This window comes from Rhinichthys klamathensis, unplaced genomic scaffold (assembly GCF_029890125.1).
Source record: "Rhinichthys klamathensis goyatoka isolate OS25496 unplaced genomic scaffold, OSU_Roscu_1.1 h1tg000189l_1, whole genome shotgun sequence".
NCBI lineage: Eukaryota > Metazoa > Chordata > Actinopteri > Cypriniformes > Leuciscidae > Rhinichthys > Rhinichthys klamathensis.
Window position 1 is genome coordinate 983358 of NW_026606716.1, and position 71777 is coordinate 1055134.

General features: G+C 39.3%; 4 protein-coding genes across 7 annotated transcripts in view; 3 read left to right on the forward strand and 1 right to left on the reverse strand.

Moving 5' to 3' along the window:
- The window catches only part of syngr2a (synaptogyrin 2a), a 9069-nt gene extending 172 nt beyond the window's left edge, over positions 1 to 8897 (reverse strand). Inside the window, exons 1-4 of the mRNA XM_056261948.1 lie at positions 8683 to 8897; positions 6514 to 6751; positions 4127 to 4260; positions 1 to 263 (exon numbers count right to left, since the gene is read on the reverse strand). The exon at positions 1 to 263 is cut by the window's left edge and continues 172 nt beyond it. Coding sequence (XP_056117923.1) covers positions 69 to 263; positions 4127 to 4260; positions 6514 to 6751; positions 8683 to 8781 — 666 coding nt within the window. The 5' untranslated portion in view covers positions 8782 to 8897 and the 3' untranslated portion in view covers positions 1 to 68. The remainder of the gene's footprint in view (positions 264 to 4126; positions 4261 to 6513; positions 6752 to 8682) is intronic.
- Positions 8898 to 19315: 10418 nt separating this feature from the next.
- Positions 19316 to 38134, forward strand: LOC130095258 (transmembrane channel-like protein 6). Of its 2 annotated transcripts, XM_056261950.1 has the most exons (19): positions 19316 to 19453; positions 19557 to 19694; positions 20613 to 20756; positions 21406 to 21514; positions 21662 to 21749; positions 24909 to 25160; positions 25345 to 25511; positions 25595 to 25739; positions 28017 to 28184; positions 28845 to 28993; positions 31279 to 31360; positions 31625 to 31731; positions 31813 to 31908; positions 31994 to 32069; positions 36037 to 36170; positions 36553 to 36729; positions 36821 to 36899; positions 37708 to 37777; positions 38057 to 38134. In XM_056261950.1, exons 1-19 carry the CDS (start codon positions 19354 to 19356, stop codon positions 38101 to 38103), a joined length of 2328 nt encoding a protein of 775 aa, XP_056117925.1. In that variant the 5' UTR covers positions 19316 to 19353; the 3' UTR covers positions 38104 to 38134. The 2 variants fall into 2 exon arrangements, with proteins under 2 accessions (XP_056117925.1, XP_056117926.1); XM_056261951.1 differs by lacking the exon at positions 19316 to 19453 and having other exon boundaries at positions 19579 to 19663.
- Positions 38135 to 39397: 1263 nt separating this feature from the next.
- On the forward strand, positions 39398 to 43888 carry LOC130095264 (heterogeneous nuclear ribonucleoprotein D0). The gene is made up of 4 exons (XM_056261953.1): positions 39398 to 39487; positions 40061 to 40156; positions 42161 to 42307; positions 43751 to 43888. Exons 1-4 carry the CDS (start codon positions 39416 to 39418, stop codon positions 43817 to 43819), a joined length of 384 nt encoding a protein of 127 aa, XP_056117928.1. The 5' UTR covers positions 39398 to 39415; the 3' UTR covers positions 43820 to 43888.
- Positions 43889 to 45235: 1347 nt separating this feature from the next.
- Positions 45236 to 54178, forward strand: cenpx (centromere protein X). Of its 3 annotated transcripts, none has more exons than XM_056261954.1 (5): positions 45236 to 45346; positions 45500 to 45551; positions 48045 to 48125; positions 48206 to 48294; positions 54015 to 54178. In XM_056261954.1, the coding sequence occupies exons 1-5, from the start codon at positions 45311 to 45313 to the stop codon at positions 54027 to 54029; spliced, it is 273 nt and encodes a 90-aa protein (XP_056117929.1). In that variant the 5' UTR covers positions 45236 to 45310; the 3' UTR covers positions 54030 to 54178. The 3 variants fall into 3 exon arrangements, with proteins under 3 accessions (XP_056117929.1, XP_056117930.1, XP_056117931.1); XM_056261955.1 differs by having other exon boundaries at positions 48060 to 48125; XM_056261956.1 differs by having other exon boundaries at positions 48072 to 48125.
- Positions 54179 to 71777: the final 17599 nt, after the last annotated feature.

The window sequence follows — 71777 nt, forward strand, 5'->3', positions numbered from 1 at the left end:
GGAAAAAACGGTGCGGAGCGCGTGAATGCGTCCACACAGGTGAGCCTTTGAGACGTGTTAAAATGCCCTCAGTACGCTGGCGGCTGATAGGCGCTCTCTCCCGCGGAGGCGGGGGCGAACGGGGACTGCTGGTAACCCTCTGGAGCTCCGGCATAGGCGGAGGGGTACGGGGACGTGTGGTCACTGACGGGGTCGTTGTAGCCGAGTCCGACTTCGGCCAACCCTTGGCGGTAGCGTCGAAACGCGAACACAGTAAGCAGTCCCTAGAGAAAGAAGGATGGGTTTGTTTCAGTTAATCAAGTGTACAGTGAGGCCATCAGGCAGCAACAGGACGTCTAAAGGCACAGTTACCGGTCACCGAACCAGTGTTTTCCTTCCGGTCTCTCCTTCTCTTGAATCCTCTTGAATCTCTTGAAGCCCTGAAGTGGCTTAGGGCCCTTATTTTAACGATGTAAGCGCATAGTCTAAAGCGCACGGCACAAGTGCACTTAGGGCGTGTGCGAATCCACTTTTGCTAGTTTAACGACAGGACAAATGGTCAATGCTCCTGGTGCATGGTCTAAAAGGGTCGTCCCTATTCTCTTAATGAGTAATGGGTGTGTTTTGGGCGTAACGTGCAATAGAGTCTAATCTCCCATTCCCTTTAAAAGCCAGTTGTGCTCACGCCATGGCGGATTCGCTATTTACATGGAGGAATTTGCAAGAGGATAGACTGAACGCTTCTCCCGAGAGGAAACGGATCTGCTCGAGCTCGAGGTTAAAGAGTGCAGATCATCTACGGGACAAGCCGGATTCCACCATATCTTTATATACACAATATTAATCTTTTACATTGTTATCCTTTTATTTTATTTTTAATATTTGTGCGCAATCAGTTCCCTGTGTGTGTAATAAGCAGAGTGCACACGCGTTGTGGACCCGCCTATAGGCACATATTACTAAGGCGCTCTTTAAATAACAAAGACAATACTGTGCCATTGACTTTAGACCAGGTTTCAGTTGGCCAATGGCGCAGCCTATTTATCTATAGGAAGTGAAAATGAAAACTGCGTCAAAACTAGCGTCGGGTGTATGATAGGGCCCCTAAACTGCAATACATTGACTGGCCACTAGAGACAGGCTCCAAAAAGAGAGTCAATCTCATAAACACCCCATGTTAAAACTTTACAGCTGAAAAGAATATGTTTACATCCTGTTGCAATATTAACATAATATATATTTAATATTGATGTGGTGTGCGTGACGTCACCCATAGGTTTCTGAAGAGCATTTTTGAAGCCCAAAGTGGGCCGGAGCCGGCCGTCGCCATCTTGGCGGCGCGTCACTCCCGGAAAAACGAAAATGGGCAGCGATGCGGATTAGCTGAGGTGACGTGGCGCTAAAGAGGCGGATTAGCTGAGGTGATGTGACGCTAAAGAGGCGGACTAGCTGAGGTGACGTGACGCTAAAGAGGCGGATTAGCTGAGGTGACGTGACGCTAAAGAGGCGGATTAGCTGAGGTGACGTGACGCTAAAGAGGCGGATTAGCTGAGGTGACGTGACGCTAAAGAGGCGGATTAGCTGAGGTGACGTGACGCTAAAGAGGCGGATTAGCTGAGGTGACGTGGCGCTAAAGAGGCGGATTAGCTGAGGTGACGTGACGCTAAAGAGGCGGATTAGCTGAGGTGACGTGACGCTAAAGAGGCGGATTAGCTGAGGTGATGTGACGCTAAAGAGGCGGACTAGCTGAGGTGACGTGACGCTAAAGAGGCGGATTAGCTGAGGTGAAGTGACGCTAAAGAGGCGGATTAGCTGAGGTGGCGTGACGCTGAAGAGGCGGATTAGCTGAGGTGACGTGACGCTAAAGAGGCGGATTAGCTGAGGTGATGTGACGCTAAAGAGGCGGACTAGCTGAGGTGACGTGACGCTAAAGAGGCGGATTAGCTGAGGTGACGTGACGCTAAAGAGGCGGACTAGCTGAGGTGACGTGACGCTGAAGAGGCGGATTAGCTGAGGTGACGCTGAAGAGGCGGATTAGCTGAGGTGACGTGACGCTAAAGAGGCGGATTAGCTGAGGTGATGTGACGCTAAAGAGGCGGACTAGCTGAGGTGACGTGACGCTAAAGAGGCGGATTAGCTGAGGTGACGTGACGCTAAAGAGGCGGATTAGCTGAGGTGACGTGACGCTAAAAAGGCGGATTAGCTGAGGTGACGTGACGCTAAAGAGGCGGACTAGCTGAGGTGACGTGACGCTAAAGAGGCGGACTAGCTGAGGTGATGTGACGCTAAAGAGGCGGACTAGCTGAGGTGACGTGACGCTAAAGAGGCGGATTAGCTGAGGTGACGTGACGCTAAAGAGGCGGATTAGCTGAGGTGACGTGACGCTAAAGAGGCGGATTAGCTGAGGTGAAGTGATTAGCTGAGGTGACGTGACGCTAAAGAGGCGGATTAGCTGAGGTGACATGACGCTAAAGAGGCGGATTAGCTGAGGTGACGTGGCGCTAAAGAGGCGGATTAGCTGAGGTGACGTGACGCTAAAGAGGCGATTAGCTGAGGTGACGTGACGCTAAAGAGGCGGACTAGCTGAGGTGACGTGACGCTAAAGAGGCGGATTAGCTGAGGTGACGTGACGCTAAAGAGGCGGATTAGCTGAGGTGACGTGGCGCTAAAGAGGCGGATTAGCTGAGGTGACGTGACGCTAAAGAGGCGGATTAGCTGAGGTGGCGTGACGCTGAAGAGGCGGATTAGCTGAGGTGGCGTGACGCTAAAGAGGCGGACTAGCTGAGGTGACGTGACGCTAAAGAGGCGGATTAGCTGAGGTGACGTGACGCTAAAGAGGCGGATTAGCTGAGGTGACGTGACGCTAAAGAGGCGGATTAGCTGAGGTGGCGTGGCGCTAAAGAGGCGGATTAGCTGAGGTGACGTGACGCTAAAGAGGCGGATTAGCTGAGGTGACGTGACGCTAAAGAGGCGGATTAGCTGAGGTGACGTGACGCTAAAGAGGCGGATTAGCTGAGGTGACGTGGCGCTAAAGAGGCGGATTAGCTGAGGTGGCGTGACGCTGAAGAGGCGGATTAGCTGAGGTGGCGTGACGCTAAAGAGGCGGATTAGCTGAGGTGACGTGACGCTAAAGAGGCGGATTAGCTGAGGTGACGTGGCGCTAAAGAGGCGGATTAGCTGAGGTGACGTGACGCTAAAGAGGCGGATTAGCTGAGGTGACGTGACGCTAAAGAGGCGGATTAGCTGAGGTGGCGTGACGCTGAAGAGGCGGATTAGCTGAGGTGGCGTGACGCTAAAGAGGTGGATTAGCTGAGGTGACGTGACGCTAAAGAGGCGGATTAGCTGAGGTGACGTGACGCTAAAGAGGCGGATTAGCTGAGGTGACGTGACGCTGAAGAGGCGGATTAGCTGAGGTGGCGTGACGCTAAAGAGGCGGATTAGCTGAGGTGACGTGACGCTAAAGAGGCGGATTAGCTGAGGTGACGTGACGCTGAAGAGGCGGATTAGCTGAGGTGGCGTGACGCTAAAGAGGTGGATTAGCTGAGGTGACGTGACGCTAAAGAGGCGGATTAGCTGAGGTGACGTGGCGCTAAAGAGGCGGATTAGCTGAGGTGACGTGACGCTAAAGAGGCGGATTAGCTGAGGTGACGTGGCGCTAAAGAGGCGGATTAGCTGAGGTGACGTGGCGCTAACAGACAGCAGGCAAACGGCTAGTAGTGACATCAGCGGCAATCCACCTGTCACTCAAGTGGCCACGCTCTTAATTATCCAAAACTTTAAGGCTCAATTTAATTTAAACTGATTAGTTATAAAAAAAATCATCCCCCTCACAGTTTTCATGAAGGGCAAAATTAGCTTTATAGGGCAAAACCACTTTTTGCACCAGGCTGAAAACACATTTTTCTCAGCTGTAAAGTTGGACATATTAACATGGGTGTCTATGGGATTGACTCTCTTTTGGAGCCTGTCTCTAGTGGCCAGTCGATGAACTGCAGTTTAAGTCACTTCTGTGTTGGATTCAAGAGAGAGACCGCTTTTTGCCAGAGACACGACCAACAAGATTCGACAACACAGTCAGTTTTCGTCGCCGCTAGTTCTTTAACGTTCGCTCGGTGTGTCGCAGCCTTAATAAAGTAGATGTGCTCACCCAGCTGAACGTGGAGAAGAAGGAAAAGGCCACCACAGCTCGAGCTGCATCAGCTGGGACGCCGATTTGTACAGTTTTAGTCCACTTGCTGGCTAGGACGCAGAAACACACAAACCACAGGAACGTCCACAGGGCTGAAGAGAGAACGGAGAGAAGCTTTATCGGTCATTCAATTCAATTCTGAAATCAATTACTCAGCCTCACGTCATTCCAAACACAAAAGACTTTCATTCATCTTCAAAACATACCTAAAATATCTTCATTTGCTGTAACACTTTATTTATTAAGGTAGCTTACTGTAGTTACACATTACTAACAATAAATGATGCATAATTACAAGTAACTTACCCTAACTGCAACTAAGTTCATGTAGCTAATTAATGTTACTCAGTGTTTATTTGAGTAAGTACAATGTAACTACGTCACCTTAAAATAAAGTGTATTAAAAAATAATTTAATTAACACTTTTTTTTTTTAAATACAGTGCCCTTTTTTTAATGAAACCTGAGAGGTTTTTGTCCATCCATTGAAAAAGTCCACGCAACCAAAACTTTGACGCATCAAAAAGTTCAAGACATTGTAAACTAAATCCAAGAGCGCATCAAACATAACGAAGAACTGTGCGAGAACTAATGAGGATTGTTTCGGCGCGTGACGAACACTTTTGAGCTTCCATGTTTACCATATTTGATGTGCTCTATGTGTGTGCGTTAATCCTAAAAAGTGATAAGGTCAAATAAACACCCACATTTTCATTTCTTTTCACAAGACTTGGAAATAACCACTCGATTCATATGGATTCGTTTTCCGAAAACTTTCAAAGTTTTGGTTGGTTTAGACTTTCAATTTCAAAATATTTCTTTAAAAAATCTTAATTTGTGTTTCGAAGACAAAGTATTGATAGGTTTGGAACGACATGATTCAAATAAACCCCTAAATTAAACCGGTTCCTCATATAAATCGATCACATCTCTCCACAAGACTTGGATTAAACCACTCGATTCATATGGATTAGTTTGAGAACACCTTTATGATCTTTGTGAATCTTTAACGTTTTAATTGTGTGGACTTTCAATGGAGGGACAGAAACCTCTCAGATTTCATTAAAAATATCTTAATTTGTCTATCGACGACACACAAAATTCTCATGTGGTATCAGTAAATGATGACAGAATTGAAATGTTTGGGTAACTATCCCTTTAAGAACAAGCGTACATGAGGAACAGAAATATGGCTATTATGACATTAAATCAGTGGTTATGCTGCTAGAAATCTGGAGGAAAAATGTCCGACACACGGCTATTTGGATGTACACTACCAGTCAGAAGTTTTGGATTAGTACGATTTTTAATGTTTTTAAAAGAAGTCTCTTCTGCTCACCAAGGCTGCATTTATTTGATAAAAAAATATATATATATATAAATATAGTGAAATATTATGACAAAATCTTCTATTGGAATATATTGTAAAATATAATTTACTCCTGTGATCAAAGCTGAATGTTCAGCATCATTACTCCAGTCTTCAGGGTCACATGATCCTTCAGAAATCAGTATAATATGATGATTTGATGATCAAGAAAGGTTTTTTATTATTATCAATGTTGAAAACAGTTTTTTTCAGGATTCTTTGATGAATAGAAAGTTCAAAAGAACAGCCTTTATCTGAAATATAATCTTTTGTAACATTAAAAATGTCTTTACTCATCCTTGATGAATAAAAGTATTGATTTATTTTATTTCTTTCCCCCAAAAAATAAAATAAAAATGATTACTGAGCCCAAACTTTTGAACAGTAGTGTTTAATGTTACAATATCTTTCTATATCAGATAAATTCTGTACTCTTGAACTTTCTATTCATCAAAGAATCCTGAAATAAAAATGTAAATCACTGTTTTCTGGACTGGAGTAATGATGCTGAAAATTCAGCTTTGATCACAGGAATACATTTCACTTTACTATATATATATATATATATTCACATAGAAAACAGCTGTTTTAAATTGTAATAATATTTCACAATATTACTGTTATTTTGTATTTTTAATCAAATAAATGCAGCCTTGGTGAGCAGAAGAGACTTCTTTTAAAAACATTAAAAATCTTACCGATCCGACACTTTTGACTGGTAGTGTACATGGGATTACTTGAGCTCTGTTGTCTTCTTCAAGTTACACTTGTCTCAACTTTGGCGTGTCGCCCACATCTAGTTGGCAATAGTTATCGTCGCCGGCTCACTCAATGAAAATGAATGAACTCAGGTTGCTTTATAAGTCGCTGGCGGTGTGAACTGGGCTTTCAAGCTCACTTGGTTTTAGATCGAAGCAAATATGTGGCTCTTAGACACCGATCATAAGAAGAAAAAAAAACCTGTACTACTTTCTTACCAGAGAAAACAAGATCAACCGAGACAATGTATTTCCTCTCTTTGGCATTGCTTATCTGGTGGAAGAGGGCATCCAGAATAATAAAGACCACACAGGCCAGGAAAGCTATAATCCCGATAGCAATCCCATAGCTGCAAGCACCGTCACTCCCATTGAACATGCATTTAGTGTCCTGTTTAGTCGATTCATTGATGTAGCCTTCAGAGAGGATGGTAGCGAACACCACTACGGAGAAGAGCTGCGGGGGAAAGAAGAAGAGGCAACGTCAGAATAACACGTCAAATCAGCACACCAAAGAAACTGCTATTGAGAGATAACAGAGAACAACACTGTGTGTGTGAAGGCGTGGCGGTCTCACAAGATGTTTGCTTTGGTTATAAAAAAAAAAAAAAAAAAAAAAACGGTAAAGCACACAATAGAGTATATTAGCATACAGCAAAAGCAGAAGTAGGCCAGTAATGCCAGCATTTGGGCATCTACAATTCTTTCTGCCTAAAGATGTAACCATTAAAATGTAAACTAATTTTTTGTGAAATATTTAGCATGAAAAGTGTGCTTACAAGTACTATCTTTCTCATAAAACAGGAGTTACACAGTGAATCTGATTCTGGAACCAGAGCAAATGTAGGGCGGGACTTGATTGGATGGTTGAAAAAATTTCATAAATGCTATGTTCATCAAATAATTCTGCATTAAATGTATCATGATTTCCACAGAAATATGAAACTGTTTTCAACATTGATAATAATAAGAAATGTTTCTTGAGCCGGAAATCAGCATATTAAATTTAATTCTTATCATGAAGGATCATGAAGAAAATGTTGAAAATTCAGCTTTTGATCACAGGAATAAATTACAGTTTACTATGACATAGAAAACAGATAGCCTATGTTAAATTGTAATAATATTACAGGTTTTACTGTATTTTTGATCAAATAAATGCAGAAGAGAATTAAAAATCTTACAGAGCCCAAACTTGTGAACAGTAGGCTAGTGTGCAATAGTGCATTACTATTATTTGGGTAAATTTGGTAAAAGTCACTGACTAATAAATACTGCGAGTTGAGCACTGCGAATGCAACCAGGAAAACGCTCCTACGGGAACCATTAGTTTGCGGGGAACCACCATGTGGGCTAGTTCCTATAACCAAGTTCCTATAACTACCCGTTGCGAAAGCCCCTAATATTCCATAGACAAATAAGAATTTTCAATTTTGATTTCATGGTGACTTTCAAAACAATATTTAAAATGCACTGGCATTCATGCACTTTAAAGTGTGGCTAAAATGTCGCAATGTTATTGGGGGCCACTGTAAGATGTAACGTACAGTAGTTGTGATCAGTGTTAGTACTTCACTCCCAAAAACTAATTAATTACATCTTCAAAAGTGCATTTAGATTACTGTACTTATTACTCTCTCATATAATGAATTTCATTGCTTATTACTTTCTGAATCCCACATCAACCTCAACCAGTTGAACAATACGGACATGAAACTGCTCTTTAAATTCTTTCATATAATATAAATTGCATAAATCATTCCTGAACTGACCAGAGTGTATTAAGAGACATTAAAAACATAGATTTCAACAATTTTGATGCTAAATTCACAATATGCACTGTATAATCCACTAAAATGTATGTACTTTAAAGCATGACATCAGAAGTAACTGGAATTAAACTACAGAAAGGGTAATCCCTTAACTTTTTCAACGGAAAAGTAATAAAATACAGTTTAGATTGCACTGGTTGTGATGAATAGCCTAAATAAGTGTAATAAATTGTTTTGAAAGAAAGAAAGAAAGAAAGAAAGAAAGAAAGAAAGAAAGAAAGAAAGAAAGAAAGAAAGAAAGAAAGAAAGAAAGAAAGAAAGAAAGAAAGAAAGAAGCTAGCTGCGTCCAAGTTAACGTTAGAGCTCAGCTAATGTTGACATGACATCTCGATAACTTTATCCGTGTTGTCGAGTCACATGACGAGGCAAACCACAACAACAAACTCTCAAACTGCTGCCATATGGTCAGTGTTGTGCAACTTATGACAGCAGTATTTTGTTTTGCGAACAAACACTGTTAAACTACATCACAGTCTGAAGCTAGCAGCAGTAATATGACAAACTTTCATATAGCAGAAGCACTAGCTCGATTAGCTACCGATGACTTTGATCTCACCCAACTGAACAGCCTGGCGATAGTCTGCGGTTGCTTTATAAAGCTCCAGAAATCAAAGGCGCCACCGGCCAGCGAAGCCCCGTAAGCACTCGACTCCATGACCGCTTTACTGAGACTCTAGTCCGTCTTTATTGCCGACAGATTCGGCAAACTGTCCAGCGTGATAATACTAAACTTACTTTCACACTTGTTTCCTGAAAGTAGTGCACCGCCCTTCAAGGAAGTACACGTCACGTCAATGCGAACTTTCCCACAGGCAGTCAGTCAGTTAGTTATAGCATCTATCTATCTATCTATCTATCTATCTATCTATCTATCTATCTATCTATCTATCTATCTATCTATCTATCTATCTATCTATCTATCTATCTATCTATCTATCTATCTATCTATCTATCTATCTATCAAACTTTGGTATTCAACATAATAGAAATGTCATCACTGCTTTCCAGACACACAAAATTAGATAAATTAAACTGTTTTGACTGATTAAATCTCACAAATGTTAATATTCAGATGAAATTACAAAATTAAAAATAGCATAGCCAATCATTAAAAGTGCTGAGATGAGGCTTTGTCTCATCTGTGGTTAGGAGAAAAAATTGAAGGTGGGGGGTGGTTCATCTTACCCCGGGGGCATATTTCCCCCGTTACACACAACATCCTGCAGACTCTGTCATCTATCTATCTATCTATCTATCTATCTATCTATCTATCTATCTATCTATCTATCTATCTATCTATCTATCTATCTATCTATCTATCTATCTATCTATCTATCTATCTGTCTGTCTATCAGCTATTTGACATATGGCATGAACAGCTTAAATATTTATGAGTGTACTGTAGGAGTTTTCCAGTGTTGTTCTGCTGTTTGTTAGGGCGTAGGCCTGATGTTTCATCACTCTACACACAAGGGTTGCCCTCTAGTTTACACAGCTAGCTCTCTGTGGTCTAACTGAAGAAGTATTGTTTGAAGGAGGACCACGTGGACTCAATATGTAGTCACTCATTCACAGACACATTTATCATACTTTACAATGTTCACTTTAAACACCCTTTTAAGACTTTTTATTTATTAGGTTGTTCTCTTTTTAATTAATCTTTCAAATTTACTGGATGTAAAATTATTAGTGAATATAGCCCCCCTAGATGGCGCTATTATACTTTAGTTTTAACTTAAAGGTATAGTTCACCCAAAAAATGTTAATTCATCATTTATTTACCCTCATATTTTCCAAACCTGTTTATTTTTTTCTAGTGGAACTCAAAAGAAGACATTTTGAAGAACAACCTGGCAATATTGGACCCCATTGACCTTCATTGTAAAAAAAAAAAGACCTAGAGAGATTTTTTAAAATATACTTTATTGTCCCATAAAGTAAAAAAAAAAAAAAAAAGTTTTGCAGGCTGGAATGGTAAATGATGACTTGATTTCCATTTTTGGGATAAAATGTGGACACTTCAGCCACAATTACAGATATTATGTTTAAATATTTAAATAAATTACTATATATTTATATAAAAAACTAATGCCATAACAAATGGCAGTAGTTTTAAAGAAATATAGCAGAAGCACTCTTTTCAATCGAAGCATTGTGCTGTGTTTTCATGTTTTATGGGGACTTTACTTGGACATAATGATCTTTTTACTGAAAAAATAACCCAAAAGTAATGTAATGCAATTATTTACTTTTTTAGGGAGTAACGCAATATTGTTATGCATTACTTTTAAAAATAACAGCAAAATACATGTTTTAATTTAGCCTCAATGCAGATGTTAGTAATACAGGCAACAGTTGCCACATTAGAAAATACACTTACATTACTCAACTCACGTAATTGACTCACGTAATTAGTTCCCACAGGTGAGACACAGCCCTATGGTTCCCTTTCAAGAGGTCTCCGCAGCTGCATTAAGCCTATGGTAGGGTGGCTCAAACGTACGAGCCAATCAGGTCGCCCCGTGCCTTGGCACGTCAGAGCCTGCCAGGATGGGTGTGGCGTAAGCTATATAAGCACGAAATCCTCATAAGCATTCAGATTTTATCTCCTTCAGCGAACTCACCACTTAGCTGATCCTCCGGAATAGAAGCTTGCCGCCATCGACAAGGCCTTCCAGCGGGACAAGCACCTGAGGAAGCCAGCTCAGCTCGACTCACTCGACGCCGCCTTCAGCTCGCTGACCTGCTGTGCCATTCTGCACGCCACATCCTTTTTTCTATCATTGTGTGTTCATCGTTGTGTCACACTTCCGGAGTAAAAGAGCAGATTTCTGGCGTTGTTTCAAATGCCTCGCTCCTCGTGCACCTCGTGCACCTCGTGCAGAGGCCCACTATTCAGCGGAGAGCGACACATTGTGTACTTCCTGTCTTGGACAAGACCACGCGGATGCTGCACTCGCCAAGGGCGGCTGCCCTGAGTGTGATGTCATGGATCTCCCCACCCTCCGGGCCCATCTAGCCATCTTCACTGAGGACGAAGACCCCGCGTTTCACACTCTTCCTCCCCCTTCGTCGGAGTGGCACAAGAAAAAGCGCCATCGACACAAGACAGCGTGAAGAACGTGAGAACTAGCTTGGACGCTGAACTTCTCCGCGTTCTCACTAAGGCTGTCGAAGACCTCGGGCTCGAGTGGTCTTCGCCCGAGGAGCCCATGCGCAACCGGCTGGACGAGTAGTTTCTGTAAGGGTGTCGACAGGCCCCTCAGCGCAAGCCCGCCCCCTTCTTCCTGGAAGTACATGACGAGCTAACAAAGTCATGGAAGGCGCCACACTCAGCTCGCCTCAAGCCTTCTTTTTCCGCGATGCTCTGCACAGTGGACGGTGCTGCAGAAAAAGGGTTACGAGTCGATTCCCCCTCTCGAAGAGGCGGTGGCCGCTCACCTCTGCCCGCCCACCTCTACAGGATGGAAAACCAAAGCCATGCATCCATCCAAGCCCTGCCGTGCTACGTCAGCCCTCGCTAGCCAAGCGTACGCCTCCGCTGTCCAGGCCGCGTCAGCACTACACACAATGGCTGTCCTTCAGGTGTTTCAGGCCAAGCTTCTCCGCTCCATGGATGAGTCTGGACCTGACCCGGAAGCCTTCAGTGATCTGCGCAGCGCCACCGACTTGGCTCTGTGCGCCACGAAATCAACCGCCCAGGCGATTGGACGAAGTATGTCTAACCTGACGGTGTTTGAGCGACACTTGTGGCTCAATCTGACGGAGATGAAGGACGCGACAAAGGCGGTGTTCCTCGACGCTCCTATTTCATGGATGGATCTCCCCACCCTGAAGGGGTTCGCGGAGCACTATACAGAGGCTCAGAAGGCCTCGCAGGCTATGCGCTACTTCCTCCCCAAGCGTTCAAGCTCTGCTTCGAGTCGCCACAAGAAAGCGCCACCGCAGAGCCAAGTGAAGACAGAGCGCGCGGGTTCACGGCCCTGCCCTGCGTCTGAAGTATGTCACCGCTCTCGCTCAGCTAAGCACCAGCAGTTTCCTGAGCGACGGGGTCCCCGACCTAAGATTACGTTGGACCCCGAACCTCGCAAGCCTTCCTAGCCGACGGCAGGAAAAGAAGGAGTTCAGGTCCCGCCAAGGCCCGACAATCGCCAAACTACACTTAAAATGTTTTCCAGTCCCCTTATCTCAGGCGACTGGAAACACAAACAGTGCAGTAAATGGGACTGTGCTCACATACTCACCTGCAAACAAACGCTGTTTTTACCGCGACACAAATAAAGCACAAAAATAACGCTTTTCTGTCTGTCTCCCCCCCCCCAGCACGCGCTGGAAAGAGATCACTTGTAGGTCACTTGTAGCCCACTCTGAAGTATGCACCCCTGCAAATACTGTTCCCACAGTACAAATATTCCCTGTTCACGCCACGAGCGTGTTAAGTGTAGGTTATGCGCCCACTATAATGTACGCGCCCCCACACATAAGCACTGTACCCGCAGTACCAAACAAAGTAGTATGTGTGCCCACTATGCAGTATGCACCTCTTAAACACTGTCACCACAGTGTCTGTTCCCCATCCAGCCCAGACTGGAAAGGTTATAAGTGCAGAGCGCGCGCTCATCACAGAGTGCCAGCGCCCTCGCATGAAAGCTGTTCACTCAGCAGCAATCCGCCGCTCAGCTCGCGCGGGAAAAATAATGAATGCAGGTAGGCGCCCACTATAAAGTGCGCACCCCTGCTCACGAGCACTATTCCTGCTATGTCTATTCACCCTCCAGCTCAAGCTGCGAGCATGACGAATATGAGTGGTGTGGCCAGTGTAAAAAACACACTGCCAAACACAAACGCTGTCTCCACAGCATTACTAACACAAAACGGCTGGGTGACCGAGTCCCTATCACAAAGCGACACGTCCCCAGACATCATCCAACCTCTAGCTTTGCGGGCCACGGCCTGGGAAGCCATTCCAGATATATCAGTATGGGTGCTGGGTGTAATAAAACAGGTCTACTCGCTACAGTTCGCGTGCAGACCGTTGCGCTTTGTAGCTGTGGTCGAAACGACGTACGGAGCGAAGTGGCACACGTCCTTCGCACCGAAGTGTCGAAACTGTTAGGAAAAGGGTCTGTGGAACCAGTCCTTCTGTCACAAAGTGAGTCAGGCTTTTACAGCTGCTACTTCCTTGTTCCGAAGAAGGACGGCAACCTCAGACCCACTCTAGATCTCAGACATTTGAACAAAGTGCTTATGACGCGCCCGTTCAAAATGCTGACAACCAAGAAAAACCTTGCGCAAATTCGCCCGGGGGATTGGTTGTTCTCAGTGGATCTGAAAGATGCTTATTTTTACTGTTAAACCATTTATATTGATCATTCATATATAAAGGGATGTATTTTTTTCTGTGCATAAGAGTATTGAAGCTAGCTAATAAAAGCCCGCTCGTGTTTGTTCCTCTTGCAGGCTGACTGTGGTTTGTCACTCTGTCAACTGTGAAGTGTTTCTGCTCACTCCCAGAACGTGAAACTACAAGCCGCTCATTTTATTTTTACGCATGCAGACTTTTAGCTGCGTATATTTTCTTTAGACTGCATTTGAAACTCCGTATAGCAGCAACTGTTAAGGTGAGTATCATAATTGTTGATGCTTTACTGAGGACTAAGAGGAGTGTTGTTGAATGAGCAGATAAAGTGCTTTGATGGACAAACTGAAATTAGCAAAAAAGTATGTTAAGGAAATAATTTACAGTGTGAACCTAATGTAATGTTTTCAGACACTTAATTGCATGTTAATTGCAATTAAATGAACATTTATCGTAGTTTAAATTGACATTTAAATGCAATTATTTGAACTTTAGAGTGCATTTTGACCCACTTATAGATTATATATTATACACATGGTTAAAGTTACTGCTGAATGTACTTACAAGCATTTAAACTAAAATATACTAATGTCATTTGTAATGATGAAGTTGCAATTTAGTACATAATCAAGTACTTTGAATGCGCTTTAGTTTGTAAGTCAACACATTAAAATAAGTGTACTTTAAAACACGACAAAAGATTCTTAAAACATAAGTTAAAATGTACTGTACTTTAAAGTAATACTTTTAATTTGACATTATTACAAAGTGCACTATTTAAAAGTGCTGAAGTGTGTTCAGAAAGTGTAGTTCTGTGTATAATTAAGTGGCCTTTTATTTTGTTAATATTATAATATCTGCAAGCAGGGCCTGATGTTAACTTTGCACACCAGCCACTGTGGCTAGTGGTTTTTCAAAGTTATTAGCAATTTAGCATTTTCACTGGCCACAATTTTGACACCAATACCATGGGGAAAAACTGCCATAAAGATAATTTTAATATTATCTCATAATTTGGCATTATACAAACATACGCATACACATGCGTTTTCTTTCTCAACTGTTTACATTCACTTATAACAACTGACTATGACTATGAATACTCACCAAGACTGACATTTTGACAGTTTACTTAGTTTACTTATTTTTGTCTGTAGCCTCCGCAGACCTGGTTGTCCACATACGTGGACATCACAAAGTCCAGGGGTCAGAAAGTAAAAGTCCTGCCACATTTTTATTCCACCCACAGCAAAAACTCCAGTGTTAAATGAACTTTACTGGGAGTTTATTTGGATCCAGACTCAAGAGTGTTAAAGTTAATGAGATAATTAAGTGAATAATTGAGTGATGATTGAGATATTATTGAAGACACCAGATGTTAACTAGCAGAATCACTTAAGGAGAAAATCTATATTTTAGTCACCGTTATGGTGATCAGTGTTTGCTTTAGTTGGGCAGGTGACCTTTAAATGTTTAACTAAATATTTTGTTTGGCTGTTTTAACAGCTGGATGAACAAAGAGATCAGATCAGATCAGATCAGATCAGATCAGATGTTGTAGATCATGTTTAGACATAATCATCATTTGACCAGAATCACTGAACTCATTTAAAGCCTACTCTCTGACTTAAATGTATAATGATCATAACAGCATCACAGTGATTCTATAACATTATATCCAGATTTTTCAAAATAAACCAAATGATATCTTACACGTTGTTTTGATAAATAAATAATAATCTTTCTTTTAGGCACACACATACATCAAGATTCAGTGTATGAATCTCAACAATGGTGATAAACAGAATATTCAATTAGGAAAAGGAAATTACTAAGACAATTCAGATCATAATTTATTCATACCGCAATGCATGATGGGAGCCATGAATGAATTTTGATTGGTGGCACCCAGAATGCACTGCAACATGCTATATAATTGTCACCATTGTTGAGAATCACAGTCTGATTCTTGATGTCTGTGTGTGGCCATAAAGTAATTAGAATAGAATAGCTTTTAAGAAATCTTTCGGATATTATTTAAATTTCTGAAAATGTTATACTGTGTAATCAAAAGATTAAACTCTACAAATGATGATTATGTCAAAACATAACCAACAGCAGCACATCAGCTTTGCTTGTTGTTCATCTGGCTGTTATAACTCATGTACATCAGCCAAACAACTTCTAAAATGAAAGAATAAAGGGTCAAGAGCCCAACTAAAGCAGACACTGATCACCATAATGGTGACTTAAAAAATGTGACGTTCTCCTTCAGTGATTCTGCTTGTTATCATCAGGTGTCTTCAATAATGCTCAATCATCACTCAATTATTCACTTAATTATCTCATTAACTTTAACACTGGAGTTTTTGCTGTGGGTGGAATAAAAATGTGGCAGGACTTTTACTTTCTGATCCCTGGACTTTCCACCTCTGACCAAAACTCGGGTCTTAGGAGGTTAAAAAGACTACAATTGAAAAATGTATAGCCTATTTTATATATAAAAGGAAACCCGCCAAAGTGGCTTGAAGGAGTGACTTCATTACACGCCACTGGTGAAATCCACACGCATTTGGCGGGTGTTAAAGGGTTAGTTCACTTAAAAATTAAAATTCTGTCATAATTTACTCATTTATTTTCCTACAATGGAAGTCAAAAAGGTCCATTACTGTCTGGTTACCTTCTTCAAAACATCTACCTTTGTGTTCGGCAGAAGTAAGAAACTCATACACACAGCAAATTCCTCAGTGTTAAATTAACACTGAAAAGTGTGAATTATATAAACTCTGAGCAGAGTGTTAAATGAACACTGAAGCAGTGTTAAAGTTAATGAGATAATTAAGTGAATAATTGAGTGATGATTGAGCATAATTGAAGTCACCTGATGTTAACAAGCAGAATCACTGAAGGAGAAAACCAGAATTGTGAGTCACCGTTATGGTGATCAGTGTTTGTTTTAGTTGGGCTCTTGACCCTTAAATCAATAACTTTAGATTTTGTTTGGCTGCTGTACATGAGTTATAATAGCCAGAAGGTGATCTGATGGTGTTGGATGTATTTTAACATTAAAATTGTTATTTCACAATCTTTGACCTGAATCACTGAATTCATATAAAGACCTGAATTTGGTTTGCTTTATTAATTGAAACAGCACTGTCCTTGTACAACATAATGTTTTTACAATGTACTTTTTTTTACCTTTGCTTTTACAATGTAATCCAAATAATTTCTTAAAACCTTTGCTAATTAAAATAAAACTTTTTTTAGACACAGGCATCAAGAATCAGCCTGTGAATCTCAACAATGGTGACAATTAGAAATCATGTTGCAGTGCATTCTGGATGGCATTAATCAAAACTCATTCATGGCTCCCATCACACATTGCTGCATGAATAAATAATGAGCTTATGTTTAGAGGTGATCTGTTTAAAACCATTGCTGAGATTCATACGCTAATTCTTGATGTCTGTGTGTGCCTACATAAAGTATTTTTTGGAAGTTTATTGTTTATTTTTATTGATTTGATAATTTGGATTTCATTGATAAGGATAAAAACGGTATGCTCTACAATGACAGTGCCTCTATAATTCATAAGGTAAACTTGACTTAAAAATTATGCTCTCAATGAGATCAGTGATTCAGGTCAAATAAAGATTATGTTAAAACACAACCAACACCATCAGATCACCTTTTCTATTTGTTCATCTGGCTGTTATAACAAAATCTAAAGTTAATGATTTAAGGGTCAAGAGCCCAACTAAAATAAACAATGATCACCATATTGGTGACTTAAAAATCTGTTTTTCTCTTTCAGTGAATCTGCTTGTTAACATCAGGTGTCTTCAATAATGCTCAATCATCACTCAATTATTAACTTAATTATCTCATTAACTTTAACACTGCTTCAGTGTTCATTTAACACTCTGCTCTGAGTTTATATTATTCACACTCTCAGTGTTAATTTAACACTGAGGATTTTGCTGTGGGTTTGAAACAACTTGAGGGTGAGTAAATGATGACAGAATTTTAATTGAAGTGAACTAGAACAGAAATAGAAACAGGAACATCAGAACAGGAGACTCACACTAACACAACCTAACACAACACAACGGACGAAGACTGAGGGAGAGCACAGAGTCTAAATACACAGAGCAAACAAAATGAACTTAATTAGATAGTTACCAGGAAAACACTATGATACATTGGAGATAGACCATATATATAACAGTTATAATAGCTTGTGTATTTGATGTTGATTTTAACATAAATGAATGACACACTTTTTTTGTTTTTTTTTGTTTACCCATGTGGTTTATGGGTCTGGGAAATAAATCCCATGCAAATATTACACCTTAAACGGATAGTTCACCCAAAAATGAAAATTAGCTGATGATTTACTCACCATGACTAGGATTAAGTCATCCTAGGTGTCTATGACATCCTTCTTTCAGACGAATACAATCAGAGTTATATTAAAAAAATGTCCTGGCTCTTCCAAGCTTAGTCCCTAAAAATGCATTTATCCATGATAAAAGTACATCTATCCATCATAAAAGTGCATCTATCCATAATAAAATTGCATCTATCCATGATAAAAGTGCATCTATCCATCATAAAAGTGCATCTATCCATCATAAAATTGCATCTATCCATAATAAAATTGCATCTATCCATGATAAAAGTGCATCTATCCATCATAAAAGTGCATATATCCATGATAAAAGTGCATCTATCCATCATAAAAGAGCATCTATCCATCATAAAGTGCATCTATCCATCATAAAAGTGCATGTATCCATCATAAAAGTGCATCTATCCATCATAAAAGTGCATCTATCCATCAAAAAAGTGCATCTATCCATGATAAAAGTGCATCTATCCATGATAAAAGTGCATCTATCCATGATAAAATTGCATCTATCCATCATAAAAGTGCATCTATCCATCATAAAAGTGCATCTATCCATCATAAAAGTGCATCTATCCATCATAAAGTCCATCTATCCATCATAAAAGTGCATGTATCCATCATAAAAGTGCATCTATCCATCATAAAAGTGCATCTATCCATCATAAAAGTGCTTCTATCCATGATAAAAGTGCATCTATCCAACATAAAAGTGCTTCTATCCATCATAAAAGTGCATCTATCCATCATAAAAGTGCATCTATCCATCATAAAAGTGCATCTATCCATCATAAAAGAGCATCTATCCATCATAAAGTCCATCTATCCATCATAAAAGTGCATGTATCCATCATAAAAGTGCATCTATCCATCATAAAAGTGCATCTATCCATCAAAAAAGTGCATCTATCCATGATAAAAGTGCATCTATCCATCATAAAAGTGCTTCTATCCATCATAAAAGTGCATCTGTCCATCATAAAAGTGCATCTGTCCATGATAAAAGTGCATCTATCCATCATAAAAGTGCTTCTATCCATAATAAAAGTGCATCTATCCATCATAAAAGTGCATCTATCCATCAAAAAAGTGCATCTATCCATGATAAAAGTGCATCTATCCATCATAAAAGTGCTTCTATCCATCATAAAAGTGCATCTGTCCATCATAAAAGTGCATCTGTCCATGATAAAAGTGTTCCACATGGCTCTGCGGAGGTTAATAAAGGCCTTCTGAAAATGAAGCGATGTGTTTGTGTAAGAAAAATATCCATATTTAAAACTTTATCGACTAAAATAACTAGCTTCCGGCAGACTAAAAGATGAAAGTCATAGACACCTAGGATGACTTCAGGGTGAGTAAATCATGTGCTAATTATCATTTTTGTGTGAACTATCCCTTTAATAAGGAAGTTCATTCCTAAGTTTCTGCTCTGATGCACACAGATCTAGACAGTCTGGATGGCTACATCCCTGATCATGGAGACGATTCCCAGTGGATATGAAGATGAAGACCTGATTGAGCTGGAAGCTGTTGGGAGATCACACCGATCAGTGAGATGTGGGCACACACACACACACACACACCATACAGACAGCCTGGTGTAAATCCCATTCATAAAAGACCGGAGGGAAGTAATAACTCATTGTTTTTTGTCTTGCAGTTGATCTGACTCATGGGGACCGAGAAGACCTAGAGGCACAGCATTGCCATGAGCCCAAACACACAAATACCCTGCAGAGGAACAGCTGGTCCTCTTCAACACAGATGGTCCTGTCCTCCATGCCCAGTCGCTCTATCAGTGAGAGAATGCCTCGATACGCTTTCCCAAAGAACTTTAATTCATATTAAACCAAAAATCATGGCTGTTTTACTTCAAAACATAATAAGCTTACTACTTAATAACAAAGATAACAAAATAGTATTTGCAAACAAATGCTTGTGAATAAGCAGATTTAGATCAAGTAAGGCCGCCGTCTAATAATTCAAAGGCCCGTCGTCAGTCATTTTGTATGCACTTTTTTATGTAATTCATGTTAAATTGCAATTTAAGTAGTGTACGTACACTTCACATTCAACACAATTGGAATGATTCTGGAAATTTCCTCTGAAATGACATTTGCGATTTCTTTTAATCGGTTTCTGATTTCTAGTGCATGCATGCAGTCAGTTTCCCCTAAGTTCCCTCAGGTGTGCTAGCAGAGTAACACAGGTGTAGAGAATCAGCTATTCCTTTTGTGCATGTGCTGTCTTTCTTTAAAACAAATGCCCATTTTTATTTTCCTATCAAATGCAATGCCGTTTATTCATTCATTTACTTGTAGTTTCTTGTAACAGAGCTACTGTACTTTGAGGTTCAAAACAGAATAGTTTTCTCCACTTTATAGCAATGTGTTCATCAACTCTGTTTCCACTGTTAAATATGGAAGCTTGTTTCCGCCACAGAATGAAAAATAAAAAAGTATCGCTTGATATAACGTCGCAATTGCGAGTTATAAAGTCAGATTTGCGTGATATAAAGTCGCAATTGTGTTATAAAGTCAGAATTGTTTATATCTCGCAATTCTGACTTTATAACATGCAATTGGGAGATATAAAATCCGAATTGCGAGATGTAAACTCGCAATTGTGAGATAAAAGGTCGCAATTATCTTTTTAAATGTTTTATTCTGTGACGGAAACGAGCTTCCACAGTTAAGTGTACAGTGTCTTTTCTCAGGATGGAATCAGACCGCTGTGCTCTCCCAGAACCAGAGCCGATCCGCCAAAACGCGAAGAAGACGAGCGCCTAACCCTGTCTCCAGCACTTCCAGCGCTGCAAACCAGCATGTGTTTAGAGGGCGGGAGGACTGCGCTCATGATGGTACGCGGCAGTTAAACACTCACAATGCCAATCATTTCAATCAAACAGGGCTCATATCACGAGGAATCACTTTTCGTTGATCTTTTAAGATAGAATAATTTGATGTGGTGCGAAACACTGTAACTTTCAGAACTTCGTCCCCAGTGAAAAAGTTTAATGAAACTGAACTGGAAAGACGACTCGTTCTAAACTTCTACTATTTAATGTCACTCTTATATATAAGTTCTGTCATGACAACTCTCTCATTGTTTGACATGGTAATGGACATGGCGGTGTTGAAAGTACGGGACTTGCTACTGCCAATACATATATCCAGGAGTCTATACAGGTGGAGCTGGGGAAGGTGGAGGGTTTCTGAAAGCGTGCTGCACTGCTACAGCAAATTCTGACCGAGTATTTGAAGGATGTTCAGCGAGCTCATTGGCTGCTCATTCAGCTTTAATCAATCAGTTGCGCCCTATAGAGAATGATGTGGTTGCAAGCAGATTGAGTTGAGGAGCGACCAGCCTGTGCCATCTGGAGTTTCATGACAGAACTTTGTATAGCAACAAGAAAGAGAGAGGAAAATGTGCAAATGTTTTAACTTTATTCACATTAAAGTGGACCTCAGTAAACTGACACTGCCTTTGTTTCTGTGTCCTGGTCCTAGCTACCCAAAAGGAGGAGCTGCTGAATAAACTACAAGATTTGCCTGCTGGAGAATGTGTACGTCTGTTGCGTGAAATGCCTCTTAGTGTCTCTAAGAAGCGTGAGATCAGGTACAGAATTCATGATAGTACTGAATTTGATACCATTAAAGCTTCTTAAAAAATGTATTTAGGAAACAATAATTTATTCTTTGTGTGAAAATTGTTCATTTCTTTGAACAAGTCTTTGTGTAACCTTATCTAAATGTGTCTTTTCAGAGCTTTATGCTTCGGCTGGGAGCTTGAACAGCCTCTCTCTGAAGACAGAGCCCTGTGCTGCCATCAGTTTAAAGCTTGTTTCCTGAAGGTGACTTTTTGCACAGTGACTATCAGATTAACATTAATACATATTTATTTATATTTATTTCATTTGGTAATTTCCATGAACAGTGTTTAAATGAACTTGATTTGAAACTTGCTGATGACGTGTGATGCGTGTACACGGAGGCATGGAAACACTTTGCATTCGGACCGATACCGTTATTATCTCTCTGTGAACTACAAGAACTTGCATTTGTGAAAACCGTGATGCCATGCACACAGGGCCGTCGCTAGTGGGGTGAAAGGTGGTGACAATTATAGGGGCCCCCGCTGCCCAGGGGGCCCCACAAAATCCAGCAGTTATACTATTTAGGCCCCTGTTGTATGAATAATTCTAATATTTATATTAGTTGTATGCCTGAGATTTAAATGAAAACCACAAAAACGTGCAATTTGGGTAAATATTTTTCCAAATATCTGCTTCTCTTACCTCCATAAAAATGGTTTAGTCCGACCTAAAGTATTTATTAATTATTCAGTCAGAGTCAGTGACAAACATCAGATGGACCCAATAAAATTGTAAGTCCCGCCCCAGCTCGTGAACAGAACCAGTCAGAGTTGAGGCGGCAGCCTGAAGTTAACGATGAACTTGGTGGAAGAGCAGGAGACTGACTGACTGAAAAATGTCGGGGAAAGAAAACATAAATCAGGTACCAGAAATGCCAGGAAAAGACGGAGAGGGAGGCAAGGAGAGTGGTTGTATCCCAGTCGATCAAGACGTTCTTAAAGACCGGTTATATATTGTTATTTCGCTGGGAATTAGAAAACTTCCGTCTACAGTCTGCCGTGTACAGTCATTTTTTATTATCGGTGCGCGCCGCAATCGACCTAATGATTACGTGGTCTAAATTCCTTTCTTTTTACACTATTGTAAATAGAGTTTTAAAAAAATTACACGAGTCACGACGCATTGCATTATGCATCTGACCTGCCGGCTGATGATATTTAAAACATCGAGAAAACACGAATACAACACACCGCACTTGGATGAATAAATGTATTCGCTTTATTTAATAAGACAATGAATGGTTTTATTTTTTTAATTAGACTGCATTCCTGTCAATTTCTAAATGTTTACTTTTTGATTTATGAATTATAACAGACTGATGGGGAAAAAAAGTATTACTTTTTAAAAATTGGTTTTATTATTATTTAACAATTTCTTGCTTTTTGTTAGTTTTTATTAGTTGTAATTTTTAAATAAACATTTAACTTTTAAAATAAAGGTTTTACAACAACATCACCATCTTCTGTTATGTGGGCCTCCATGTTCATCTATTGTACAGTATATGATATTGGTGGAGGGTGGTGGGGGCCCACATCGATATTTTTTCATGGGGCCCCGAATCCTCTAGCTACGGCCCTGCATGCACATGCGTATTACGTGTTCAGTCTACAGGCGCGTAGTGTTTCTATACAAAGTGACATCACCAACTACTGGCCTGGCACGAATAATACAGTGTTTTAGTCGTTTCCACGGATCAGTGTGAACGGGGATCGTTTTGACGACTTTGGCGTATGTACGTGAAAAACGCAAAGGAAAAACGTTTCTGTTTTTAGTACAGTGTTGTCATGTAAAATACCCTAAGGAAACTAACTAACTAGAAACTAAACTGAAAGGATATACTAAAGACAAAGACAAATGATGGTTGGTAAAATATATATATATATATATATATACACTCACCGGCCACTTTATTAGGTACACCTGTCCAACTGCTCGTTAACACTTAATTTCTAAGCAGCCAATCACATGGCGGCAACTCAGTGCATTTAGGCATGTAGACATGGTCAAGACAATCTCCTGCAGTTCAAACCGAGCATCAGTATGGGGAAGAAAGGTGATTTGAGTGACTTTGAACGTGGCATGATTGTTGGTGCCAGAAGGGCTGGTCTGAGTATTTCAGAAACTGCTAATCTACTGGGATTTTCACGCACAACCATCTCTAGGCTTTACAGAGAATGGTCCGAAAAAGAAAAAACATCCAGTGAGCGGCAGTTCTGTGGGCGGAAATGCCTTGTTGATGCCAGAGGTCAGAGGAGAATGGCCAGACTGGTTCGAGCTGATAGAAGGGCAACAGTGACTGAAATAACCACTCGTTACAACCGAGGTATGCAGCAAAGCATTTGTGAAGCCACAACACGCACAACCTTGAGGCGGATGGGCTACAACAGCAGAAGACCCCACCGGGTACCACTCATCTCCACTACAAATAGGAAAAAGAGGCTACAATTTGCAAGAGCTCACCAAAATTGGACAGTTGAAGACTGGAAAAATGTTGCCTGGTCTGATGAGTCTCGATTTCTGTTGAGAGATTCAGATGTTAGAGTCAGAATTTGGCGTAAACAGAATGAGAACATGGAACCATCATGCCTTGTTACCACTGTGCAGGCTGGTGGTGGTGGTGTAATGGTGTGGGGGATGTTTTCCTGGCACACTTTAGGCCCCTTAGTGCCAATTGGGCATCGTTTAAATGCCACGGCCTACCTGAGCATTGTTTCTGACCATGTCCATCCCTTTATGGCCACCATGTACCCATCCTCTGATGGCTACTTCCACCATGTCACAAAGCTCTAATCATTTCAAATTGGTTTCTTGAACATGACAATGAGTTCACTGTACTAAAATGGCCTCCACAGTCACCAGATCTCAACCCAATAGAGCATCTTTGGGATGTGGTGGAACGGGAGATTCGCATCATGGATGTGCAGCCGACAAATCTGCGGCAACTGTGTGATGCCATCATGTCAATATGGACCAAACTCCCTGAGGAATGCTTCCAGCACCTTGTTGAATCTATGCCACGAAGAATTGAGGCAGTTCTGAAGGCAAAAGGGGGTCCAACCCGTTACTAGCATGGGGTACCTAATAAAGTGGCCGGTGAGTGTATATATATATATATATATATAATTTGTAAAAAAACCCGAATTAATTTAATATCAAATCAATAGATTTTAACAACAAGGCAAAGTCACTCTTCAGTTGTCTCTCAAGAAGACTGGTTTTATATCTTCAATGCTTTAACGATGTAAGGGGGACACAAATTTGTATATAAATCACTGTTGAAAATGACATTTTTAAACATTTTAAATTTAGATTTCTGCAGGTTGATATTGAAAACCCGCCTGCACTTCTTTTTGATAGGTTTTGTCTGGTTGCTGGTTAGGTAGACTGTCACTGCAGAAATCCCTTCAGCTCTGGCAGAAAGTGCTTAAAAACATCAGTGCTCGCTTTGGCACCGGGATCCTGTCCTATTTCATCTTCCTCAGAAGATTGTTACTCTACAACATCCTCTTCTTCCTCATCAACGGCCTTTTCCTGCTCCTGCCACAAATCTCAAATCCACCTCAACCTTCAGAAGATAAACCCACTGACTTCTGGATGCTTACTGGCACGGTAAGGATATATATTTTAAAAAGCAAGTCCTTTATATTAGGGTCATTGTTTTTTGTGGATTCTTTTTGGTATAGGTGATTCATTGGCTAAGGGAAAAGGACATCTTTCCCATTCCCTGTGAATTTAAGTAAATGCCCTGCTTTATATTACTTACCGAATGCTATTGTTTTTTGTTCCTCAACAGGGTATTCTCACAGACTCTGTGATGTTCTATGGCCACTATACCAACTCCACAATTGGAAATTGCCAAGCTCAAACTAAAATGTGTCCTCACAATTACAACATACCCCTGGCATATATTTTTACTATTGGAACAGGCATGTTTGTTACATGTGTAATGCTTGTTTACAGGTTTGCCTATTTTCCGTACTCATTGTTTTAATTAATTTTCACACCATTAGCTTGATTAAACCAGATTTTCTTTTTCCTTTCAGGATGTCTAAATCATTCGAAAAAAGTTTCTGCACATTCAAGACTACTGGTAACCTATCTTTAAAGGTTTTCTGCTCTTGGGATTTTAAAGTCTGCAGGAAAAGGTCTGTTAAACTGCAAGCGGTGAACATCTGCACTCAGCTGAAGGTTTGTGGAAATATGGCTTAATTCATGTTAAATCTACTTTATCCTCCACAGCACTAATAATTAAATTTCAGTATGTCACACACATGTTGGGATATTTGAAGACATGTATGAACAACAAAGTCAGATAAAATGTTCTATTCTGCACTCTCAGAAAACAATAAATGTGCAAAATCATACCTTTAGGGGTACAACAGCTTATCACTGGGGAAGTACTCTTGAAGGCAAAACTTTTTACCTTATCTACCCCTAGAAGATGCTTATTAGTTCCTTATAATAGTTAATATGTACCATATGTTATATGTAAAACCTGTTACAAAAACCACTAACTCACGAACTGCCCAACTAAAGGAAACACTGGTCACCATAATGGTGACCAAGCATTTTCAATAAATCGTCAACATCTAAACCTCTGTTAATTCTCAATAAGAACTTCTGTAGACGTATGACAGAAATAAAGTCAGTCTGGTTAGTAATAAGTGAAACTGATAATGCTGTTTGAGTAGTTGTTTAATCCTCCTCTGCTGAGATCTTGAGAGATTCAATGTCTTTTGTCTTTAGTTGATTTCATCTAAGGCTGTGGCTGGAAGTCAGTTATAGTTCTTGTGTTTCTCTTTTTTCTGTTCTTGTTGTTTCTCTTTCCTTCAGTGTTTCTGCTTGTTGACAGCAGGTGTTCATTACTAATGCCAAATCATCATTTATTTAATCACTTAAGTATCTCATTCACTTTAACTCTGATTCAGAGTTATTTTCACTTTCTGTAGAGAGGTACCAAATGTTCTCTGAGCAGAGTTAATTTAAATCTGGGGATTTTGCTGTATAGAATATGCATATTAGTTCCTTAGAATAGTTAATATGTACCCTTAAAGAGTCATTCACCCAAAAATAAAAATTATGTCATCCTCATGTCGTTCCAACCCGTAAAACGTTTTTTTTTTATCTCCGGAACACAGACCAATATATTTTTAATTAAATCTGAAATATTTCTGTCCCTCCATTGACAGTCCACGCAACTACAAATTTGACTCTTCAAAAAGTTCAAAAGGAAATTGTAAAATGAATCCATATGAATCGAGTAGTTTAGTCTACATTAATTTCTGAAGAGACTCGATTGCTTTATATGATGAACAGATTTGATTGAGACTTTTATTCACACATAAACATTCGTCATCACACAAATCAGATATGATAAACGTAAGCACAAGCATGTTCACTTGACTTGTGAGAACCAATGAGGATTACTCTCACGTTACACAGCACGTTTGAGCCTCAAGAACCAATGAGGTTTTCAATGGAGTGTACCTTGAATGATTTGTGCTCTTCACAGTGCACTATACGGAGGGAAATGTGGAGAATGAAGTGTACCCAAGCTTTTAGGGTTAGCTTTAAGGTCTCCCTATGTCTCAGTTTGTAGATCCTGCCCCCATTTAAAGCTTTGAGATCTCCAGCCTGCAGCTAAACCCTTCTCAAGCCAGACGCCCACTGGCTGGTCAACCACTTTAACCACCCAGAAACTACTTCAGATGTTCCAAAAACCACCAACAACCTTATGCTGGTTTTAGTGTGGTTTTGGTTTCCTATAATTTTTTTTAGTTTTTGATTAGCTATAGTGAACTATGCATTCAGTAGAGTGTTATTTCTTATTTATTCGTTAATCGGGATTTCTTGTTAGTAATCAGTAGTTACTGGAATGTTAATATTGTGTTACTAATTAGTTCCGGTGTAGTTATTCATTAATGACGGACCAGTATAAAGTGCTATTGTCATTTGTTTAATGTAAAATACTTCCCCCAAGCCCATTGCACAAGACTTTGTGAAAAGTTTGGTAACGCTTCCTTTTACAGTACAGTACTTACGTGTACTTACAGTGTACTTACCTAGAAAGTACTGGCTAATAAGGTAAGAACATGGGTTAGGGGTAGGTTTAGGGGTAGGTTCAGGGTTAGTACCTAGTTGTTACCCAGTAATTATAGTTACTATAATAAGTACATAGTAAGTACATGAGTAACAGGACTGTAAAAGGAAGCGTTACCAAAAGTTTAAACACTGTAGCACAATCAACACTGTTTTTTTAAACAATTGACTTGGCATCATCAGCAAAACCACTGCTGGAAAGTCTGAAGCAGGACAACATGTTTGTCCAAACAATGGAAGACAGGGACAATTCTGTTTGGAGACACTAGTGGTGCATAATTTACCCACTTCAGCTTTAACAATGCATACTAATTTGTTGACTCTTACCATATATTTGAGTCACTCTGCTGAATGTTTGTGTTTTAGGAAATGCTGTCAGAGCTCGGCTGCAGAAAACAGAAGAGGAACTTGTGTTCAACGTTGGGCTGGTTGAGTGTACACTTAATAGTGTGGTCCGTTTGCCTACTTTGCATTGGTGCCTGCATGCTGGCTGTTTACTACCTCCCTCCTTACATTGAGCAGGGCGGACTATTGGTAAGGGTCTGGTCATAGTTTTGAATAGACAACAGGAAGGCAACAGGAAACTTAACGCTTATTAAATCACACAAATAATGGCGGAAAAGACCAGTCACATCCTGTTCAGTTCACACACCAGTTATTTTTGCTGCTTCATTACATTGCAAACAGCTTTACGGGCCCTTCAACTGTATTCTCTGGGTAACTGTTTTCTTCAGATATCATCTGGACTCCACGCCTTACTGATACGCAACTTCTTTTTAGGGTGTTTTTTGACACAAATTTGACACAAATTCTGTGCTCATTCTCAAGAAAAAATCCCATTTCTATGATACTGCAATTGATCAAGTTCTCTGTTCAGTGTGCAATGCAAAATAAGTCATAAAATAAAACTCTTTAAATTGTAAAATGTAAATGTGCAGAATTGTCCCCATTCACCAAGTTACATTGTTATGGGTTATTTAGAAAACTTTAATGTCATTGAAATGCTCACAGATGTTTCCTCTAAAATGCTAAATGAATTTCTGAATTCTTTCCTAAACCCCGTTATGCTGTGACATTTAAAACTAAAATGTTCAGTCTGAAATGGCATTTCTTTAGAATGGGCTTGATATATTATCTGGCATATTGTTTTTGAATACTTTATCTGACATATTGCGTGTGCATGTCTTTATCAAGCCTGTTCAGGAAAATGACCCAGTCCGTTTGCTGACCCTGCCTTTGGTGGTGTCGTGCCTCAGTCATCTACTGCCTGGTTTCTTCGACAGCTTATCCAGGGGGGAAGATTACAACTCCCCAAGTGTTCGCATTTACGTGTCCATTGTAAGGTCGGGGAATCATTTACTTATTTGCTTATCATTCTTTCACTAACTATTTATTCACTTCCTGTCTGTGAGCTATGAGCATGTTCCATTCAGTGCAGCAGGAAGCAACTTTAGCATGCTTCATTGATTGCCTTTAAATCTCTTTATATTTGCTGCTCACTCTAGTGACATTTTAATGCAGTCTTGCATGACTCTTATCTTGAAAAGTACTCCAAACCTTTTAGACACATTGGCCTATTTGTCTGTTTAATAAGCGAGAAAGTCATTCTACCAAACCATTAAGATCATTTACTATATAAAATTGAATCTGCATTTTCCACATAAGCAGTTGTGTCAAAAATGTGCTTATGTTTGTTGTAGTTCGTGAACTTTTAGTTTGTATTTCCTTAGTTCCTGGTTTCCTTTGTTCGTTTTCCTGCTCATCCGAATGTTACCATGGTCACCGCCGTTATGAGTTTGTTTGGTTCAGCTGTGTGTGATTAATTACCTTGTTTGTATCTGTACTTAATTCTGTTTTGGTGGTTGTTCGTCTCGCATGTTGGCTTGACATGCTGAGTTTGTAATAAATCGTATGCTATTTTATGATCGTCTTATGTGGATTTGAGCATTACGCCAAACTTAATGATAGGCCCTATTCATGTGTAAGAAATACTTGTTTCCTTACTATGTTGCTAAAATATGTAATACTTTATCATTTAAATGCATGAATACAGAGATTCTTGCACGTTAAAAAAAATATGTTGGCTTTACTTAACTTTTTTATGTAAACAGGTTCCACCGGTTCCACATAACTATGTTTCGTTAAACAAACATAATATGTTCATGTAACTTCAACATCATGGAATTCGGTCATTTTAGCGACCCAATTAAACTGAGCTGATGAGTTAATTAAGTGAATAACTGAGTGATAATTGAGCATTATTGAAGACACCTGATGTTAACAAGCAGAATCTCTGAAGGAGAAAACCGGAATGTTTAAGTCACCATTATGGAGATAAGTGTGTGTTTTAGTTGGGCTCTTGACCATTAACTTATTAACTTTAGATTTTGTTTGGTTACTGTACATGAGTTATAACAGCCGGATGAACAATAAACAAAGGTCATCTGATGGTGTTGATTGTGTTTTAACATAATCATTATTTCACAATCATTTGACCTGAGTCACTGAACTTATATTAAACCGAATTTCTGAGTTAAGTTTACCTTACGGATAATAGCAGCACTGTCATTGTAGAGCATACTATTTTTAGACTTTTCAATGCAATTCAAATGATCAAATCAATAAATAAAAAAGAAACTTTCTAAAAAATGTTTTGAATAGGCACACACAGACATCAAGAATCAGCCTGTGAATCTCAACAATGGTGACAATTATAAAGCATGTTGCAGTGCATTCTGGGTGCCACCAATCAAAACTCATTCATGGCTCCCATCATGCATTGCTGCATGAATAAATAATGAGCTTATGATCTGTTTGTCACCATTGCTGAGATTCATATGCTGATTCTTGATGTCTGTGTATGCCTACTCAAGATATTTTTTAAGAAGTTTATTTTTTATTTCTTGATTTGATCACTTGAATTTCAATGAAAAGGCTAAAAATAGTATGCTCTACAATGACAGTAAGGTAAACTTAACTCAGAAATTGGGTTCAATATAAGTTCAGTGACTCAGGTCAAATGATTGTGAAATAATGATTATGTTAAATCACAACCAACACCATCAGATCTCCTTAGTTCATTGTTCATCCGGCTGTTATAACTCATGTACAGCAACCAAACAAAATCTAAAGTTAATAAGTTAATGGTCAAGAGCCCAACTAAAACACACACTTATCTCCATAATGGTGACTTAAACATTCCGGTTTTCTCCTTCAGAGATTCTGCTTGTTAACATCAGGTGTCTTCAATAATGCTCAATCATCACTCAATTATTCACTTAATTAACTCTTTAGCTCAGAGTTTAATTGGGTCGCTTAAAATGACCAAATTCCATGATGTTGAAGTTACATTATGTTTGTTTAACGAAACATAGTTATGTGGAACCTGTGGAACCTGTTTACATAAAAAAGTTAAGTAAAGCCAACATATCATTTTTTTGAGTGCATTTGAAACTAGATTTCGGTAAATTATTCATTATTTTGGACCTGCTTATTTGTCATTTAAATATGTTTATAACTAAACTGATGTCAAATAACATATTTGTTCAGTTCACAAAAGTTCAAGGTTGTTATTATTAGTCAAATATCTGAGTGTTCATTAACAACCTTTCGGTTTCTTCTTTCACAGGAACCTGTTGTTGAAGGGTTGCATTTTTATTGTGCTGTGTCACTATTGGCTCCAAATCGATGAAAGGAATAAAGCCGGAAAGGTGACCAAAATCATGAAACCTGAAGACCTCTTTTAAAAATCCAGTAATGTTGTTATTTCGACGAAACCATTCAAAGCAATATTGATCAAGTAGCCAATCCTCACAGTAAATTTGTTTTGTAGGGTTTATGAGAATGAATGATAATTTAGAAATAAAAATAAATAAAAAACTAATAAAAAAAAAACTTAGAAAAAACTTATTTTAGATATATGTGCTTATTAGTTGAATATGAAATAAAGCAGGATTGTTTTCATATGTGTACAGGACTTGCTGTGCTGGGAGACATTTGTTGGTCAAGAGCTTTATCGTTTGGTTTTAATGGATCTAATAGTTGCAGTTCTGCACATCATCTTTGCAGAGTTTCTGTGGGGGTAAGTTCCCATATAATGTGATGATCCCATATAATGGCCGTGATGTTTAGCCGGGTTTATTGACTCTTTCTGCCCCTTCAGGCTGTGTATTAGAAACTTCTCGTTGAGAAGCAGGAAACTGGAGTTTGACATTGCACGAGATGTTCTGGAGCTCATCTATGGTCAAACGCTTGTGTGGTACGGTCACCTTCTCATGAAGAAACATTACATTTTGTCCTGATGGCATGACACTAACAGTCTTCTCTGTGCTCTCTTTCTCTAGGTTTGGTGTGCTGTTTTCACCCCTGTTGCCTGCAGTACAAATTGGGAAACTGTTACTCTTGTTCTACTTCAAAAAGGTCAATATCTTCTTAGTATTTTTTAGGCTTCATTTGGATGACATTTCATTGAGTTGTAGTCCCCCCCCCCCCCCCCTCCCCAAATGCAATTCGGTAACAATTTACTTATCCTCATGTTGAAACACAAGAGATGAAATGAATCCGTGTAATCATTCGTTCAGTCGTTATTTTATAATATTAATATTAATAGTTAATATTGAAAGTAGAAAAATGAGAAGAGCCTAGTCAGGTCAAATTTATAGCAGCCATAAACCAGAGTGCGCAGCGCCGTTGTTTTATCTATTAAGCACAAATAAAAGCCTGACAATGCAAAATATTCAGTTTTCTGATAATATAATTCACATATTAAAGTATGGCAATACATTAAATGTTACAATTATATTAATACTAACTATAAAAATACCAACAGAGTTGCTTGATGCAAGTAAATGCTTTTATGGTTTCTATGCTGGTTATATGGCAGAATATATGATCATGTAACTTATAGGCTTGCTTGAATGAATGAATGAATGAATTAATAAATTAATGATAGATATAGTGCTTTCATATGTACTACTGTACACCCGAAGCGCTTTACAATCATGTCAGGGGATCTCTCCTCAACCACCACCAGTGTACAGCATCCACTGGGATGATGTGACGGCAGCCACAGAACAACAGCGTCAGTGCGCTCGCCCCACACACACACACACACACACACACACACACACACACACACACACACACACACAAACCAGCTATAGGTGGAGAGAAGAAAGAGTGATAGAGCCAATTCAATGTAAGGGATTATTAGGAGGCCATGATTGGCAAGGGCCAATGGGTGGAATGTGGCCAGGACACCGGCGTTACACCCCTACTCTTTACGAGAATAGGTTTTTTAATGACCACAGAGAGTCAGGACCTCGGTTTAACATCTCATCCGAAGGCTGGAATACCTTTTTTTTAATAATTTATTTTTAAAAAATGTTGGTAAATGGACTTAAACTACCAAAAACCTGTAGAGTAGTGGTCTGGGTTCAAACATTCCGACACGCGAATCATTCACTTGACTGGAAAGAAAGTGAGGCTTCGTTTTTCGTTGATCGCGTGTTTCTCTAAAAACAATATGCGCTCCGGCATGGAGCTTCATGAGAAATTGCGCTGCGTACTCGATACCACGCTTTGAAGCTTCAGTGTCATATGTAACATCACTGGGACAGGGTATCCACCCTGGTGTTTTGCTCCTGCACCCCTTGAGGGAGAAACTTTTTTGGCCGCTTAGAACCTATCGACGACAGCATTGCCTTTGTTGCTGAAAAGGCCAGATGCTGAAATCAGGCCATCCAGCAAGAAAACGTTCTCTTTCTCGAGTGCCCGAAAGGTTCAACCACAGATGCCCCTCCGTGGGGACCATTGCAGCTATTGAACGGGCGATTGCATGGGCTGTCCCAGACTTCCATAACCGTTTCGGGATCTATCCCCTCGCCAGTGTCCAGATCTTTTTGCAGGTCAGCCTAATATGACTGCAGGACAACCATTGTGTGTAGAGACACACCAGCCTGACCCGCAGCTTAATAGACATTACCCACAATGCCAGATGTAATCTTACAGGGCTTGGAGGGTAAGGTTCAAGGGGAGAGATAGCAGGCGAGTCTCCTTCCTACAAATCTCCACTTCAGCAGCACTTACATACACCAGACTTTACAGTTTTATTCCTATCAATATTCAGACGTTTTTTACACTGACAAAGATTTTTTTTGTTGCAATTATTAATGTAATCAATCAACTAGGGTCCTATTGTGATATCGGTTCATTGGGTGCCTTAAGGCCCTTTCACACCGGACGCGTAACAAAAAGGCGAAACGCAAAAGCGAATAGTTCGCGTGCGAATAGTTCGCGTCAAAACCATTCACATCGGTCGCGACGCGAATTTGCGATGTTCAGAGCTTCAACATTCCAAAACTTTCGCGCCGACAGCTGAGAAAACACGGACACTTCTTCATCATCATCATCTTCATCATCATCCAGTGAAGACGAGCTTTTCGTTTTCTTTAAAAGACAGAAAATAAGGTTTTGTGTGCACCCATCTTAAAGAACAGAGAGTCTGAAGGGGAGTATGCTAATCTTATAAAGTAGCTAAAATTTTGCCACAAAGAACCGGCCAAAGTAAGGATTATGCATTAAACATTTGAATTGTTTATTAATAAACTAGTGTTTTCTGTCAGTTTTCGGAATGAGACGCGCTCCAGTTCATGCGCCGGCGCCTCCGTGTCCTCATTATATTGTCTACTATATTTGCTTCTTATTCCTATTAATCCAGGCAATTTGGTGATGAAACCTTGATTAAAATTAAGATACAATTTATACAAAACGAAATTCATTTTAAAGAAAGGCTTTCTACAAAACAAAACTTAATAAGTAGCCAAAATTATGTCTGACCCATTCCAAATGTTTTCGATATTCGGCCATCTTATGATCCTTACTCATCTCATGCGGTTCCCTTTTCATATAGCTAATCAACATAGATGAAATAAAAAAAAATAGCATTATATTATTTAAATGTAGGCCTATATATGAAACGTAGGTTTTGTTTGAGTTTTTTAACTTATAGGCCTATTTAAGCGTCACCCCGCTCCTCTTTACGCACATGCTCTGGTGGGTGGCCTATACATGCATGCAAAAATAATATGAAACACACAACCATGAATGTTGAAAATATTCTAAATCAATTATTTCCCTCCTAGTCAAAAATATTATAAATCATCAGCACGCACTTCATCAACTCGCCGGAGACACCAACTATCCCAGCTATTTTATCCCATGCCTCATTCTTTTGCTGGTAAGAAACACCGTCATGTCATAAATGATAGGGTATGCGTGCGTTGAGATGTGGAATAGGCAATATAAAAATGCTGTCATTATAAAAGGTTTCTAGTTTCAATGTAGCCTATTGCTTGTTTTTAGTTTACATTTCATGTTGTGACACTTCTCTTCTCTCGCACATAATGCTGCTACGTCAGAGCAGCCAAAGCGTCAACAAGCTTCACCTTTGTTTCCTTGTATGTGATTGGCTGAAGCCTTTTCTGTCGCCACAAAAGTAAAAAAAAAAAACGACATCGAAGCGAAAAAAATAAAAGTCGTTTTTTCGCCGCAGCACATTCGCGTTCGGTGTGGAAGCACTCATTACACAAACAGCTGATCAAAAAATAAAACTATCGCGCGATTTATTCGTAGGTCAAAAACGCGTCCAGTGTGAAAGGACCTTAAGGGTACATATCAAGGTACAAAATGTAACCTGGCTGTTTTAGAAAATGGCATGTTGGATTCAGATACAATTCAAGGGTTTATTTCCCAAAATAACAGAGGGAAATCCAGGGGGAAATCACGAGTCCAGTCAAAGAACAAGATGATCCATAAACTGGAACAACCAGAACTAAAACAAACACACACGATACATCCAAGTTAGGGCATCACCAGACAAGGAATATTAGAAACACTGGGGTTTAAATACACTCAAGGTAAGGAGGGGCTGATGAGGAACAGGTGTAAGTGATTAATTACTATGGAAACTTACTTGGGTAACTATGGCGACAAACAAGGGACAGCAAACACAGGCCGGGATCATGACACTAATATACTAATATTTAGAGTTTGATAAGGTACAAAGTTGTCCCTTTAAGGGCACTGCCCCCGTGACAAGCTGTTATACCTTTTTGTAAAAAAAAAAACATCCAATTTCGAAATATGGAAAAGGGTAGCTCAGACATTCTGATAAGCATTTAATTTTGTGTTTCATTGAAGAAAGAAAATAAGGGGGGAACAATACAGGGTTCTAATGGCAGGATGTCAGAAGTGAATATTTTGGTTAAACTATTCCCTTTCCTGCAATGTAGAAAAGAACTTGTGTAATCATTTATTAGATATGTTTTATTGATATTATTAGGATATCTTCTGTCAATTAAGGGCATATGTGTCACCCCCTTTATAGACAAGTTTGATGAAGAACTTCCAAGCACCCAGGAAACACTGGAGGGCCACTCAGATGAGCACTCTCTTCGTCAGCCTCCTGTTTTTACCCTCCTTCATTGGGGCCCTTATGTGTGTCATATATACAATGTGGAGGTTTGTCTCTTCAGAATATTATTCACTCTTCACTGCAAAAAAAAAAAACTATTTTCAATAAATTGGCAGATAATTTTGCTTGTTTATAAATTGGCAGATAATTTTGCTTGTCTAAATTAAATGAGCAAAAACTCATTTAATTTAGAAACAAGAATTAAAAGAAGCATTAATACACACCCACGTTGGTAAAATATAAGCCCATTTTATGATTTTAAAGGGGTATTTCACTCAAAAAATTCAGAATAATGTTTCAGTGGATTTTGTCAGCAGCACACACTCTCTTGCATAATTCATACCAAATGTCCTGAACACAAAACAAATTATTTCAATAATAAAGAGACATTAGAGTGCCAGTGTGTTTTGCTTGCTTCTTCTGTTTTAGGATCAAGCCCTCCTCACATTGTGGGCCCTTCAGGAGCTTCCACAACATGCTCCTCTTAGGCAAGCAGTGGTTCATCGGGCTGGGGAACTCGGATTCCAGTTTGTACTGGCTCGGCAGGGCGTATATTCACTTGGTGGACAACCCTTTGTTCCTCTTCATTTTTGCAGGCCTGTTCCTGTGAGTTTTCCTTGCTTATGGGACTCCTGGGTGAAGTATAGATCAGATTTGGGTCTTTTTTTTTTTACCTGCCATCTCCATCTCTTTCCAGAACCATTATATACATTCACATGCAAGTTTTGGATGGCCAAAAGTTAAACATTGGAAGGTTACAAAAACAGATAGACCATGTGAGTATTATGACCCTTGTGGAAAAGTACATTTTAGCATACTTAAAAGTACTTATTACGGAAATAATATACTTAAGTGTGAACTAAATATAATGTTTTTGGGCACTTCGTATATTTAAAATATAATGAATTTAAATGTAATATTGAATAACATGACAGTTAAAATCATAATCAAGAGCTGTGTCCTAAATGACGCACTATTACAAAGTGCACTTTTTAGAAGTTTACTTGAGTGTATTAAGAAACATTCATGAAAGTGATTCTCTTAAAGTACAAGTGGCATTTTATTTCATTATTATCTGCAAGTACAGTTTTTAAATATACTTTGAAGTACACTACAAATGGACTAGATAGTGCACTATGAATTGGTTCAGTAGAATTAAGTGCACTTCTTTTTCACAAGGCGGTACACTTCAAAAACAGCTTACTTTGTATACTTCTGGAGGGAAAACATTGTCTTAACCAGAAAATGAATTTGCATAATTTAGCAATGAGGGTGGATTCAACAAGAATAGCATTTCAACTTTTATACAGAAAATTGTGAGTGGTGCTTTCCTTGATTCTGAGATGTTGTCAGGATGTTGCTATGTGATTGTTGATTCTTTAAAAAAAAAAAATGTAGTTTGATTATTTAGAAAAGTTGTAGCACACACACCACTCTCCTCTACAAATCGCATGAGGTTTCTAATACAAACGGTATGGGATCTTTTAAAACTTGCGGTTAGTGGTTTGGGCTCAAATAACTAAACAGGGGTTAGGGTTGTAACAGCCTAATGATTTCTTGTTAACATCTCTTCTGTCTTCTTAGGAGGGTGAAGATAAGAAGTTCCTCATAGCTAAACTACAGGCCCTCAATGAGGCGATTGCTCAGCAGAGAGGTGAGCTTTCAGTGCTTCCTTTAAATCAGATTTTTTCTTATTCTGCTTGTTGACAGCAGGCGTTCATCATTAATGAACAATCATCACTTAATTAATCACTTAAGTATTTAATTAACTTTAACTCTGATTCAGAGTTTTTTTATCTCTCTGTAGAGAGGGAACAAATGTTCTCTGAGCAGAGTTTATTTAACTCTGGAGATTTTGCTGTGTATGCATTCAGGATGTTTGACAGATGACAAATTCCACAACTTCTCTTGCGGTTGATTTCCTTGTGAACAGGTGTTTCAATCACCTTGTCACCTGCTGATTACTTGTATTACCCATGAAAGCTGGATTCTACAGAAAACGAATTTGGAAGAATACATTGTGGTAACCCCATACCGCAACCCAGTCCCCCCCCCCATCGACAAAAACATAAAACCTGAAAAACTGGTGCAGCTTATCTAGAAGACGGAACTCAGATTACCACTGCATTTTGGAGTTAGCAAATGATACTGATATTTAATAGTGCCACTGTCATATAATCATATACAAATATTTTGAAATGCACAAGGTTCCTTTTTGCTTATGGAAATGTTTTTGTCAGTTATATATATATCTATTTTGTGTGTGGTTGAGAATGTAATGATAATTTTTTTAATAATTTGGAGAACTGTTTCAGAGAAACAGGCTATGAATACCCTATAGTGAAAAACAATACACTAAAATGTATTTGAAAAATAATAAGTGTCTGAAGTATACTACAGATACACTAACATATTTATGTGCCTAATTTAAATACCCTGCAATTGTACTTTTGGTCTTAAGTGATATTTGTGATTTGAAGTATATTTAGTATGAAATAAATGTATTTTAAATAGATTTTGGTATATTGAGATTTACTTGGTATATTGGTTTATCTATCGGCTGTATTTTGGAGGTCAGTCAATAAATGCAACATATCTGTAAATGAAAATTATTTGTGAATTACTGATTTTTTTTTCTACTATTCTACTATTCTTGTTTATCACATGACTTTCTGAAATGCGTGTGTCTGATTGGTCAAATGTGGCATTCCATGATGAAGTATTTTTGTTTGCATTAACTTTCCTATAAACATAGCTGTGCTATTTTCATTTATTTTTAATCGATTCTGTGATAAAAGCTGACAAATTTTTTTGTTAGTATATTTCATTTTCACAAAAACTGCTAAGGTCATTATCTTTGAGGACATTGTGATGTATAGATTGTGGTAATATGTAGTAAAGCTACGCAGTAGGGTAAGTTTTGTCTAAACCTGTAAGACTAAATTCTGAAGAATTGTCACATGCTCAGAAGAAGTTATGTGGGAGGAGTTTCTCAAACATCTCTGACATCCACCTTATAAAAGCTTTGGACAGTAACTTTGGAAACAGCTACTTTGGAAAGCTACTTTGAAAGCCGTTCAGGCATCTGAGGAGGGTATATGTGCAGTGTGAGTTTATTTTCCTCTTGTAATTTAGCCTTTTCCCACTACTTTTTACATTTTCTGCATCTGTTATTAATTGGTTAATTCTGCTGTTTTTATTTTAAATAATTGCATGGTTCATCTGTTAATAAGCTTAAAAATGTTGCCCCAATCATTGTATTGTGTTCATTCTGTAGATATAGAGTTTAATAATGGAATCCAAAAAACGCGTATGCATCCGTCTTCCAGAAGAATATAAGGAATTTTCAAAATCTGAAGAATGGGTAAGCTGAACAACTATTTAAAAAAATAAGATTTTGAGGGCCATTTTTACCATTATGAGGAGATTTACCACATTCAAATTTAGCGTGACACTCAATAATATCACATAAATGTCTATTAAAATGTCTGTTAATTATATAATTAACTCAACAGTAGTAAACTAGGCATAAATAATCCACAAAACATAACAGAATAATCCAAAACACACAAACTGCTAAAGCTTGTACGTGCAAAATGATTGACAGATCAAAAGAGCCTCAGAGTTGTCTTATACAAATAAAACAAAGAAACGGACCGCGATCACATTTGTTTTGCAGTCGGAGGCTATAGGTGTGATATGTTAGGACAGCCAAAGCAATGATACCTTTCGGGTTAATGTATATTATTATCCCATTCCATAAACAATGGCTTACAACGTCTTAAACTGTCATTGACTTTCAGTCTTTTTGGAGGGTAAGTTTAAGATTTTGCCTGAGATGCTTTAATAATGCTACATACACATATGTGATTTGGAAAATGGATGAAAGTAGGCCATGCAATTTGATTGATACCATCTTGTCTACCTTTCTTCATAGGACCATGGGATTGTTGTTACAGATCTGAATCCACACGTGACCAAAGGTGATCTTCACACCTACTTTCAAAAGTTCGGGACAATTACAGAATCTGATGTAAGTAATCGGGCACTTTTAACAGGCCAGATGTGTTACATGGCCAAATGTATGCATACACCCCTACATACTCTAAACAACTTCTGTCTCTATTATATGTGCCTCAGACTTCATGTTGTAGTGTGTCCCTGATTTCAGTTGCCATGTTTTTAGATTTTTTGTTGATGATTAGTCTTCATTGTTCCCAGCTGTGTGTCCAAAAAGTGGCGTATTACATAATCTAGCGACATTTAGAGACTTTCTGAGCATGAAAATAGTTAGCAACACTGCTAACAACAGTGTTGTTAACAACATCATCATTAACAGAAAATAGTTAACAACATCATCATTAATATCATTAAAGGGGTGATGAACTGAGAAATCAAATTGTCCTTGAGCTTTTGACATCTAAGAGGTCATCATATTATAAGAATATCCTGTAAGTTTCAGAACTGAAAACGTCCTTGTAAGTCCAATAAAAGCTTTTATTGACACCAGGCTCAGCAAATCGTTCCCCAAAGTGGGGAACTGTGACGACAAAGAGGATAAAACACCACCCCCGCAGAAGAAGATCAACACGGCCGGTTTAGCCCCGCCCACCGATTCGCGCATTACACGAAACTCATTATAATATGCAAAACTGTTATCTGCTCACAGCAGTGGGCGCTTACTTCCAAGCCTTCAATGCCAGACGCCCATAAAAACCGAGCGTTTTTGAGCTAGGCTCAAAACTAGGGTAGAAAATAGCCTATTACTTATTCATTTTGATGTTTTTGAATGTAAAAACCAAGCGAACGTCATAAGTTGACCTCAGACAACAATATAAAAAAAAATTAAAAAGCCAGTTCATGACCCCTTTAAAGTCTCCCTGCATTTAGATCTGCCTCTCCCTGGTTTCTGAGTCTGCCTGTGTGTTAGTCTCATTCGGTAGATTGGTTGTTGATGCTTTAGCAAAAACAGACCAAATTAATTGTCTTGGTCGTGACATTTTCTTCAGCAAATAGTTCAAACTAGCTGAGTTTTATAGCTGAGTTTAAAAAAACCCTAGCTGAGCTCAGTATGTTGGGTCAAACATTCAACCCATCCATCTGGGTCAAAACAACCTAGTGTAACATGTATGTTCAGTTTTGGTTTCATTCACTGTTCTTGTTTTGCCTGCTTGAGTTCGGAGTTATTTTCCTTGATTGTTAATTAGTCCATCACATCTGTTTCTGTTTACTTTTGATTACTCTCCCATTGTATTTAGTCAATCATTTTATCCCTGAAAAATCATCTTTGATCACCAAAATGACACATTTAAACGTTTTTTTTCTTCTTCCTTTAATCAAATGTCTTCATGCCTTAAAATAGCTTGAATGTAACTCGACACCCTTGCCTCATTTAGTATGTGCGGTTCTGTGAATAAGCAAATGAGCCCCGCCTCCACTCACTCACTCAGCTCAGAGATCCACTGGTTGACGATCACACGTTGATCTGATTGGTTACAAGGTAGTTTGTGACGTCAGAAACACCAGCGATTTCAAACCGTATTTTTGAGACTGTCTTTGGTTCACTGCAGTTTTAAGGAGAAAATACTCAGCAATGCTGTCGACTTATGAATTTACACATCATTTGTCTTAAAGCATATTAAAAACTCCACATAGACAAATAAACAACATTAAAAGCTTTATTTTCACTACAGGGGGACTTTAAGCCCTGAGTTTCCTTTTTTCTGTGCCCGATATCATCTCTGTTTTATGGTTGTGTTCTCCTAAATATGATTAAATTCAGTATATTTCACAGAATCTCTTGCATTGTGCGCTTCATTACAGTAATGCTTGTCCGTTTTTGACCCAGTGCTGGGTTGCCAAAATGGCACAAAATTGGGTTGTTTTTAACCCAGCATTTTTTAGAGTGTGTAGCATACTTTGCCACCCTTCTCTTCATTATCTTTGCCACCCTTCTCTAACATCTTTGATGATCTTTAGTGTAATGTTTAAATGTGTTGGCAGCTCTACTCATTTGTAGACCTTTCTCAATGAACAGATCAGGATTGACAAGTCGTCAGGATGGCCGAAGGGTGTGGGCTTTGTGAGATATTCGTCCTCAGAGGAAGCTGAAGCAGCCAAAGCGGATGAGCCACCAAAACTGGGAGGTTTTCCGATTCGGATCAACAAAATCATTACGCCAAAAGTGAGTCAAAATACTGTTTGTCGCAAGAAGGCCTAGACTACTTGCTTAGACCACCATTCTGGTCCAGATCGGCTTACTGTATGTTGGTTAGGTGGACCAGCATAGCCATATCCGTCACCAGCCAAAAATGGTGTTTCTGATTAATCAGGTTGACAAAGGGAAGCCTGCTGCTAATTGACCCTTCGCAGGGAGTTTGATTGACAGGTGATCTGACCAACCATACTTCGCCATCCGCCATTTTGTCCGACAAAGCAGTCAGGAGAGTTAGTAGATTAACATGGGAGGATTTGATCTTGAAAAACGGAGTGTATTGATGCCTTTCTGCGGTTAAAACAACATTCCTTCTTATGTTCATTCATGTTTATTTGATGCTATAAATGAACTAGAAGGAAGAGATGATCGGATCACGAGCAGCTTTAACTGATGCTCTACAGCGATCTGTCACGACACATTAAAGAGCCACAAAACGGTATTTGTTTAAATTTCTTTTTTTAAAATGACCAAATTTGAAAGGTGAGACTTTGTTTAATATGTTTAATATCAAAAGTAATCGAAAAGTAACCTGGTCTGTCCTGTCTGTCAGCGTGTTGTCAGTCCGCAATGTATTTTTCACTGCGTGAGTGTGTGTGAGAGCAGCGTAGCTTGTCGGACATAGCGACAGTAACTAAGGGGGGCGGGTCTTTGCGAACGGTCAATTAAGCTAGCTAAGCATGTAGGGACACCAGCTTCCCAATCCAATAACATCCATTCATCTCAATGGCAGTTGCCCGCAGGCCGCCATCGTTGCTCATGAGCACAGGGTTTTTTGTTTGAGCCAGTCATATGAGCTGTAAAAGTAAGGGGTTCGGGACTCTTTGTGTTTATTCTTGTGGTGCGATCAGTCAATCAGTGTTGTCATGAATCAGTAGTCGCATAAAGTGGCATCACAACGTTGACTGGGTCCCCTTTACAGTTTATTGCATTGGGAACCCTCAGAAGAAATGATGGTATGGGGTAGAAAATTGGTGGAAATTGCGGGGGCGTTCAGGAGAGGTTGTTATGGGCCCTTCAGTGCCTCTTTACACAGTTAATCAACCAACCCAACCCCCCACGCTAGCCACGCCCCTGGTCACATGGCATTTTATGTTCAGGTGATTGGCTCAAATCAACCTGGCAGCAGAATTGTACATCTCTGAAAAGCCATGAGCAGATTTCATAGCACATATTTCTGCACCAGCCGGGCAACTGCCATTGAGATGAAAAGAAAAAACTGAAGGATTGTTGTTATTTTCAAGTATTAGAGACCCCTGTAAAGTCAAAAGTTGTAAATAAAACAAGAAAATACTATTTCAGACTTTAAAATTTCTCATTTAGTTCAATGCGTTACTTGCTGTTTCTTTGTAATTATTTGTGAAATTGACTCGCCAGGAATCAAGTTACTTAATTATATGTTTGTTTGTCCAGAACCGGTTTGACAGCCAGTTAAAGACTCCTCAACACCGATCCTTTCAGCCAGACCTGTGTGTGAACTAGACGTGGAATATAAGGATCGCGACCGTCTGGGACTGATTTGCACTTTTACTGGAAGAAATGTGAACTAAATGTTGCTGTAATTCAATGTAAAGAGTTTAATTTTATACATTCATTATTACATTCAAAATCCTGTTTGATTTATGATTTAATGTCTATGAAAAATTATCACTTTTTTGTATGTATGCCTGAGATGTTGAATAAATGTTTCCTCAGAGCAGTTCTGGTGTCTTTTTGTTGAGAAAGATATACCTATTTTATAGACTTGAGGGTTATTTTCAGCTTTTACAACGGAGTGAGATTTTAATTCGAGTTTGAATGTGATAATAATGGGAACTACATTAATTTAGAACAGTGTCATAATTATTTTTATATATATGAGTGCTTCTGTGGAAAGTCTTTTTTGTGGCAATTTCCTCTGAATTTGTGAAGATTAAAATGACTTGAAATGGGAATGTTAATCTTAGCTCAGTCTTTCAATCAAAAAATTAAGTATTTGCTCCTGCAAGTTTCCCCCAAAAAACGAAAACAAAGACACAGGCCTACGTGTGTTTCTAGGTTCAGAATGGCAGAAAAAAATATATAGGTGGAAATGACATGGGTAGCCTGTTCTGAGGAAAAATGATGTTGCTTCTATCGCCCACAGGGTTTGAGAGTATTGTTTCAAATGCAAATTGTCATATTAGCGCCACCTAGTGTCAGATATGTGTGTGTGCACTTGAGTAACTTGAGTAACATTGGTGCAAAACCATCCTGACAATTTTAGGGTCTCTACAATTATGGTATCTGACGCCCATGCATTTTCTTTTAGGGCAGAGAAATAAGGAAGAAGAAAATAAATTGCTTCAAACACTTTATAGGCCTAATACTCCATATTAAGTAGCAACTAGGTCACAGAAGTAAAATTCTGACCATTTTATAATGCAACAATCTTTTTTTTTTATTCGTACCTCCGTTGAATAATATATCTTAAACATTCATGACATTCCTGTCAAAACACAAACAGGCAAAGCATTTCCATAACCTGTGTCATTTTAAACATATACAAGTAAAATAAAAAATAAAAAAACGGGTGAAAAAGTTTGTTGACAACAGTTCTTCGAACCCTAATTGATGGAGTGTGTAGCTTTTCATTTCTTAATCGTGTAAATAATGTACGTGGCCTTCAAACGTTTATGGATATACACATGTTTGATGGGGAAAATTATAATGATAATTGAAAATTAAATCATGGCCATGTAGCAGAGCTGGATAACATTTGATTTTAAGTAAGCTGATATTTAAACCAAGGAGCCCTAAGATGTCTGGTAATTATAATTTTCCCCATCAAATATGTATCCATAAACGTCTGAAGGCCACGTGTGATTTGGTCCTGTGCTCGTGCGCTAGAGGGCAACAGCCTCATAAAGTCTCACCATCCAGCAAACGAAGAAGAAGAAGCCGATTCATTCCGCCAGTGACGTTCCCGAGCCTTTATGACGACAGCGGGAAAGAATGGCAAACGCGGGAAACGAAATCGCTTTTAAAAAGGTATATTTCAACAACACGTTTAACTATTTACGTCTTCGGGTCTTTAACATACATCTCATAAAATACGATAGCAAGTCGAACACATTTAGGTCACGAGCGTTTTTCATGACGCCACGGCGTTGCATTGATTTCTATGTATCCCTCTGTTTTTAGGAGACTATTGCCAAACTGTTGACTCGCTCTTTTAAGGAGGACAAAACCAAAGGTGAGAAACAGTCAGCACACACAGCAGGGTTCACCTGTCAAGGTGGTGAAATGAGAGAAGCTGTTGGTCAGGAAACTGTTATGCATTTAAAACGTCCCTGCATGTCAAATTAAGTTTTGTTTCTTTCTTTCTCGTCGTCTTTTGATTAGGCCACCTGTCATAATGTCAAAACGCATCATCCTTTTTGTTCTTAATTTTATTTGTGGCCAGGAGTGCTACTAACTTACATTTATACGAAAATGAAACAAAAACCAAACCTTTAGTGTTCCCCGCTTAACATCTGATAGCACACGTACATCGGAGACGTATATTTGTTTTACATCGGGAAGACGTATTTTATTTTTATTTATTTTCTCATCTCCAACACGTCTCTAGGACGTTTCCTGTCAGATGTCAAATAGACGTTTAGAAAATGTCTGTAAGGTGTTTATGATTTAGAATACGGTAAAACTGTCATCTTAAAGACGCTAATAATGCTATCCAGATGAAGTGATCTCTAACAGACATCTTTCAGACGTACGTGTGCTCCTAATACTTGGGTTTCTGGATTTTACTGTTGATGATTTGACATGATCTAGGATTGTTTGGTTGTTCGCAGCTCATCCCGGAGTTGCTGTCATAGCAACAGGTCCATAAACTCAAAGTGCTTTGTGGGAGATTTCTTTCTTCTTTCGCACCTGACCCTCGTCTACAATCGACGCCCCTGCTCAATAATATTTATACTCTAACCCTCACTTGCTGCTCAGCAATAACTAAACATACTTCAGACAAGCCTTTGAATATGCTTTAATCACGGCCGGAGGATCTCAGACAAATTGCAGAGAGAATCCCACCAGCAAAAAATAATACAACAGTTTTTATAGAATAGGAGCATGACGAAAATTACATGATACATTACATAATTTCCCTACAATTTGATTGGTTCCTCATAGGCAAACCCTTCTGTTACTAGGTAGAAGCAGACTCTGTTTTCTTGATTACTTCATTGTTAATTACAAGTTTTCAGACCTAGACATCTGTCTTTGTTTCATTTCCCCTATTTGTTATTTTTACACTCACACACTCATAGTCACAAGCATATGAATGTTGTTTCTGCAAGAAAAATAAATGTTAGTTATTATGATTAGTTAAAAAATCCATCGCAGCTTATTTCTTATTTCATATATCATCTTTTTGAGCGGAGGTGATGGTTAAAGTCTGTCCCAGCCACTGATACTTTCTTACAAGAGGACACTATTGAACCAGGAACAATAATATATGATTTAAAAACACATTTGCAAATAATGTTATAATGTTGTCGTCTATCATAGAGACACCCAGTTTTACTCATTGAGAGATTTAATCGTGAGCTAATAATTACCTAATAACTTTATTGGAGTCGTACACAGTTACTGTTAGTCTAAGCTGTGCATTAATGTGAACCGCTATTATGGGATTGGCTCGATGCAGATAAAAAAAAAAATGCTTTAATGTAAGAAACTTGTCTAGAAACAAAAATCTGCTTCACATGTCAAGTGAATTGCTAATTACAACATTGAATTAAGCCTGTATAAATACTAGAAATCGTGAAATAATGGAAATAATTTGAAATCATGTGAAAAACAGTGCATTTCATTTATTTATTATATCTTTTGTCTCGTTTTGGTCGCTTGGTTGTTTCCTTATAAAGGTCCAGAAATTATTGACTCTTGTATTGTCAATACAAGATCTTGACCATAAATGGATGCACCTCTTAAATAACATCACAACATTTATTTCATCAGTCAAGATTTTGTATTGTCAATAATGTGTAAAGTCTCCTCCAGCAAAGACTTTCAGTGAATTTAAGATCTGGACTCCAGAAAAAAAGACTTTTTTTCGGGTCCGGGACGTGTATGATGTCATTATACTGCGGTCTTGCCTCCAGCCAATCGCTAAACATGGTTTCGAGTATCGATATATATCCGGCCTTTCCAATGAACACAAGAACGCGCAGTAATCTCAGACAACTTAATCCAGATGTTTTAAGCAAATCCGCAAATTTCCCATAGATCTGGCATCCGTCAAATCATCTCGGATGTATTAATCGAGGTATAAAGAAGAACGGACCCCTGGTGGCCATTTTTTGCTCTGAGGTAAAACAACGTTTTCATTTAGTACAGAATTTGTAGCTAATTGATTCTCACATCAGATACATAAAAATTATAACTTCTCTGCAAGACAGAATTGTGAGATTATAACCTGCAATTCGGACTTTTTTCCTTAGGATTGTGAGATATAAATTCGTAATTACCTTTTATTATTATTATTCTTTAATTCTGTGTTGGAATGAGGCTTTTATATAAATGAACTCTCAGGAGTTTCTCTGGTCATCTCCGAAAGCAACATGATCACTTGCAGCCGGTTCCAGTTCAATTTCACTGAACTAGTTTTGGTGCCGCTCTGCATGTGTGTGAGAGTCGGATAAAGACAGACACATTACAGCTACTCAGGAAGAAAATGTTCTCATGTCAGCGTTCGGTCATGAAGGTTTTCTCTCAGTCAGCAGTGATGCTGTCATCCTCGTGACGGAGATGCTGAAGGTGTTTGTTGAAGGTAAGAGACGTTAGCGGTCACGGATACGGTGTGGTCTAGTTTCTCCCAGTATTAATGTGAGGACGGTGTGTGTGTCACAGAGGCGACGCGCAGAGCTGTTAAACAGGCCAGCAGTGAAGACTGTGACACCATCGATATTGAGCACTTTGAGAAGATTCTGCCACAATTGGTGAGTTTTGTCTGTTTTTTGCTTGTGTTTGAGATATCTATTGTTATTTTTAAAGGGGTCATATGATGCTTTTTGATGTTTTCCTTTAGTGTGTGCCTGTATACGATCTGCAAAGTTACAAAGTCTCCTGATTTACAGTCATACCAACATTTATTCAGACACCTTCAACATTTCTCACATTATCACAGTTTATTCGCTATAGTTTAGAAAATGGTAGTAAATATGAGAAGAACTGAGTTATTAAATCAGTGGATATTTCAGTGGTTTTGTCCGTCCTTCTGTTAGACTCTCTCAGATGAATTATGTTGAATATCTGTCAGCTGTTAAATTTAACTACACAATTAGATAATACCAGTTTAGCTCAACCGATTACCAAGCAATGCTTCATGTTGTTCAGTCTGTGTGTAAAAAGAGCATTAGCAATTAAAGAAAAAACACTTAAGGATAAAAGATGATTGATAACCTTGCATTGAAGTAAAAGTAGAGATGCACCGATTGATCGGCTGGTGACCGGAATTGGCCGATTTTCACGTGATCGGCCATGATCGGCGACCGGCCGGTCAGTCTGACATATGCCGATTTTATGTCGGTCAAATGCACTCGGGCGCCGCATGATTAACATCGCGCAACATCAGCATCACACGTGCACACGGAACACACACATGTAGGAAACCTCGTGAATTACGACCGTTTCACACAGCAAGCGTGAGCAGCGCGTTTTTTTTTTTTCTTCGGCGTGCATGTTAATCAATGAGTGCATTCACACCGGGAGCCGGAGCAGCGCGTGAGCGTCAAGCAGGAGCGGCGCGTGAGCAACAGTTAGCGCGTTTCCATTACAGATTTGCGCAAAACTTTTGCGATTTTTTTCTAAATGTCGATAAAAAACTATTGCGAAATGACGGCGTTTCCATTTACTGATGTTATGCGACTACAACGTCCTTTTTTCCCTCTCGCGATAAGTCATTTAAACATCAACGGGTAGGTTTATAGCCTATATCCCTAAATCACAGCCACCACCACAATAGACATTATTATTAATAGAAGGAGACGTGGTGTGTTATCCAAGCATTAATGGCAGGGAAAGACCCGTATACTGCGAACGGCATAAGGAGTTTCTGGGTGTTTCTCCCTCATTTCTGCTCCGAGGTCTGATTGTGGCATTTCTTTGAGGTTTAGAATCCAGTATTCCTGTAGCCTATTGTTTCTTTTATGAATTTAATAAAGAACTCTGTCCAAAGTACAAACGGTCAGTGTAGCCTACATTTGTGTCCATTCGTTTTTCCTTATTTAACCCGTATTGCAAAACGTAAAATGAACGGTGGTTGTTTTTTTAAAATGCAAAGTTGAACACCAATTTTTTTTTAAATTTGAACTGTACACAAATGCTGCGCAAAAAAAAAAAAAGACTAAATTTAAGATGTTTGTTTATGACTTTTTGCCCCTTTATTAAACATTTAAAATATTCACAACTTAATACAAAAAAAAGAAGTAGATTTTAATGGTTTTCTAAGGCCAAATTAGAACCTGAAAATTATATTTTTCCCGCAGTGCTGAATGAGAAGAGCCATATTTAGGCCTATGTCTCTGGAACCACAGCCTACAGAAAGGTGTCTTTAGGTGAGTTATAGGCTAATGACAATAAATGTGTCTGAAAGAATAACGAGGCATTTTAATTTTATTAATAAACTATTGTTTTCTAAATTAGTGTCGGCTAAAAACATATCTCCATCTCCGCTGAGGCGCGCCGCGCGAATGCACCTTTAGAGAGAAATGCACCTTTCATACGGATTACATAATCAGAATGATTGTTTTCTTTCATTTTACAAAAGCACAACGTTTTCTTGTTATTGTAAGTTTACACAAATAAAAGCATAGTTGCGCGAATAATGTAGTATTATTTTCTGTATGACCAGAAATTATAGAGTATTTTAAGTTGTTTCCACTGTTGATAGGAAAATGCAAGTGTTCGCGCCCGCGTCTCCCTGCCTGCAGCGCGCGCTCCACACTCTGCACAAACACTTGGATATGCGTCAAAATCTTGTGTTTATTTGTGATAATCTTAGCCCTGTATTATTATTGTCTAACCATTATGAATGACATTTGACTAATTGCTTTGTTCCTTTTTTTGGATAAAAGCATCTTCTAAATATGTAGCCTAATAAATGTTATAAGGATGATAATTATTAGCCTATTATTATTTGCGTATACCACGGACCCCAAACACACCGCGTATTCTAAGTCAGGTGACTGTAAATGCGCAAAAACTGTTTCCATTGCAGTTTTGCGAAATATTCCTTTTTCGAATTGCCTGAAAAACCTCCTCATGCGAGCGTAAAAACTTTTTTGCGATAAATGGGAGTTTTTGCGAAATTGACGTGTTTCCATTGAGCGTAATTTCAATTCGCAATTTCAATTTGCGCAATTTGAAGGGTAATGGAAACGCGGCTAGTGAAGCGCGGGTTTCAGCGCCGAGTCTATTCTGCTCGCGCTCAATTAAAGTGAAAGCACACTTTTGATGGACAAAAGTGCCCAAAATGCACAGAATTTGCACCTCTGGTGTGTTTTAACAAGAACTGAAGTAGCCAGGCAATGTCAGAAAAGAAAATTAAGACTCAAAAATATTTATAGAAAATAACTTGTTTTTATTCCCAATCTTTCCCTGCACATGCTCCACTTGTCCTGTTTAGCTTGGCTGGACATGTGTCAGAGAGAAAAACTGTTTGAGAAATATAACATTGATGTACAAGTGATTGCAATAGGCCTGTGCGTGTGTTGAGAAATATATACTGCAAGGGTAGGCTATATTTATTTTATTGGTATATTTGTTATTTATATATTATTTTATTGCCATTACCTGTTTTCATACAAAAGTTTAGTTTGCTAAATATATCAATTTTATTTAGTTGGATTTTGGATGTGAAAAGAAAGAAATGCTTCTTCCATAACACTGCACTTTAGATGTGTGTGGATTTCCCACACCAGGAGTAATTTATATAGTCCTATTTTATAGAGATTATCTGTCAAAAAAAATGTTCTATGCAAAATGTTCTATTAAAGAGAAGATAGAAAATAAATATTTGTGTGTGCTGTAAAGTGGTTTAAAAAAAGGAAATCGGTATCGGCAGGTCAAACTCAAGAAAAATCGGAAATCGGAATCGGCCTAGAAAATTGTAATCGGTGCATCTCTAAGTAAAAGAATTGAAAGTGGGGGGGAAATCACATTATGAAATCAATGTTTTTCTCCAAAACACGTTGGCCACAATTATTGGCACCCCTAGAATTTTTTACGACTAAAATATCTCTGAAGGATATTCCCATTAATGTTTACCTTTTTTTAGCACACCAGGGTGATTAGGAACATGAAATTGTCCAGCCATGACTTCTTGTTTCACAGGAGTTTAAATATGAGGAAACACAAAGGCCAATTTCCCTTAATCATCCATTACATTGAGTAAAACCAAAGAATATAGTTCTGATGTGCAGCAAAAGCTTGTTGAGCTTCACAAAATAGAAAGTGGCTGTAAGCAAATAGGTAAAGCATTGAAAATGCCCATTTTGACCATCAGGGCAATAATTAAGAAGTTCCAATCAACTAAAGATGTTACGAGTCTGCCAGGAAGTGTCTATATTGCCTTAATGGACGGTGAGGAGGAGAGTTTGAGTGGCCAAAGACTCTTCAAGGATCACAGATGGAGAATTGCAGAGATTAGTTGAGTCTTGGGGTCAGAAAGCCTTAAAATAACATCAAACAACCCCTTATCCCCACATGTTGTTTGGGAGGGCTTTAAGAAAAATCATTCTCACTCGTCCAAGAACAAACTCCAGCAAACTCAGTTGTCAGACACGACTGGATCTTCTAAAGGGACCAAATTCTGTCCGATGAAACTTGAAAAAAGCAATTTTTTTAAGTTTCATTGACCAGATGTGTTTGGTGCAAACAGGGATAAAAAGTACCCCATGTCCACGGTTGAATATACCGTTGGATCTATAATGTTGTGGGCATATTTTTCTGCTGGAAGTCCTGGACTTCTTGTTCAGATACATGGCATCGTGGATTCTAGCAAATATCAACAGATGAAAAATCAAAACCTGACGCCTTCTGCTAGAAATCTTATAATGGGCCGTGTTTGGATCTTCCATCAGGACAACGATCCAAAACAAACATCAAAATCAACACAAAAATGTGAAATGACCGTCCCAGTCCCCTAAACTGAACCCTATAGGAGTGAGTGTGCTGAACTGAAGAGAAGCGCCAGCATGGATCTGGAGAGAGTCAGTATGGAGGCATGGTCTCTGATCTCAGGTCAGGTGTTCTCCAAACTCATCCGGCATTATAGGAGAAGACTCAGAACTGGTATCTTGGAGAAAGGAGGTTTCAAAGAGTATTTAATAAAAGGGTGCCAATATTTGTGGCCAACGTGTTTTGGAGAAAAACATTTATTTCATAATGTGATTTGATTTCCCCCCCCAATTTCAATTATTTTACTTCAATGAAAGGTTAGCTTTTTGCAATTTTTTTAATGAAAGATCAAAAGGATTTTTTTACAGCCATTTTTGATCATATTTACCAGGGGTGCCATTCATTCTGGCCACAACTGTATATACAGTACTCGTCAAAATATTGGAAACATTAACACTTTTTAAAATGTTTTTGGAAGAGTCTCTTCTGCTCACCAAGCCTACATTTATTTGATTTGATTAAAAGAAATACATTAAGGTTTAATATTGTGAAATATTATTACAATTTAAAATAACTGTTTTCTATTTGGATGTATTGTAAAATGTAATGTGATCAAAGCTGAATTTTCAGCATCATTACTCCAGTCTACAGTGTCACATGATCCTCCAGAAATCACTCTAATATGATGATTTGATGATCAAGAAACATTTATGATTATGAAAACAAGTTGCGCTGCTTAATATTTTTGTGGAAATTGTGATACTTGTATCAGGATTTTTTTTTAATAGAAAGAGAATATAGAAAGAGAAATAGAATGTATGTTTTTTTAAATTACATTTATTAAATCGAAATATTTTGTAACTTTATAAATGTCTTCACTGTCACTTTTGATCAAGAGAGAATAAAAGTATTAAATTCTCTCTTTTTTAAAAATCGTGCCACAAATGTTTGAATGGTATCATTGTTTCCACAACTGTTAAGCTATTTTAAAAAAACATATTTCAACTGATATAATGATAAATGTTTCTTGATCATAATATAAAAATGATTTCTGAAAGATCATGTGACACGGATCAAAGCTGTATTTTTAGCATCATTACTCTAGTCTTCACAGGAATACATTACATTTTTACTATATATTTTTTATTTTATATTGTAATATGTCACTATTACTTTTTCACTGGCGTTTTGATTAAAAAAAAAAGCAGGCTTTGTGAGCAGAAGAGACTTCTTTCAAAAACATAAAACAATTGTAATGTTTCTAAACTGTTGACCGGTGCTGTATATTTATATAATTAATATTGAATTATTGAACAAACAATGGACTCATTAAAAATGACCACAAAACAGTTGTCCTTCTAAAAAGCTGACTTTCTTAAAATTGGATTTTAAAAAACGTCACAGTTCTGTACAGTTAGCCGTGTTTCTGTGCTTCTCCTAAACCTTAAAATACCCTCAATCTGTCAGACTGCATTGTTTTGTGTGTTGCGTACTAGCAAAACTATCATGATTTCTGACCATGTCTGATTTTCCTTTGCAGCTTCTTGACTTCTAGTCTCGCTGTGGAGACGCCAGCAGAGGGCGACGCAACCCAGTTCTGCTGAAACACTCATCCCGGACTTCACTTTTGCATATTTACAGAATTATTTTGACTGTGTGCATGTATTAAATGTATGACTAATAAAATGATTCTTTTACTGGTGATCCTGTGCTCAATCTGTTAAACGTTGATATTGTTTAGTGGTTTATTTATGTGCATGAATCGCTGGGTAACAGCGCTTTTATTATGGTCTGGAGTCTCTGCGGGCCACCTGTGCTCTGCTCAGCGGCAGGTGCTCCCAGCATGCTCTGCTCCGGCCCCCATCAAAGCCTCTCCAAGCAGTTGGAATTGATTAAAGTAATAAGGGAGGCAGCAAAGACCCTTAGATGATGACAAGTGGCAGGAAAAAGAAGCACCCCCTCCGGCCACTTTGAAGTTCCCCTCCTTCCCCTCGCTGTCCTGCAAAGTGCTGCGGTTAAAGGTGTCAAGGGGGTGAGAGGGCAACAGGCCGGAATGTGTGTGTGTGTGTGGAGAGAGAGTGTCAGCCTGTTAAAATTATGGCGACCACACGCATAGTTGTTCAGTTTTAGTGGAAGCATAACAAAACAAATTGGACCCGAGGAACATGACACAGGAAGAGAGAGGGGTGTAATTTTGAGGGTAAATAAACAAGACGTCGAGTTGCTCAAGGGGGCTCCCGGTCTTTCATCGTGTTGCTCTGATAATTGCGCTAACCTGCCGCCAGAGAGTTTCCAGTAGTGAATGATGTTGGTTAAGGGGTTTGCTTTGCATGGGTTTGTTGTTGGGTAAGCAGAGCACAAGGAAAGATCAACATGTTGGATTTTGTTAGATCCTGTAGTTAAGGACAACAGCAACAACATATTACTTTTATGTTGGATACACGCCTGTTTGCTTACATTGGGGGGGTTTCTACATTAATGGAAAGCCTAAATTGTGGTTTAGGTGTGGAAACTTTTTTTCTAGTTATGTTAATGTTCAGCTATGTAAGTAACACAGTTATCGTGAATACAGCACTAGCTCGAGTACCTTATTGCTTTTATAAAACGGTTGCCACACAATACACATATTAAAGCCATGAAATATGTATCAAGTTAACTTTTGTAAAGTAAAATTATTAAAAGCCTTCCTTCCGCTGGAAAAAAAATAGTCCCTGACCCCGTGAACAGTAACAGAAGTTACATTATTTCTCCATTAGATGGAGACAAAGATTTTTGTCTTTATGAGTCAGTAGTGAGGACTTTTATATTGAAAGGACCGAAACTTGTGAACATTGAAAAGCAAGATGCAACCATAGACAGTAAAAGAAATGGACTTTGGGGCTTCTCCCTTGACTTTATGCCTCCATGTCCACCCGATTGCCTCATAGACAGTAAAAGATTGCCTACGAGCTTCTCCTTCTGTCTAGGAAGATATTTTGAAGAAAGATTGGAACCAAACAGTTCTTTGGCACCATTGACTTCCATAGTAGAAAAAAAAAAATACTATGGAAGTCAATGGTGCCCCACAACTGTTTGGTTCCAATCGTTCTTCAAAATATCTTCTTTTGTGTTCAGCAGAAGAAAGAAAATCATACAGGTTTGTAACACCTTGAGGGTGAGTAAATGATGACAGAATTTTCATTTTTGGGTGGAGTATCCCTTTAAAAGGACAAGATAACGCAGCGGACATTTATTACAAATATAGGACTGACCTGAAGGAAAATCGTCCCCTTGGAATTATAAGGTTCTATCTGACATTTTTGTCAAAATTTAGTTATTCACATATTCTTATTCTGTGACCACTTCTTTACATTATGTGATGTTGTTTTTTAAGTTGTGTACATTTTGGAACTTTTTATTTAGAAAATAAAAAGGTTCTTTCTACACAGTCAAATGGAATGCAAAAACTTTAAAGTTCAATATCTCAAAACTGCTCAGAACGCAGATAGAACCTTATAATTCCAAGGGGACGAAATGTCTACTATCTACTAGAACAAACAAATGTTTACGTTGCTAAGAGTGGTTGCTAGGGGTGTTGTGATGCATAGAACCGCTGAGTGAAGCTGACCAATCAGGATCAAGCACTGGAACTAACCGTTTTATGTTTTAACCGATGTTATAGTTTAGAAATTGCGTTTTGCCAATGTGTCTGTAAAATTGAGACAATCATGCATATCATTGGTCAAAATGTGGGGATCCCAAACACATACTATTGTGCTTAATGAACATAGACTGTAAAAAAATATTAATGTTCTCTAAAATCATTCATCTTTACAGTTCACTTCAAACTTGGTAATTAATCTTTAGTAGTAGGTAAATGATAAATGTTACCTACCGTAATTATTTTTTTTAAAACAATTTTTGTATTGGAATTATTTCTCACTAAGAGCATAATTGCCCTTATTTTATCTGTCTTGCATTCATTATTCCCGTCAGTGAACATAGAAGAATTAAACTTTTTTGTCCAAACGTGTCAGAGAAAGAAACCGCTTTTTACCTCGGATCAAAAATACTTACGCTGGAAATCATTAAAGAGATCCACCAGTACATGCGTATATGGCTTATTTACAATTTGTGAAAAAAAAGCTCCATTTAATAGCAAAAACATCTTAGTTTAATTACCTTGGGTGGTTCTGTCTTTCAAGAACAGCTTTGCTTACTTATATGAGTCATTGGGAGTCATTTCAAACAACTGATTATTCTAAAACACTGTTAATTATGCAGGATTAAAAACAAATTTCTGATTCCGTTACAGATTTTAGTTCAGTTCATCTGAAGCCATTTCATGGAGTCTTGGTAATGATGATTGCTTACTGTTATGAAGGCACTAAATTAATTGAAATTGATCACTTTCTACATCTTCATGGTATGTGTCTATTGAGAGAACGAAGTTGTAGCCTGTCTGTTTTAGTGGCATATATGATCAATGCAACTCTGTGCATCTTAGTGGAACAAATTACCTCTGAAGGCAGCATTATTAATTATTTGAAAGTAGTTAAGACAAGAATGGAGGGGTGGGTTGAAAAGAGTAATGACTTAAAGCTTTTCTTGATCCTACATTAAAGACTGGGAGTGTCAGACTCTTTGGAGAAGCTCTGGAGCGCTGAGCGAGACAGAGACTGATCCGTCTCCAATTCGGCAGTGGAGCTTGGATGGGTCTACACATAAGTCAGTATTCAGGTCTGTGGTTTGTGAGCAGTGAATTAGATGTGATGTTATGGATGCAGGAGTTACAGCGGCGTGGCATTCCGACTAGTCAGGAGATCAATCTTCTACAGTAGCTCCATGGGATTTCACCCAAAAGTTTCCCTTGGATATATGCGTAAATCTCATTAAAAACATAACACAGAATACATCTTGATCGTTTTGTCACTTCTGGCAAAAACAGTATCAACTGGAATAGGTGGAGGGATGCAGGTTCAAGTTAAGATGTACCGACAGCATTTGTGGTGTTGTTGACTACTAAAAAACTAAAAATTAACTCCTCCCTCACATTTCTTAGAGCAAGAACTTAACTTACAGGAATGCGGTTACAATAGTTTTGTAAGGAGTACATTTACATTTATTCATTTATTCATTTAGCTGACGCTTTTATTCAAAGCGACTTGCAATTGCTATATATGTCAGAGGTTGCACGCCTCTGGAGCAACTAGGGGTTAAGTGTCTTGCTTAGGGACACATTGGTGTCTCACAGTGGATTCGAACCCGGGTCTCTCACACCAAAGGCATGTGTCTTATCCAGTAGTTCATGCCATCCAAGATGTTCATGTCTTTCTTTTCTCAGTGGAAAAGAAATTAAGTTTTTTGAGGAAAACATTTCAGGATTTTTCTCCACACAGTGGACTTCAACGGTAACCAAATAGTTGGAAGTCCAAATCAATGCAGTTTCAAACGGCTCTGCACGATCCCAGCTGAGGAATAGGGTCTTATCTAGCGAAACCATCGGTCATTTTCTAAAAACAAATTGAAATGTATATACTTTTTAACTACAATTGTTCGTCTTGTGCTGGTCTGCGACGCGCCAGGGATTACGTCATCACGTTGGAAAGGTTACGCTGGACGTATAGGCGGAAGTACCACCCCACATACTGGATTTAGCAGATGCTTTTATCCAAAGCGACTTACAAAAGAGGAAAAGAAGCAATTCATCGAAGAGCCGACAATATTTAAATGATGACAGTTTTCAATTTTTGAACAGTTGCTTTAACTTGAGCATAGAACATTCCTCTCAACACTAATGGCAGTGTTGTAGTTTTTGAGAGAGGACTCAGTCTTGAGTCTATGTAGAGTCCAAGACCATATTTTCATGAACTCCTGTGCATTTGGTCTCAGTCTTGATTTGGTCTTGTCTCGAGTTTTACAATACTGCGAATACGTTTTGTAGTGCATATGCTTCGCTCTGTGCTGTCGTATCTCTGGACCCGTGCGCACTGTGTGTGTGTGCTGTGGAGGTTCACGTGACACTGATGTGAAGCCAGGATTCATTCTCTCCAAAGGAAAGCATATTTACACTGTCTGAATCATTCAGACCCTCTTCAGGTCTCTGTCTTGACTCAGCCTACTCTGGTCTCGGCCTGAACTCAGACCTCAATAAGCTGGTATCGATTTGACTAGAACTTCTCATAAGACAGTATTATTGCCTAATGCCCCTTGTTTTGAAAGGAACTATGCTGAAGAAAGAAACAAGAAAACAGTGTATAGGACAGTTTGGAATGCAGAACTGTGTATGTGTGTTGTACATAATGATAATGATATGTCTAAATATGGTGTAAGTATGGACTCTAACTTTTTAAAGAGCTGTACTGTGTGCTTTGTTGCTGGGTGATGTCATTCTGAAACGGTTGGGTTTGCATCAGCAGTTTCTTTTCTATTCCAAGCTCTACATTAGTAGGTAGCTTGTCTAAATCATGAAATAAAATAAGATAAAATGCAATTCAACAATTGCTATCTTTATTGGCAGGTCATGTTGTAACGAATCACACAATAATAATATACATAAAATGTATTTAAGGGGGCCGGAAGGCCAATTTAGCTCAAAAGGAATGATTCATCGATTTGCAATGAATCTTGACCGAATCACTATGGAACCGAGCAAATGACTCGTTTAGAGTTCATTTGAACGGGCCGTAATTATAACCTTGGCAACAGATATGAATATCCAATCTATAGTGAAACACTATGTATTAGCAAGGTAACTTTAGATCGACAGTACAAGACATTAAATGTGCAAGCACAACACAAGGCAAATATCTTTTCAAATATAATGACGACTTTATTAACTATTCTAAACACATAAAACTAAGGTCTAAACACAATCACACACACACGCATTCATACAAGGCGCAGAGGAAGAGAGAGAGAGTGAGTTTTCACGTGAGATGCACTTTGTAAGACATGACCTGAACGAACCACCAAGCATTAATTTAAACCTTCGTTTCTTAGACAGGTTATTCAATTTACATTTAAAGCACCAGTCAGTTAGAGTCTGGAGTAAGTTACTTGCTTGTCTTTGTGTTGCTCAGGGAGTTCCGTTTTTGCGGTGCTTCGTCAAAGGGGTTTCCCGACCGGGTCCGTGTGGCTGGTTGTCTCTGAAGTGCCTGGATGGAAGTTTCTGAACAGCCGGTCACGTGTGGTTGGCAGGCGAATAAGAGTCTTTACAGTTTGAAGCGCGTTGCAGGAGAGACGTTTAAACGAACTTCGCAGCAACTTAACTTTGAACCGAGACTTTTACGAAAACAAGAAAATAAAGGAAGAAATGAAAGTAAGACGAGTTAGATGGCTTGAATGAGCTGTTTTAACCCCGATCTTGATGGGTTATTTGTCTGCTGGTCTAATTTGGTCTGGTCGATGTAGAAGCGTGCGAACACGCTCTTTGGTGTTTTCAGAGAGAAGCACGAACAGGAACACTCTCTTGCTGTTGCTAGAGAGAGGCGCAAACTTAGTTCAACACCGAACCGAACTCAAAACCCCGAACTGCTCTCTGAACCGAATTTCTTTTTCTAACTCTTACTCTAACTCCTTTGTTCGGGTCTTTAACTTAAAGTTAGTCCGACCTCTTTTGGAGAATTCTGACCAATGAGACAATGGCATCATTTTGGGAGGTGGATCGAGTTCCTAGTTATCGTTATCTGGGATCTGCTTGGGTTCCAGCACTTAGCAGAGAACAAGAGACCCCAGTTTAAACATTATAGATTATTATAATCATACAAAACATTTTACACAGATTTCAAACAAGCCACCTTTTGAATTAAAGACATACGATTCTTTTGATTGGAAGCACGATACTCTTTCATCCATACACACAGTTATATCACAATTACATGATTTATATGTGATCTACGCATAATACAAACATGAATTGTAGGAACAACAAGAATTATGATGTTTGATTAAGTCCACGGAGCATTGTTCTGCGTGAGTTTTAATTGGTTTGATATGTGAAGTCTGTAAGTCTCTCACGTTCCGTGAAAGCGTGGTCTGTTTTACATCGCTGTCCTGCTCAGCAGTGGTGGTGCTGAGGGAGGTCAAAGGTTGTCAGGCCCCTTGGTGGTCAGGCCTGTTTCACCATTTTTGAGCAGCTTTGTCTTGCTTAAGGATGAGACAGTGACAACGTTCTTCCTGTTTAGGCTTATCTCTTGGGCCATAAAAGTCTTCTCTGGGGGGTTTTCTAGACAATTTGGAGCCAGTCTTGTGACTTTGGAATGTGGTATTCAGATCCGAAATGCTGAATCACATTTGAATAAATCCCATGAGAGATTAGAAAGATTAATTCGTGTTTGGTTCATCCTTAAAGTCTCTACATATTCCCCCCTTCGATCGATGATGGGTTGAGAAGAAGACATCATTGAACGCTGGAGAAACAGAAGAAGCAAACACACACAGCAAACAACACGGCAACCACCTCCAAGACTGGTCACTTTACTGGTGCAGGGCATTAGATTATCTAGGCCTAAAACAGGTTCACTCTCTCAATGTAGTCAATCATGTGGAAAAAGTTTAGTTCAATTTTAGGACCGTTATTCTAGTTTGTTTTAAAACGGTGATTGATCAACTTTGTGACTAAATTTGATTTGTTTGTTTTATTCTCTTCTAAATTGTTCTAGGTTTAGACCAATTTACCTTTCACATTTTGATTCGAATGATGCAGGGAGTTCTCTAGGCTAACATTCGTCAGGCGTGGTGCGTCAATCCTTATATGGTAACCTTGACCCTTATGGGGTAACAGGGATTTTACCTAATAAAGGAAGAAGAAAAGGAAGAGGTAAAACAAAACCAAGCAGTTGAGTGACTCCTGTATGGCTACTGTTGTGCAGCGTCAGGTGTCACAATGTAATGAGAGGGTTATACTTGTTGGGTGTATTGCTACATGTTTCCTATGGAAAGGATAGCTAAGTCAGTGTTGCGATTTCCGTGTCTACCTGTGGGAAGAACATGTTTGTTGAATGTTTTTCACGGTAGCTGTGTTTAACTTGTGTATGTTAGTGGTACAGTGTAGTGTAGTGCATGTACTGCATGTATGTCAGATCTGTCTCAGTCTGTTTTGCTCCCCCCTTTGCTTGATGGCTTAGCTTTGATGGGCTTGTTGCATCTTTGCCTTGGAAAGGGATCTTCTGTGATCTGCTGGGGGTCAGTCCAGTAAGGCAGGAAGTTCTCTGGCAGACATTGGGAGGTGGTTTAGCATGGATGCGTGAAGCTGTAGTGCAAAACGTGGTCTCCTTTGTTGCCTTCCTCTTGTGATGCCTTCTGGTCGTGACAGATTTCTGACCTTCTGTGCTTACTGTCGTTGCTGTAGCACACACATGGTTCTTGAGTTTGGAGCTTGTGGTGTGATCGGTAACCAGGATGGTGTTTCCTGGTACCTCTGGGTGTTTGTCAGTGGTTGACTGTGAGAGACCACTTTGTTCTGGGTTGTTGTAGAACAGGTGGTCGTCTCGGGAAGGTGTACAAGGTGATCACTGGTCTTCTGTGTTCAGCTTGTCTTTGATGAACACTTGCAGTTGCCTCAGTAGTTGCTCCATGTCTTCTGAGGGGAGACTGTCGTGTTCTTGGGCACACTCAGTGTGGTGTTTGGCTGAGTGGCGCGGAGGTGGGTTTCGTTGTCGCTTACCCTCATAGAATGCTTTTGGATGCACTCGTTGATTCCAGTTGTTTCCTTCTGGTGGGTCCCATGACTTTTCCATGTGGTTGGAGTGGTAGCTGTCATCGGCATGGGAGTAACGTCCTCTGTGCTCCTTATGAAGGACTGGGGAGTTGTCATGCCACTGGGTGTCTTCCAGTGCAAGGCTTGTGTCTTGGCTGATGGAGTTTAACACTGTGGATGTTTTCAAACTTTTCTTTGAGGCCATCTTTTGTTTGATGTAGGCCTTGTGTGTCAGGTCACGTAGCTGTTGAATTGTCATTGTGCCTGGGCAGGCCATGATGCCAAGATGATGACTCAATCCGGGGTGCAGGTTTCTCAGGAAGAGGGTTTTGAAGTTCATATCCTCTTCAAGTTCAGGTTTGCTATGTGCACCTAAGTAAGCTTGTCGAAAGCGGTGGTAGTAGGCTTGGGGAGTCTCTTGTCGACATTGTTTGGTTTCCAAGGCGATTAACACACCGTGTTCTGACTCTGGACCTGTAAATTCTTTAATCAGTGTCTCACGTAGTAGCTGGTAGTTTGACATGACATTAGCAGGTTGTCGGTCTAGAAAGCTTCGTACCTCTGGACTGGATGTGGATCTGAGGAGGTAGAACCTGTCTCTGTCAGTCATATGGGGTCTCACCTCTAGGTGGAAGTCGATATCTCGGAGGTAGGCCTGGATGTCGGGACCCTCTGTGGAGTTCGGGTTGAACTGAGTGATATTCTTAACCAGCTGGTTGAGATCTTTAAAGGTCATCCCATGTGCAGCTTTGGAGTCTGCCTGGATGGGCTCTCTTCGTTTGTTAGCAGGGAAGAGTTCTGTGGTGAAGGCCGGTGACGTTTTGGGTTGTGGCCATTCACTTCTTTCACTGTATGCCAGTTCTTGGATGGAGGACTCTGTTCTGCTCAGCAGGGGTGATGCTGAGGGAGGTCTCTCCCTTCTTGGCTCTGGTTTCTGTTGGAAAATGTGCTGGAGTTCATCTCTGACCGCGTAGAGCTCATCGTTGGCGTCGTCTCGCTGTTGGGTCAGATGGTCCATTTCAGCGCTGCACCTTTCCAGGTGGTCTTTCAGAGCAGTGATTTTAGAGTTCTTACTTTCAATGTCAGCTTTGGCTTTCTCTAACTGATGTTCAGCAGACTGGAGTTGGTTTACCAGGTGTTTCTGGACAGTCTTTAACTCTTGTTTGTCACGTTCAGTGACTGCAAGGGCTTCTTGGAGCTTGTCAACTTGTGTCTTTGTTTCTTGCTCCGCTTCGTCGGACACTTTGAGTTTGTCTTGAGCTTCACCTTTGAGCTGGTCTTTGCAGTGCTGAGTGTGCATCAGCTCTCTCAGGAACTCGGTGGTCTTGGAGTCATCCTGGACTTTCACTTCAAGCTTGTCTATGCGGCTTTGGGCACGTGTCAGCTCCTCCTGAAGGTAGGTGACATGCTGGTGGCTTAGGTTTAGCTGGGCTGTGAAGGCATTGCTTAGGGAACAGGTTATTTTGGTTAGTTCCACATGGTTTTGGTTTTGGCTTGAATCGTGTGTCAGGAATCTTCTCAGAATTATGATTATTATTAAAAATAATAACAGTTCAATTGTCTTTGGTGTGAGGCAGTCTGTAATGCCTCTGAGCCAGGCGTCCACGTCTTCCCGTTGGGCAGTGGGGTTTGTCGTCCACGACATGTTGGCACGCTTGGTGAAGAGACTGACACAGATCTGTGTGTATAAGCCTATATGTGGTTGAACGGCTAAGTGTCGTTTCAGTAATTGTACATCAATAGTGAGGTGTCGTGATGACTAAGTGTTGGTCTAAGTGTACACAGTGAGGCTAGTGATGCGAAGATCTCGTCACTCAACTGGGTAAAGTAAAGAAAAAGAAAAAAGGTTAAAACAAATCTCAAATGGAAAAAGCTTTTTTTATAGGGGGAAAATATTATTTTTGTAAATATTTCCTATCACTGAAAAGCTGGTTTCAACTCGTGATGTGAGGACTTCGTCGCTCAACTGAATAAGGGAAAAAGAGAGAAAAGTTAACCAATTTCAATGAGGGGAAAACAAAAAGAAAATTATTAAATAGGGGAAGTATTAATTTCTCATAGATGTTTCTTATCAATGAAAAACAAAAAACAAAAATCTGTTTCCAGAAAGGTAAACAATATTATTGCTTATGTTTGCAATGAAAAATACAACAATAATAATGCGGATACCTCTTTTCTGAGTTTGACAGGATTGACACACACACCTTCAGTTGGACCGCTTACAGCAGAGTTTACAGCAGGGATGCTTTGAAGGCGGAGTTTGCTCAGCACTTGTCTCTGTTACTTGATCTTGGATAAGATGTCAAAGTTTAAATTGCGTTTACAAATGCAGGGAGAGTATGAAGACACAAAAGGGTTTGATTAAAAATCAAATACCTAATAATCTGTTTGTTGGGAAAGATTATCTTTGTCTCTTTTTAGAGTCGATTAATGGTTCTTTCAGGTTTGTTCCCTACAAATGTGAAGAATAAGATGGAATAAAGCAGGACAGAACAGGAAAGACGTGATGAGGAAGAAATGAAGCAAGGAGGTTGGATCCCGCTACCTTTAGGTCTACCACGAGTATAGAATTGATAGTTGAGGAACAACTAAACACACAAATAAACTTTTGTAAAAGACGATTGTCTCTGGTTTATTTGAAACTCGTATGGAGATGGTAATGTCCCCTATTGAAGCGTCCCGAAAATGAATTAATCAAATATAGTGGTTAAGTTTATAACCAACAGGACGAAAGGATAAAACGCAATGACAATAATGAGCAAGTCTGAGTCTAACACTATTTTTGTAATAGTAAAAAAAAACAACTTTCAAACTTTACTTTCAGAATTCTTGAGTTTCAAAGACTTATTCACCTAAAGTGACTAGATCTCAACGAGAAATGTAAAAATTATGAAAATTATGTCATTAGAATTATTACAAAAATAAATCTAGAAATCATTAGAAATGATCTGTCTAGAAAAGGTAGAATTTCAATTTTGTTTAATATTTCCTTGTTCTTTAAAACAAATTCGAAATTTGACAATTAATAATCATAAACCAGTATTTTCCTTTTACTTAAAGTGTGAGAAAGGTAAAATAAGAAAAACAAGAAAGGACCAACAGGTGTGAACGTCGAGGTGTCTAAATGGTTAAATCACTTTAACGTTTTTCAAACAGACACTGTAGTTAACCGCTAGGGTTAGTATTGATAACCGTAACTGATGCTAAAGCTTTAGCACAGGCCTCAATGCAAGCAACGGCCTCTCTTAGCTTAGCGTAGCGTTTGTTTACAACGAGGGTTGGGTCAGAGTTCACCCGGAAGCGTTGGCTAAGACTTCCGTGTCACGATCGTAACTATAGCGACCAAACGAACGCTAGTGGGCGAACCGGGAATTGCAGACAGTTGGAAAACCGTTTGTTCGAGTTCCATGCAATATGGGAGCATTTCAACAATGTCCACAGAACATGCATGTACAGTAACAATCGATCATTTTACGGGAAATGTCGGCGCATTTCACACTGTTCAAATAAGATACACCACTCGTAGCTGGGTTTACGACGTGGGGCTTCACTCAATTTGTTTGGAGTGATATTAACTTTAAGCAAGCGACAGCTTTGCGGTATAATAGATGGAACGATGGGAAAATAGCGATCTCGGGCGGATCGTCTCTGTGCAAGTTTATCTGGGCACACAAACAACAGCGTTCTTCACTGTTGGTTAGTTTCAACGTCAAGCTTTACTTGAACACAATAAAAATAACTCTTATTCAACAACACTCGCGAGTGTTTACACGAGAATTCATTGAACAGACACCAACATACAAGCAAACATAGACAAACAGCTGTTTATTTCTGGGATTGCAATGGGACACGCATTGACAATCAGATAAATATAACTGCTTCTATGTTTATCACGGGTCGCAGTGGAACACGCACTGTGAATCGGATAAAAATATATAACGTTAGATGAACACGCTTGTCGCTCTGTGAGGAGAATATTTCAACTTACAGGGTTATTTTAATTACTGCAGTTTGATTTCGTTCAGCCCTCTAACTGATATAAACACACACACACAACGTTATAGCCCTTCTAAAAAGACTCTGGAACACGCAGACGTCGATCAGCTATAACGAGGTATTTCTGGAAATTGAGGAACACGCCCAATTCTCACCTTATTGTTGTGTGATATTTTATAACTTGGGTTATTTTACTGCAGTTGAAAAATAACATATATGGAGGCAGACAGACTAGATTAGCAGCTTTCTCAGGGGTGCGTCTCTCAAGCAGCAGATTCATTCAAACAGGGCGCGCGCTGCGCGCTCTCCATACGTCACACACAGACTTTCAGAGGTTCGGATCTCGCATCCGAAACAAAATGAAAAGATAAATCTTGATATATGCTTACAATTTAGGTTGAACTGCCTGCATTCTCCACCAATTATGTAACGAATCACACAATAATAATATACATAAAATGTATTTAAGGGGGCCGGAAGGCCAATTTAGCTCAAAAGGAATGATTCATCGATTTGCAATGAATCTTGACCGAATCACTATGGAACCGAGCAAATGACTCGTTTAGAGTTCATTTGAACGGGCCGTAATTATAACCTTGGCAACAGATATGAATATCCAATCTATAGTGAAACACTATGTATTAGCAAGGTAACTTTAGATCGACAGTACAAGACATTAAATGTGCAAGCACAACACAAGGCAAATATCTTTTCAAATATAATGACGACTTTATTAACTATTCTAAACACATAAAACTAAGGTCTAAACACAATCACACACACACGCATTCATACAAGGCGCAGAGGAAGAGAGAGAGAGTGAGTTTTCACGTGAGATGCACTTTGTAAGACATGACCTGAACGAACCACCAAGCATTAATTTAAACCTTCGTTTCTTAGACAGGTTATTCAATTTACATTTAAAGCACCAGTCAGTTAGAGTCTGGAGTAAGTTACTTGCTTGTCTTTGTGTTGCTCAGGGAGTTCCGTTTTTGCGGTGCTTCGTCAAAGGGGTTTCCCGACCGGGTCCGTGTGGCTGGTTGTCTCTGAAGTGCCTGGATGGAAGTTTCTGAACAGCCGGTCACGTGTGGTTGGCAGGCGAATAAGAGTCTTTACAGTTTGAAGCGCGTTGCAGGAGAGACGTTTAAACGAACTTCGCAGCAACTTAACTTTGAACCGAGACTTTTACGAAAACAAGAAAATAAAGGAAGAAATGAAAGTAAGACGAGTTAGATGGCTTGAATGAGCTGTTTTAACCCCGATCTTGATGGGTTATTTGTCTGCTGGTCTAATTTGGTCTGGTCGATGTAGAAGCGTGCGAACACGCTCTTTGGTGTTTTCAGAGAGAAGCACGAACAGGAACACTCTCTTGCTGTTGCTAGAGAGAGGCGCAAACTTAGTTCAACACCGAACCGAACTCAAAACCCCGAACTGCTCTCTGAACCGAATTTCTTTTTCTAACTCTTACTCTAACTCCTTTGTTCGGGTCTTTAACTTAAAGTTAGTCCGACCTCTTTTGGAGAATTCTGACCAATGAGACAATGGCATCATTTTGGGAGGTGGATCGAGTTCCTAGTTATCGTTATCTGGGATCTGCTTGGGTTCCAGCACTTAGCAGAGAACAAGAGACCCCAGTTTAAACATTATAGATTATTATAATCATACAAAACATTTTACACAGATTTCAAACAAGCCACCTTTTGAATTAAAGACATACGATTCTTTTGATTGGAAGCACGATACTCTTTCATCCATACACACAGTTATATCACAATTACATGATTTATATGTGATCTACGCATAATACAAACATGAATTGTAGGAACAACAAGAATTATGATGTTTGATTAAGTCCACGGAGCATTGTTCTGCGTGAGTTTTAATTGGTTTGATATGTGAAGTCTGTAAGTCTCTCACGTTCCGTGAAAGCGTGGTCTGTTTTACATCGCTGTCCTGCTCAGCAGTGGTGGTGCTGAGGGAGGTCAAAGGTTGTCAGGCCCCTTGGTGGTCAGGCCTGTTTCACCATTTTTGAGCAGCTTTGTCTTGCTTAAGGATGAGACAGTGACAACGTTCTTCCTGTTTAGGCTTATCTCTTGGGCCATAAAAGTCTTCTCTGGGGGGTTTTCTAGACAATTTGGAGCCAGTCTTGTGACTTTGGAATGTGGTATTCAGATCCGAAATGCTGAATCACATTTGAATAAATCCCATGAGAGATTAGAAAGATTAATTCGTGTTTGGTTCATCCTTAAAGTCTCTACAATGTGTTCAGTTTTACATAATTTAGGGTGTGTTCACACTTGGCAGGTTTGGTTGGAATAAAACGAACCCTGGTGCGATTGTTCTGTTAGTGCGGTTCGTTTGAATAAGTGTGAACGCTGCCATCTGAACCCTGGTGTGGACGGAGACCCCTGAAAATATGGGTCTCAGTCCGCTTCCAAACAAACTCTGGTGCGGTTCAACTGAAAAGTGAACACAACACGGACCAACGACATCTAAATGAACCAAAAACAGGATATAATGTCCCAAGATGTGACCCTAAAAAGGACAGAATCTCAAGCATACCTGAAGCATACCAGAACCGTGTCTCCTCGCAGCAGATCTTGGTTTGTGTGTCTGATGGAGGAATTCCTGCCCCTGTTTTGACTCCTTTACACATTTTATAAGCTCTTCACGAGTTGTCAGCTCCATCATATACCATCATATGTACAATATGGGCATTGTTTTGAATGATCGACAAGTTCTGTTGCAAAATATACGTCATAAAAGCAGTTCTACCAGAAAGACTCGGGAGATAAGATACTGTACAATGATGCATTTTATTAACAGCCCAGCAAGCCATACAGTATATGCAATAAAGTTCTTTGGCGTAGGCCCCGTCCATAGCTCGCAATCCGAGGGTCCGGACTCTGCATTTCCTGCCTGAAGACGAAGGCAGGGGCGCAGCCGACCCCCCGGGAGGTATAGGAAGGGACCATCCTGGTGGTGGTGGGGAGGTTGGAAGGGAAGGAACCATCTTGGAGGTGGTGGGGAGGATGGAGGTCAATGGAAGCGTCAGCATCTGCGAACTCAAACACGTGTAAGTACCGGTCTTTTATACTGCAAGTATTAGACGCGATTGGATAGATGAGAAGGTAATACATGACGTAACAATTGAGTCTTCCTGGCGGAACTTACGCTACGCTTTCATTTCTTTAGGTTCGATGTTAAAAATGACAGTGTGAATGCTAACCAGGACTAAGGCTGTGTCCGAAATCGCATACTCTCTTGAGTAGGCGCTTATTTTGAATAAGTAATTACTTCACAACTGCTAAAAAAGTATGTTTTATATAGTTTTCGTGTATGACTGTAATCTGTAAATGTGACTGTAATCTGGAAGTACTACATCCACCATCTTGTCATTATCATGTGACCTACAGTACCAGTGTCAGTTACATTGCTTCACTGTCATTCACAAATCCTCTTCCGTGGCATCATGGGATAGTAAAGTGTTCATCTTATGCACACTTTAGAATCTCACCAGAAGAAGTAGCTCATCCGCGTACTTTTTCCCTACTCTTTTCTGAGTTCTTTGAATTCTGACATACTACTTTTATCACATTCGGTTTGTCACCTACTGTATAGTAGGGAAGTATGCGATTTCGGATGCAGCCTAACTTTTTTATTTTCTGTTTTGGTCCGGACCAAGAGAACAGAACAAAAAGTGTGAACGCACCCTTAAAAGAGAATGTGAAACTAGTCAATTTCTAGTGGTTGTAGAATTGTCCATTGAATTGATTCAGAGTGTAGAACACAGTATGACCGAAGATGACCGAAAATCTCATGAATTTGGAAAGACCTACATAAAATCTTCTATAGTAATGCCTGGAGAGAAGCTCACTGTTTGCCTTTGTGACCTGACCTGGGGCAACAAGCAAGCCTGTATGACCTGGCCTCTGAGGGGCCTTCCTCCAAAGACTGGCTCGGCTTCAATGGGGAGCCTCGGGCTCTGTATTTGTGCTAATAAGAACATACCTGGCAGCTTCTGACAGTAGGGCACTTTGCTGGGATCAATGCTAAGTGCTTTTGGCGCTTGGCTGTTTGTCTGGGGCTGAGGTCGGACCTCTGCTGTGCTCTACCTATTGGCTGGTGCTCTTGAAGCCATGGGGGGCGGAAAAGACTCTTCCGGAACAAGCGAGGTGGATGATGGGGTCACCGACCTTGGCTTGCAGCTGAGGAGGGGAAAAAGTGCACAAGAGATGAACAATTAAGCTGTAGACTGGGCTATTTCTGGAGGCACTCTGCCCTTTCCTTTGCTAGGAACCACTGAGCAAGTCCCAATAGACGCCCGAGGCACATGCAGTAACAAGGTAATCCCCTTACATAACACCAGCCTGTAAGTGCCCGTCTTTCAATTAGTTTTGCGAAGGCCTCTAAAAATAAAGAGCTGCATTGACTTGAGTGACGTCAGAAGGTTAGGAGTGACTGGGGCGACGGGTAACCCAAATTAGAAGTGATTTGACTGGAGGTTAGCAGAGCACTCTATTTTTAGGCCCTTCAAAGGTTGAAAACACCACTGTAGAGGCCCTGTATGTACTTGTCCAAAGCTTAGTAGACCTAGTGCATCATAATGTCATGTGCTCCAGATCATGAAAGGGCGACGGCCTGGTGATATTTGAAAAGGAGCAACTAATGACTGAAATCTCTTTAGGAGCCCGCAGGGAGCTTGTGGTGAACACAGTATGGCGTCACACCATAGTTAGACCTCATCCGTTAGAGGAAAGGTTACCGCAGCATTGTTTGAGAAAGTGTTGGATTGTAACTGTTTCCTGCATTCATATTATTTTACAGGTGATGCATCACAGTTATGGTAAAAGAGGAATTCTGGAGGAAAAGTTCACCCAGATATGAAAGTTGTCCCCATTTACACCCTCAAGTCATCTCAAACCACGATGCCTCACTATGACCAAAATTTAAGCATTAATTCACTAAGGATGGGAATCGACAATTTGAGTTGTTGATTCTGGTACTGGTCCCAAGTCTCAGAAAACTCCAACTGATTCAGAAATGTTTTTTATTCACTCGTAAAACAAATACATAAGAGTTAATCGGATTTACTCTGCATCTTTCACTGCTGAAGCTCTGAAATGGACTACAAAATGATAGGGTCAAATGCCATTGGTTCTTGTCATCAAACATCACAATTTGATTTGAGAATTGCAACGAAGGAAAAGATTTTCAGTGAATACATTTTCTTTTTGATCTGGTCATTACACAAAGACTTGGAATATAGCATTTTTATATACTTTTATGGTGCTTTATACATTTAGATTGACATGAACTGTCCTTGGTCTGCCTAAAGGAGGCCAGTGCAAACTTTTTACTTTATACCCGAGACATCAACTGAGGATGGGTTTCGCTGTTTTTACTGGACCACTCACAGGTGCTTTATATGAAGCAGAGATTTTCCTTGCGACAAATTTATCTGCCTGCTGAGCTGAAAACACACTCCCGCCAAATGGCTTTTTATATAAAATGGTGACCATAAACTTATTTCACAAAAAGCTGTGAAATACTGGGCATGTGAATACTCTACATTAATATTAGTGACTAGTGTTTTGCCTTATTGTGGTTAGTATGTACACCTGTTGT

Excerpts from the sequence above, each read along its gene's own strand:
- LOC130095258 (XM_056261950.1), top strand. The coding sequence starts at position 19,354 with ATGGCTACATCCCTGATCATGGAGACGATTCCCAGTGGATATGAAGAT. Across the intron at positions 28,185-28,844 it reads TTGAGCAGGGCGGACTATTG|CCTGTTCAGGAAAATGACCC; the intron begins GTAAGGGTCTGG and ends GTCTTTATCAAG. Across the intron at positions 31,732-31,812 it reads TTTGCAGAGTTTCTGTGGGG|GCTGTGTATTAGAAACTTCT; the intron begins GTAAGTTCCCAT and ends CTGCCCCTTCAG.
- LOC130095264 (XM_056261953.1), top strand. The coding sequence starts at position 39,416 with ATGGAATCCAAAAAACGCGTATGCATCCGTCTTCCAGAAGAATATAAG. Across the intron at positions 39,488-40,060 it reads TTTCAAAATCTGAAGAATGG|GACCATGGGATTGTTGTTAC; the intron begins GTAAGCTGAACA and ends CTTTCTTCATAG. Across the intron at positions 42,308-43,750 it reads ACAAAATCATTACGCCAAAA|AACCGGTTTGACAGCCAGTT; the intron begins GTGAGTCAAAAT and ends TTGTTTGTCCAG.
- cenpx (XM_056261954.1), top strand. The coding sequence starts at position 45,311 with ATGGCAAACGCGGGAAACGAAATCGCTTTTAAAAAG. Across the intron at positions 45,347-45,499 it reads ACGAAATCGCTTTTAAAAAG|GAGACTATTGCCAAACTGTT; the intron begins GTATATTTCAAC and ends CTCTGTTTTTAG. Across the intron at positions 45,552-48,044 it reads TAAGGAGGACAAAACCAAAG|CGTTCGGTCATGAAGGTTTT; the intron begins GTGAGAAACAGT and ends TTCTCATGTCAG.